A 72089-nucleotide genomic window follows, 5' to 3' on the forward strand; every position below is an offset into this window, starting at 1 on the left:
ACAAATAGAGTTAGAATTGGAGAATTCTGACAAACCAACAGATCAGATGGGTATGGATCCATCTAGTCAACCTACACCTATTGATGAAACATCTATAGCTATTCTTCATAGATCAACCAGGATATCTCACCCACCAGTGAGATATGATTTTTTTCATGAAGAAGAACAAGAGTTGTCTACTCATGAAGAAGTAGATCATGGAGATGATCCACTTACCTATGAAGAAGCTATATCAGATATAGACTCTTCAAAATGAATTGATGCTATGAAATCCGAGATTGATTCCATGTAGAAGAATTAAGTTTGGGATCTTGTTGACCCACCTGAAGGTATTGTACCTATAGAGAACAAATGGATTTTCAAGAAGAAAATTGGTTCTAATGGAAAGGTAGAGACCTATAAAGCAAGGCTAGTAGCGAAAGGATTTCTCCAAAAGCAAGGAATCAACTATGAGGAGACTTTCTTGCCTGTTGCCATGCTTAAATCAATTAGGATTCTATTAGTAATAGCTGCATACTATGATTATGAGATTTGGCAGATGGATGTCAAAATAGCTTTTCTCAATGGATACATTGAAGAAAACATTTTCATGGAATAGCCTAAGGGTTTTGAATCCTAAGATGGTTCCAAAGTATGCAAGCTAAAGTGATCCATTTATGGGTTGAAACAAGCTTCGAGGAGTTGGAGCATCCGTTTTGATGAAGCCATTAAGTCATTTGGTTTTATCAAAAATGAGGATGAGCCATGTGTATATAAGAAGGTTAGTGATAGTGCTGTCACTTTTCTTATCTTATATGTGGATGACATTTTGTTAATGGGTAATGACACAGGTATGTTGACAGCTGTAAAGGTATGGTTATCAAATACATTCTCCATGAAAGACTTAGGAGAGGCAACCTATATTCTTGGATTCATATCTATAGAGATAGAGCAAAAAGAATAATTGGTTTATCCCAAAGTCTATACTTAGAAAAGGTATTAAAGAGGTTTAACATGCTTGATTCTAAGAGAGGATTGTTACCAGTGAGACACGGTATCCACCTTTCTAAAGAGATGTCTCCAAAGACACCTGAAGAAAGAGATAAAATGGTGAGGATTCCATATGCTTCGGCTATTGAAAGTTTGATGTATGCAATATTGTGTACTAGGCCGGATATAGCATATGCTATTAGTTTGACTAGCAGGTATCAATCCAATCCAGGTTTGGAACACTGGATAGTTGTCAAGAATATCCTTAAGTACTTGAGAAGAACTAAGGATTTATTCTTGATATATGGAGGTGGTGACTTGCAATTGGATGGTTATACTGATTCTGATTTCCAATTAGATATCGATGATAGAAAGTCTACTTCTGAGTATGTGTTCATTTGTAATGGAGGTGCAGTCAGTTGGAAGAGATCCAAATAGAGTACGACTGTAGATTCCACTATAGAGGCCGAGTATATTGTTGCATTAGATACTGCAAAAGAGGCTGTTTAGATATAAGGAACCCCGGTCTCACCAGAAATCCAAACACATAGAAAGGCTCTATCACATTATCAAAGAGATAGTTGGGCGAGGTGATGTGGCCATGCAGAAATAGCATCAACTGAAAATCCAGCTGATCCATTCACTAAGCCTATATCACAAGCTCAGTTAGACCGACATCTTGAGAAGATAGGTCTAAGATATTGTAATGAATGGCTCTAGTGCTAGTGGGAGATTGTTAGTAGTATACCCTAGAGCATATCATTTAGTATGTATCTTATACATGTTTTATTAATAAAAAAGGCATTTTCACTTTTCCGTTTACATAATAAATTTATGTGTAATAGAAAATGTCCATTGATATTTTGTTTGAAATTCTATTATTAAGTTGTTAAGAATATGAGTGACAGTATTTCTAGCACAAAGTATCATAAATTGGTTCACAATCGATGATACTTCACAATGACATGACTTATCCAAAAAGATTTTAATCATGTTTGTTCCCAAATTATTTATATGAGATATAAATAAGATGGAATGGTAAATCTCATGCCATATAACAAACATGATAGGCACGTATGTATGATAAGTAGGCTGAACCAGTGACACTTATGACAAGCACATGGAGTTTACTCTTGTCAATGCATTATCATAAATCATATCAGTACATATAATCTTTAAACCTGAGATAACACAGTTATCTGTATATAGATGGTTTGAGTTTGATACTGCTTTCATACTTGTACTGTGTATAGGTATTTGGGCATGTGTTGGCTCCTACTAGTTATATATGGAGGTAGGTGTTGATCAAGATGGAATCTGTTACCCTAAGTAAATAGGGATAAAATCCTATGTTCATTTAATTGTTCTTGATGTTTCAAGTTCTTGGCCAGGACAGATAGATTTAATCAGAAAAGAGTTTCTGATGAGAAAATCTTTTTAATCAAGAATTAGAATTAAAAAAGAATATAATATTCATAGCAAATGGAGTTTGACATAAACCATGACTCCAGCTCGAATTGGAATTTTGTAACAAAGAGATTCTAGTGGTAATATATGATTAAAAGTTCATTTAAGGTATTTCTTATTACTAATTGGGTGGTCATGGCATGCTATACTAGGTGTTAACCATAGTCTATGAGGTGCCTTAAATGATTTAGAGAAATCATTTATGGTAAGAAAGAGTTCTGATGATATTAAGAGTTAATATCATATCTCATTGCCAATTAGTGATGAGCCTAGTGAGTCACACACATACACAAGTAATCACCAAGTTAAATATAATTTAATTAATTAGTTAAAGAGTTTAATTGATTAATTAAATAGGTTTAATTTGCAATGAGATTGCAAAGTCCCTAACATGGCTTGAAACCAAATCTAGGTTATTAGATGTATAGTATAAGTTAAATTTATATTTAAAGTGTTTAAATATGAATTTAATTATGAGAAATTAATTAATAGATATTAATTAATTAATTAATTTATATTTGATATAAATTGATTAGAAGATGAGAAATAATTATTTTGGGTAGAGAACTCAAAATTACAACACAATGATAATTTGGACATTTCACAGGATGACATGTGGCAACATGAGATGGTGACACATGGCATCATGATTTGTCATTTGTCTTCCTATCATGCATGATGATCAAAGTCAAGATTAAACCTAGTTTTGACACTTGGCTTAATGTGATTAGGTCAATTAAAATTAAGGTACAATCAGAAGATGACATGTGGCAAGGGTTTTAAGTGATGACCTAATTATATAATGTGATGTTATGAAAGAATAAAAGAACAATTTGTTATTCTCTCATATGTGCCGTCACCTCTAAGCCTCTCTTCCTCTCTTCTTCATCTCTCATCAATTCAAAGAGAGCTGCCCATAATCTCTTAAATTAAAATTGCTATAAATTATTTCTAGTGTCTAATATACATCTACAATCTCTCTAAAAGGCAAATCTCTATTTTTTAATTAGTTGACAAGGCTTTAGAATCTGTTCAAGGGGCTGCCATTAGTGATATTAGTATGGACAAACTAGATGGACAATATTTGGGGTTCCTAGGTGCTTCCCAAATGTACTAAACACATCTACAGTGCATCAAAAGGTTAGTGTACATATTCTTAAATTAATCTAGAGTTCTAATGAATTAATTTGTTAATTCTAAAATTTTAAATGGCAAATGTAAATTCAAATACATATTAAAAGTGTTTTAATATGTAATTCAATATTGAAATCAATTAGGTACATAATGTATTTTGCATGATGCATGAGACCTTAGAAGAAAATTTTTGAATTCAATATTCTAATCTAATAATTTTCACGCTTCCGCTCTTTCAAATTTATCCCCAAAATTTTAATTAAAATTGAAGTGATCAATTTATGAATAAATTTTCTTGACAGCAGCGTGATTCTCTTCTTTGATTCCCCCTATTCTTGATTGTTTTGAAATTATTCATTTTATAGAAGCCCAAGCCCATTAAGTGATAAGTGAAAGGTAAATAGCATTTTCCAAATGTTTACGTGCTTTCAAAATTTAAAAGAAGCAAGGCTGTTCCATTGTTTTGTTCTTTTTTAAATAAACAGTCTCATGATAAATTTCTGCATAAACAAACTTTTTTTTTCCTGCATCTTCATCATCAGTTCTATGAATAGGAACATTTGAAGAAAAATTCTTATTTCACCAGTAGTCTCCACAAGAACAACTCCCATTTTCAAAATGGTGAAACCTATTGCGATCCCTCACCACTATTTTTCTCTTGGTAATCTTAGAAATGAGCTTGATCATTGAGTGGCAGTCATTACATACCCTCTGATTTTTTACAACTCTTATTGTGGTAAATGGTTTTGTAGAAATTAGTCCATAGCATATTGCAAGCCTCTCGCTATGTATTGCTAAAGCCCATTCTTTCTGCCAGTCTTCAATATCATGTAGCACAACTTCTGTTGCAGGAGTATAGCCTTCCAATCTCAATATTTGGTTCAGCTGTTCCAACTTTTTGTAGATTTCTTCCTTTTGAGAGTGTCTGAGATCTCCCAAAATGAACTCATGAATCTCATTGTTCACTTCAATGGAACTACAACCTGGTTCCTTTTCTATTCCTTCTCCTTTCATCTTTGCTCTTACTTGAGCAGCCTCTTTCCATTTCCCCGATGAAGAATATGCATTTGATAGTAAAACATAAGTTCCTGAATCCTCATTGCCACAATTCACTAAACTTTGCGCAATCTCTTCCCCTAATTCCAGATTTCCATGAATTTTACAAGCACTTAGCAAAGCTCCTAGCATAACATGATCTGGTGCTAGTTTCATTGTTCTAATAAAATGATATGCCTCCTCAAGTCGACCTAGTCGACCGAGAAGATCAACCATACATCCGTAGTGCTCAATTTGTGGTTCAATCCCATAATCTCTTGCCATAGAGTGAAAGATTTCAAATCCCAAATCTGCCAAACCACCATGACTGCAAGCAGTCAACACGCCAACAAAAGTGACACTAGTTGGAGTAAGTCCTTGTTTTGTCATTCCCCTAAACAGCTCAATAGCTTCACTACTCTTCCCATGCAAGGCAAACCCCATAATCATAGAATTGTAGGTGATGGCATTCCTCTCTTTCATCTCTTCAAAAACCCACCATGCCTTATCAATATCACCGCACCTCGAGTACATATTGATCAGCGCACCACCAACAAAATGGTTGAGCTCAATCCTATACCTGCCCATATAAGAGTGCACCCATCTTCCAAGTTCCAAAGCCCCTAGTCTCGAACAAGCAGATAAAACACAAACAATGGTAAATTCATTTGGCCTCACATCCAACCTTTGCATTTCTCTGAACAACTCTAAAGCTGGGTTCATCTCCCCATTCCTAACCAACCCATCAATCATCGCAGTCCAACACACCGTGTCCTTAGTCTTAATCGAATTAAAAATATCAGTTGCCTCCTGAACCAATCCATGATCAAAGAAGGAGTTTATCATAATTGTTGATGCAACAACATCTTGTTCAGGCATTTTATCGAAAACATGCTTTGCATCTTCTAGTGCTCCACATTTACCATAAACCTCCATCAGTTTCATTCTTATTGACCTGTTTGAACTCAACCCAAGTTTCAAAATTTGGCAGTGAACCTCTCTAACTTCTCTCAACGCTAATTGATGCCCACAAGCTTTCAAAACCGAAGTGATAGAATAGTTATCTGGCAAGATTGATGAGTTGATCATTTGATAATATAAATGAATACCGTCAATATGATAACCGCATAACACAAACCCATCAATGAGAACAGTGTAGAGGTAGACATTTGGGTTTTGAGTGTAAGAGAAGATTTTGGAAGCGTAGTCCATTGATTTGAGATTAAAGCAAACACGAAGTAGCTCAAAGACGATAAAGGGGTCATTGTGATGATTGGTTCTTATGATTTTAGCGTGTATCGGTAGAATTTGGCTAATGTGTTCGCAATTTTGCAACAGAGAAATGAAGCTTTTCCTATTTGGAGAGGTTTTGGATTTTGTACCTAAATTTGGCGGGAGAGAGAGGCAAGCTGCGACGGGCCGCGTGGAATAACTCATTTATTCACTAGGCGCGGCTATGCCGTGGATGGCTGGAAGGGAAGGAGATGAATAACTTATGTCCTTTCTGGCCTACTTAGAACTGGAGAAGATATTTGTTTATTGTTAATTATAGCCAAAAAAAAATGTAAAAAGAGTTTTTTTGGGGGTTATTTCCATAATTTAGTTTATAAAATCTGATGAATATATCAGTTGAATTTCTCCATATTTTATGAAAAATAAGTTGTCCCGAAATAGTTTTTTAAAATTAAAATATATTTATATTAATAAAATAATTTATCAGCCCTTTTTGTTGGGAGGCACTCGAAGCTTTTTAGACACTTGATTCATTCTTATTAGTTAATTCATTCATTATTACTTTTTTTTTATTTCTGAAATGTCAGAAATAGAATCGAATTTCCTTTTTTACGCTTGAAGCTCAACAATTTGTACAGCATATTGCCTTTAGCGATAGTGATAAATTTTACTCTAAAAACTCGCATTTCTGACCACACATGTCAAGAAATTCTCGTCCAAATCCAATCATTGAATGCAAAAGACAACATAAATATATAAAATATATATATTTATAAAATAAGTGAAATGCAAGTCGATAATAAATCACGTCGATAAAATTTTTCCCGTTAATCAATACTGGCTCAGAATTTCATTACATTTTACAAAGCTTTGAGTATCAGACATATATCATATCATCTCTGTCAACATCAACGGTACCAAATTAAAGAGGGGTTCTGACAAACCTTTGGCAATCCTAAATGCAAACAATACCAAGGTTGAAAGCACTCACTTCGCAAGATATGACTCTACAACATCAGCCCTGTTGCCTTTCATAACCTTCTAGTAGACTCCACCTCTACTTTTGTTGGATCCGACTCTCCATTCAATGAGCTTATTCATTGCAATGCTTCTTAGTTCTCATATATATGAGAGGCCAAGCACAGAATTGGCCAAGCATCACAGTAAGGGTTGCTAACGTGTAATTGATCTACAAACTAGACGACCAATTGAAACCAAAAAACCTGGTGACAGTACACTGCAGAAGCACAATAGTAAGGCAAAGACTAGAATAGCTGAAAAGAATTGGGATAACATGTGCCCCTGTCCTCCCTCTCAACTTCCCTTAAAATGCATGCTGGACCAAAAATGAGAGTAAAACAGGCACATATACCAAGAAGCAGACAATCATAGTATTCGGGATAGTTATAAACATAGATTATAGACGGCACACACCCCTTGTTAGATACATATGCATGCAACCAATCTCCTCATTTCAACGTTAATCATCATAACAATACATCCAAATCAAACAATACTAGCCTAGGCAGATCATTGAACTAAGCGAATACCACTATCACCTGAATGTCCAACCCAAAATCATCAGTAAAGGATAATCAGTATCACCCTCTAGCATTTGGGTCATAGCCAGTGATTACTCAAGTTTGAACTATTACTATCACTACAGAGCGACCTGCCTTTAAACCAACAATTCATATCAACCAGTGTGCTCGGTCTTCATGTCACTATGCCACTGCCATCACATCATAATAAATAATAATATTAGTCATTTATAGCATTCATTCACCATATCCTCGGTTCAAAACTTGAAGATGCCTCAGGGCATCATATCCATCCATGCGCTTAATTACAATAATTTAAATGAGATGCAATGCATGTTATGTCTTACAAGGGAATAAGCAATAGGATGTATACTAAAATAGATCAAGTCCACTAACAAATTCAATAACCACAAGCTTGCTCAACCCTAATAGGCATTTGATGGATAAAGAGTGGTGTCCAAAGGATCTAGCAAAATAAACCAATAACACATATCAAAAAGGAGTGAGAGTGAACTCCAAAAGGAGTACTAGTCAATTGTGGACATCTTAAACTTCTCATCCCAAATCAATCCTAATTCGATAACTGATGTATTTTCAATTAAGAAGTAGAGGCAAAGCTAAGTTGATTGTCACATCTCCCTTTTGAAATGGACGGTCAAAGTATTAATAGCCCCCCCAACTATCAAATGCAGGGGGAAAAAATAGCATTTCACTTCTAACTAGATTGATTTGAGCAATTACAAAATTACTTCACCTTCCTTGCCCCCAATCCAACATGTAAAATCAGCACTATTAAGCAACATTATCACTAAAGAAAAAAAGGACTAACCAAACTCAGTACTAAAGTAAAAGTGGAAAAACCTTCAGCAATGATTTTTCTCTCCCATTAATTAAACAAGCTTTAGTTTCATTTCAAAAGAGTTCAAACCTAGTCTACACAACATTAGGTTTTTAGCGGCCAAGTGCCAACATTAGCTTCCCAGCTTCAAGGAACAACATCAAGTAGATCTCTAAGGGGGGTAAAAAAATAGGAACATTAAAGTGGTTGTTTATGTTAAAATAGGTAAGTTTAATTAATCAATGTTAAATAGACAAGTTCATTTAATCATTTTACCACTTTTGATAGTTGGCTTTTTGAAATGATTATCATATTCCATTACAAAACTGATTCTTAGGATCTGAATTCCAAATCCCTTCTTTTATTTGCCCAACATTTTTATCAATCTTAAGCTGTTTTAAGTCTATCCTTCATTAGCTTAATTGTCTTCAATAGATTCATTTTCTCCACAAGACTAATCCCAACATAAACAAAAAACAATGTGTCCAAGAGACGAGGGTGAATTGGACAATAATCTTAAGCTTGCATAAATCCCTTTTTGACAAACCAAGCAAATATTCAATCAAGCATCTACCACAAGTATATCGAGCAATTTTAAATTTGAAGTGCTGAAAATTAACGAGTGAAGAGAATAGCAAACAAATCCTTATAGACGCCATACGAATGCTTGCCTGCCTGTTATTATTGTTTACTAACTCTATTAGCAGCATATGCCTAATCCAATCACACTTAAGATGTAATAAACAATCTCTTAGCATAACTTCTAGAATATTATTTGTTCTCTTTGTATGCCTATCAATATGAGGATCAGTTAAAGCGAAATTTCTAATTTCTCCCTGTACAATACTACAAACTTCTTCAAAACTTTAAGACAAATTGAGCATCTATATCAGGCACAATCCTTATTAGAACTCCAGGTAAACAATTATCACTTTATTAAACTATTGGTAAATTATCACACCTTAGGTCAGTGTTGTCAAAAGCGCTAGAAGCCCTTAAAACAAAATGGTCCTCCATCGCTCAAGGCGCTAAGCACTTGCCTAGGCGCTAAGCACTTGCCTAGGCGCTTGCCCAAGTGAAGTGAGGCACAAATTCATTCTAAAATAATAAATAATTAAATATACAACGTAAAAAACTCTTAATATATTATACAATCAATAAATTGTCAAATTTCATACTCATATTTCTTAATATATTATATGTTTTAAGCTTCAAGATCAAAAGCATTCATCTATGTTTTCATGCTGGATTTTTTTAATTGTTTGTGTGTAATGATGCTATAGATTTTTCAGCCAACTATTTTGATCCTAACCAAATAAAAAATAAAAAAAAATCCCATTATAAGAATTAAAAACATTAGAATAGATTAAAATGGTAACTTGTAAATACCAAAATAGACTAGATTATTGTAATAGAGTACTAAAATAGATTGTACTGTGTAATTTAACATAATTTTAAAAAAATAATATTCATTAAATGTATTAAATATTTCCTTAAAAAATAATATTCAAGAGGGGTAAAAAAATTTGGGATGGCCAGTATATTTGATGGAGTTAGGAATTTAAATTATAGATCAATGAAGGAGAAGAATGAAAAGATTATTTTATTTCCACTGATTGAGTATAAGAACAATAAAATCCAAAGAACTCCACGACACTTCTAATAAGAGTAATAAAAACAAGAAAAGGAACAATAAACATACTCCGCAGGAATAACAAAAATGTGAGAGAATTTTAGAAAAAAAAAATATAGAATACATACAGAATTTCAAATAATATACTGAGGTAAAAAAAAAAAAAGTGACCGCAAAAAAAGAATTTTAGAATTTGAGAGATAGAAGAGAAGAATGAAGAATAATAAACGAAATGTTTAAAAAAAAAAAAAAAAGAAAGAAAGAAAGAAAGAGAAGAAGGTGGCCATTTTCTCCCTCAACTCTCTTTTTTTTTTTTTATTTCTTGAATTTTTTTGCCTTTTCTCGCCTTTCCTCACCTCACCTAGGCCTCGGCCGGGCGCCTAGGCAGCGCTTAGTTGCAGTCACCTTGCCTGGAGGCTTCCCAAGCGAGGCGCCTGGATTTTGCCTTTCCCGGGCGCCTAGTGACAACATTGCCTAAGGTAATTATTAAACTTTCCACTAGTAGACATAGAGACCAACCTTTTTCCTTTCTTTTTTTTCTCAAAAATTCACATGGATTAATGAAGAGTAAAAACAATCTATAGGTAAATTAGATATCACACCATAGGTAGCTTGGGGACCTCAATGAACAAACATTTAACATATCAAGGCCAATAGTGCAACTGGAATCATTGATTTCCAAAGCATACATCCTTTGGTTAAACAAAGAGTTAAAACAATTAATAGGTAAATTAGATATCCCACTCCAAGGTAAGGACTTATGAAGCCTAGCTTCACCATATCAACATCTAACAATGTAATAAAAATATTAAATAGGAAAGGACATGTTACTAGTTCTCTCACACAAGGTAGTTAGAGAACTCCTATAACCCAATTTTACTAAACCAACTCAAAAAGTTTAAATAGGTACCAAACCTTTTGCCTTGTCAATATCTAAAATTGCAATGCTATAGTCAAAGATGCTACTTTTATGAATGAAATGTAAATAATTGAAATATTAATTTCACTGGTTATTAGTTGACTGAATAACATCACTCAGTTTATTTACTTGCAAAAGTTTAGTGAAAGATGCTAGTTGAAATTGATTTATGAAGACATTGAACCTATAAGTATACCAAGGGTCTTCTATTTCACTTTTCATATGAGGTGAATATGAAGTTCATAATCCAAATGTTTCCCATATTAAAGATCTGCAGCCAAAAATATTAACGCATTCTCATAATCCAATTTTCTTTCACTGCACTACTACTACTATGAGATTTCAGCAATGGCAATATGACCCACTATAAGAACGAGATTGAAATGTATGCTTGTCCTTAATTTTAAAAGTAATTTAGGTGTGACACTGCACCTGAAAATGTTGTTTTCAATAAGAAGTCATATTTAGGTTCCCTTTCAAGTTATCGATGACGATTGCAAAAGATTGTAAACTAGTCATCACTCATCACATTATATTTTAGTACTAGTAAACCTTGAGACAAAGTTCTCTCCAATTAAAGGAGTATGGTTGCATTAATTAGCGAAAAAAAAAAATAATAGATACCATTCTTATAAGTTTAAGTTCAGCCTCAAGTTCATAATTTTGAATTTTTTATGTAATACAATAATATAACAAAAGTAAGGCCAAAAACATATTTTAACCGTTGACTTTTACCTTAAAAGTCTAGTGGCACACTAACCTTTAAAAACATCCTATCTCACCCCTTTTAACTTTTAAAAAATGAAATAAAGTGAACCTTACAATCCTAGTTAGCGTCAAAATTGAAGGAGAAATTGGTCTAGTTGAGGATGTCACTAAGCTTTTTTGGTAAAGATCAAGAGTTAATTTATGTATTTGACCTTCTTAAAATTATTAAATTATGAAAGTTCAGTCGTGACATTTGACATTTTTAAAGTTAAGAGTGCTATATATATATATATATATATATATATATATATATATATATATATATATATATATATAAAGCTGAAGGGTTAATTTATACAATCATCCTAAAAGTAAATATAACAAAAAATTTCTAATTGATAATTAGGGATTCAATTTGGTACGCACTTGCCTATTTGATACAGTCCCCAAAAAAAAAAAATTAGATGAAACTTACGTATTTTGAAAATTAAATTTTTCTCGGAAATATTTTATGTTTAGGAATATTATGTATCTTTCTGTTTAGGATCTTCTTATTTAAGAAATTTGGGTTTGGTACTAATTATGAATCTTTATTTTCAATAGGAATCTTATTTATTTAAAGGTTGTTTGCATCCAATTTAGTGATCATTAGGTGCATAGTTATTAAACCCGGCCGAGAGATTAACCCTGCCCGGAGATTAACCCGGCTAAGGGACTGCTTCAATGTGTCACTAGTTCAATAAATGGGTTAACAATTCAATCGGTTGGTCATTAAAAAATTAATCAAATATATATTAAGTATTACATTTATTAATATAATTAAATAATTTTATCAACTAAATTTTATTTTTAGAATCAATATTTCAACATTTATTAAATTATATTTACATATATCTTAATAATTTTATTAAAATTTATATGAAAACATTAAAAATATTTAAATTTTAAAATTTTTATTTTCAAAATTTATTGTTAATATGTAAAATAAAAATATTGTTATAATGCATAATTAACTCCTTAATATTTATGAAATATTGATTGTATATTAAAAACAAAAAAAATAAACATATCACTTAAACAAATTTCTTCTGTCACTATAAATAAAAGAATAAGAGCTAAATGACATATTACTCATTGACTAAATATAAATTTAAATTTTTTCTAAATGAAATATTATTCATTGACTAAATATAAATTTAAATTTTTTAAATATTAAAATATCAATATAATTGATATTTTAAAAAATTTTTAAATTAGAAAATTTTAGATTGAGCGCATCAAGATCACTAGGTCAACGGGTCACTAGTTCACCACCAAGTCATTTAGTTTTTTCTGGGTCATTCTAGGCCAACTCCTTATCTGGTTCAATTAGAGAACCAGCCCAATTTTATATCCAGGTCACCGGTTTACAGGGTCAATCTGTCAGGTAGGTCCAGGCTTAATAATAGTAATTAGGTGTTTTTCTGTTATGAAGCAGTGGTCGTAGTTAAAAGGTAGTCCATAAAATCTACATATAACCTTGCTACTTCATAGATTTTTTTTTGTTTTAATAATGGAATTTTAAGTATCTAAATCTGGAAGGCTTGTAGTAAAAACCTAGTTTGTCATCTCTTCTGGAAGGCTTGTAGTAAAAACCTAGTTTGTCATCTCTACTCCTCTCTCTCTCTCTCTCTCTCTCTCTCTCTCTACAATACCACAAATACTATTCACAACTTCAAATACAGCTGCCTATTTCTCTTCTTTTTCTCACTATCCATCAACAACAACTAAGCCTTAATGCCAAACTAGTTGAGATCGGCTGTATGAATCATTTTTTGCCATTCAGCTCTTCTAGACACCATGTCTGCATCATTCTTTTTCTCACTGCAATCAGCTTTGTTTCAAACTCTTACCCTTAACTCCTGCCTCAGTAAATTGAAATCTAGAACTCATCAATTGTTTGATATTGATCAATAATACAATCATTAGAAGGCCAATTGCTTTAGTTGTTAATCACTACTTATTAGGAATTATTCTAAGAAGGAGCATGAGGTGAAAGCTGTTTAGTATGAAAGTATAATAATGTTCGAATTTGCTCGAATTGCTTGATTTACATACCTTTTCCTACGAAGTGCACTAATTTCTTGCCAGATTCATTCATCGACATTTTGGGAAATTTACTAGAAAATGCAATAACATCCTTATCATCTGTGTAGAAAATTATTTTATAATAGTAACTGAAAATTACTTCAGTAATTATCTCGCATCCACTAATGAAGTTTACCTATTGACCCCTTAGTATACTTCCATAAGATTTAAGAAGTTGAGAGCTCAAAAAGTCCAGCTTCCCTTTAACTTCTTATTTCTTGGTAAAACAAACAATGCTTGTATTAACTTTCCAAGAAATCCAACTTCTTAAGCCAAAAAAAGGAAAAAAAAAAAATCTATATTAGGGTTGAGTTTATAATCATTTTCAAAGAGGTTTTATCCAGTGTTTGATACTAATTAGTACTTTTTGGTTTCAATAAGAGAATTAATTTCCTTCTAGTTTCCTGCCTCTAATATTCTTTCTTCCATGTCTCTCTCCTGTTTTGCAATTTCTCCCTTCTTTCTATGCTGCAGTCTCCTTTTCTAATCTAGTCATGCATCACAATATACTCCTCATATCATATTTGTAGTGTTTTTTTTTTTTTTTTTTTTTTTTTGGAAGAGGGGGGGGGGGGTTTGGGGGGTGTATATGTCCTAACACTATGACAAATTTCCAAGTAATTAAACTAATTCAGCTTCAAGTATCTTATCAAACATGATGGAGCTAAAACTCAAAAGAGTGTAATGTATAACTTAAGACTGCACTCTAAATGCTCAAATCCAGGAAATACCAATTAATATGAATTGAGGCTTGCATTTCTACCTTGATATTCTATAAAGTAGCCAAGTGCCAAACTATGCAACTTTGATTAATTAAAAAAAATGAATTAGTAGTAGATGAGATTTAGAGGGAAACAAATTGATTAACACTATTTATTTGAGATATATCTCACATTATCAATAACCTCAAGCCCATACAATGTTTCAAAGAAGTAAGAGAACAAGAATTATTTCCTGACAGTATTTACAGCCCACAACAGCGTCACTGGAACTTAGGATTATCTCTATTCACTATAAATGAATTTATTTGCAAGGTAGGAAAGCAGATAATGTGCCTTCTGATGCAGAATGTAGTCTTATATCTGCTATTAATTTAAAACAACTTATTCACTTCTCGATCAAGAAGTAATTGAAATCAATTTATTACAAGATATTTAGTCATCTACCAAAGCAAGTACCAAGAGATAATACATAACTTTTAATTTGTTTTAGCATCAGCAATGAATAAAGGTACCACAAGTCTGAATCAGAAGAAAATCAAAACCTGAGTTACAGCTACAGCAAATTGTTAGAATCACTTACCTACCCATGTCTTAATGAGCATAATCAGTTCCCCACCCATGTCCTAATAAGAATAATCAGTTGCTTACCCATGTGCCAATAAGCATAAACCTTATTTGAGCATATTGTATGACGGCGGTAGAAAGCACACTCGTACACAACCATGACCACAGCATGAATGCTAACAAGCGTGCTCTCTCTCGTCGTCAACCAATCATGTCAAAACTAAGGGCAACCTGCAAAAAGAGTTATAAAAGGATGAAAATGCAGTTAAAATTATCTAGTATACTAAAAATTACTTGAAACCGTATCAATAACCCATTAAAACAACCAATATATCTTTCTACCAGCACAAGATGATAAGAAATTGGAGTATAACTATCTCATTCATTTATATTCTAGGAATCCTAAACAGCAGAAATTGCAACACCATGTAAGCACAACACTCATAAACTAATTACCAATATTCCTTTGTAACCATATAAAAAGTATTAATCTCTTTAAGAAAGGAAGAGAAATTTGTTCTTTTGCCTGTTGGGCTGTTAAAAATAAAAGCACAAGCCACTCAACCTCATGTTCTTAGGCAAGGGATCCACACTCCACTATGCAACCATACCACTTGAACATCCGGAAAACAAGATCCACCAAAAATCTAAAATGAGCTAATAATAATAATAATAATAATACAATATCACATGCAATAAAACATTTACAACCTTAAAAATTTATGGCCATTAAAATTCCAGGAAATTACTGTAAAGCATATAGTCTTAACTATGAAAATAACCAAGCATGTTACCAACATGAGAGAGGAAAAATTTTAAAACCTCATCAGAAAATGGAAACACAAAGTCCCAGCTACCTCCAGGCATAACAACTGAAAAAAGAAAACATTGATTCATTATCAGAAAAACAAAAGCTGAAAAAAAAATAGAAAGAAAAACACAGAAATTGTAACAACCAAAAAGGAGCAAAAGAAAATTGGAAAGAAATAGACAAACAAATCTGCAGATTTGCAAAGTATGTTCCATATTTCAAGTGAAACACACACTAAACAAAGGGGGGCAATTTATAGAATACAACGGAACCCTAATGAAACCCTCAATTGAAGAAGTACAATACAGATGGGACAATAAAAGTAAACAACCCACACCCCGGGCGCCCCCTCCTCCCTCTCTCTTTCTCTCCCCCTCTCTCGGCCAGAAAAATCCAAATAATATTGACACGCTCAACATGACAAGAAAATAAAATGCAAAGTAATTCTGAAATTTCTGACCTAGCAAACAAATCACAGATTCAAACCCAAACACCCTAAAAAAAATTACATACAAAAATCATGAAGCAAATCGCAAAACTCAAGAGCACCAACAAGCACCAGAGAAACGAGTTTTAGAGATCCACAAATGCGCCACCATAAAAGCAAGAAATCAACTTGAAGAATCGGAGAATCCGGATATAGCCAGACCAAGGACATTACAGTGTACGAGCTTCTGAAGCAAGGAAGAATAAAAAGGGATAGACGAATAGGCTAAAAGAGAAAAAGTTTAGGAAATACGATTAGTGGGATAATGATGGACGGAATTGAGTGATTGCTTATCCGCTCTGACAATTATGTTTGGTGGACCCTCCTTCCATCTTTGATTGGTGGATATGCTTCCACGTATATTCTTATCATTTTTTATGTATACGGTGTCGCACAGCTTATAATTAGCCCCAATCTTTTTACAATACGGAATAAGTACGCGTAAAAATGAGAAGAAATTCCCTTGTGTTTAGAAAGATATATGCGTTTTATGCAATTTATAGTTGTTCCTAGGCCGGGTCGAGCCGCTTCCTGGCTGAAGAGACAATTGGAGTAGCACTGGAGAGAGTATATTAAAATTTAACCGAACCAGTTTGATTTCACCGGGTCTCGATTCTAACTTCAATTCCATCTAATTCAAAAATGATTTCGATTTTTGACGATTTCAATTTGACAACAGTAAAAGAAGATTCTCCAATTCAGGAGGGGAGAAGAAGAACAACTAGGATTACACATAAGACTCGAGTAAGAAAGCCAATCCACCAACTTGTTGGCTGATCTGTTTGGCCACGTAATCCTATAGCTCTCCAAGGCAAGAGCACAACGGCAGCAATTTCCCATGGAATTTACTCATTCTCATCTGCACAACACAATGCTGCCAAAGAATCCCATTCCGTAGATGCTGGTAAAGTAACATCAACAACATTGAATACCATTAAATAATGTACGTTTTAACCCATTTTATTACTTTAATTCAATACAAAACATATTGAGCTTAACAACACAACCGGCTTGATTTCGCCCCATTCGGTCAAGATATGTGGGTTCAAGTCGAAGCCAATTGTATAAAAATATATATACATATATAATCATTCGACATAATTAACCATACAGACATGTCAAAAGTATTATGGTTGCAAGGTCGTATAGGAGCATAGTTATGTTATTCAGAAAGTGATGAAACAAAAATGTCAACTTTTCCTACATCTAAGATCTACTCAAGGTACTCATAAGCCACAATCTAATTTTCCATTAGAACATCATGCGCACAAGTCATGTAATTAATTATATTGTCTTACTATAATAACTGAAGTTGAAAAAATTATGCATTGGTGAAGACACTTTAACAAGTAGCAAGCATTGAAGTAATGCTTAATCTTCTGCAAATAGGTAAGGGAATAAAAAAAATGTCATAAAAAAAAAAAAGTTAATTCCCCCTTTGGATTGAAACTCAATCTAATACATTAAATTGCAGAGCGATTGACTTTGTTTCTGATGCAGAATTTATTCTTGCACAATAAAGACAAGTATGTTACAATATTTTTTTTTTCTTACCAAAAATTATCTAGAATTTATCATATACTCAAGTCACAAACTTGCTAAGCCACCTATTTTATATGTAAAACCCATTATACATATTGTGTCTTGGCTCCATGATAAACGAATTTAAGTAAGAATTTTCTCAGTTTTTATATCACAATGCAAGTGAGATAAATTGCACAATGCATCGATAAGAAGTTGAATTATATAGCATATACATCACTAAATTTCATATGAGCAAGTGCACTAAGAAAAATAATCAAAATCCAAATTCCAGCAATAATTAAGAGTAAATCACCTGCTTACCCTTCGGTCAACAAACATGGAGAAAGGGAAAGAAAATTACTTTGGGCACATATTATGACAACGATAGAGAGCACGCTTGGAAATGATCATATCCCTTGCATGAAATGTTGACAAACATGCTCTGTCTCGTTGTCAACCGATAATGTCAAAGCTTGGAACACGCGCGCCCCCAATCACATTGTGCCAAGTGTCAAACTTATATTTAACATTGACTTTGATCATCTTACATGATTAAAAGACATATGGCAAGCTTATGTGTAATGCCATGTGTCACCATCTCATGGTGCCATATGTCACCATGTGAAATGACCAAAATACCCATGTCTTAATTTTGAGTTCTCAACTCAAAATAATTATTTATCTTCTTCTAATCAATTTACATCAAATATAAATAAATTAATTAATCTCTATTAATTAAATTCATATTTAAACACTTTAAATATAAATTTAACTTATACTATACATCCAATAACCTAGATTAGGTTTCAAGCCATGCTAGGAACTTTGCAATCTAATTGCAAACCAAACCTATTTAATTAATCAATTAAACTCTTTAATTAATTAATTAAATCATATTTAATTTGGTGATTACTTGTATATGTGTATGACTTACTAGCTCATCACTAATTGACAATGGGACATGATATCAACTCTTAATATCACCCGAACTCTTTCTTACCATAAATGATTTCTCTAAATCATTTTATGCACCTCATAGACCATGGTTAACACCTAGCATAGCATGCCATGGCCACCCAATTAGTAATAAGGTTTTCCTTAAATGAACCTATAATCATATGTTACCATGCACTAGAATCTCTCTGTTACAAAATCCCAATTCGAGCTGCAATCATGGGTTTAGGGTTTAGGGTCACATCAACACAAATTCATTCTAGATGTTACACACACACACACACACACACACTAAATTCGTTCTAGATGTCACACACACACACACACACACACACACATGCACATATTATAAGAAGACATAGTAAAACAAGAATGGTAAATAATTAATTCATTCTAGATGTCTTGCTTTCCTTTCCAAAAGTATGTGCACAACATTTGATAATAGGGGAACAATAAAACGAAACAAAAGAGTTGCCAAAACTTTATTGAAAGCGTAAGATCTTGTAAGCCAACCTAAAACAGTATCAGTAATATATTGTTATTATAGATATTAACCATCTCTAACTATATCCCATGACAAAATTTAACCTTTCCCATTAATAATGCTTGATGAAAATGAAAAATCTCTACACAATTGGCATACTTAATTTCGTAAGTAGAATAAATGAATCCCACACATAAAATGCATAGCAAAGAGTGAAATTACAAAAACTCTCATTGCTGACAAATCACCTTTTTTTTTTGGGAAGCTATTGTTAGTTAAAGAGTCAATCTCAATACATCAAATTCACAATAGAGAGTGAAATTAAAAAAAAAAAAAAAAAAAAAAAACCTCTTTACTGACAAATCATTTTTTTTTTTTTTGGGAAGCTACTATTAGTTAAATAGTCAATCTCAGCTATAAATATTATTAAGGACATGTAAGAGGGGGGTAAATCACAAGTTTAAGGACAGTGAGAAGGAACACGTGAGTTTTCCATAATGGTGGGTTTACGTCAAGGATCAACTTTCAGTCTATACTTGTTTACCATCATTCTGGATGAGCTGATCAATCATATTCAAGATGATATCTCATAGTGCATGATATTTGCAAATAATATTGTTTTAATGGATGAGACTAGTTAAGGAATTAATCAAAGTTAAAGTTGTGAAGAAGATCTCTTAAAAGCAAGATCCTAATCAAAATAGAAGTAAGATGGAATAATGCAGTGCGAATTTAGCTCTCGTAGATGGAATGGAGGTGAGATTTGTTTGGATGGAATTTTGAAACCTAAATGCAATCAATTCATGTATATAAGTTCTATCATACAAAAGAATGAAGTTTTAGATGACATAATGGATGAAATAAAGGAATGTGATAGGTGTACTACGCGACCATAAGATTCCTAACAAAGTGAAAGGTAAGTTCTATAAGATTGGTCAGCCCAGCTAAGTTGTGTGGAAATAATTATTGGGTATCTAAAGTACAACATACACATAAGATGAGTGGCAAAAATGCAAATGCAAGATTATGTGCTTGTGGTTGGAAGTGATCATAAGTTTGTAAATGAATTCAACAGGGATATGCAACTAAAATTTGAGATGTCAAATTTGGGAATCACGAAGTATTTCTTGGGTCTAGAGGTTTATTAAGAGGATGAAGGAATTTTCATTACTAAAAAGAAATACGCTCTTGGTGTGCTAAAAAAATTCAACATGTACAATTGCAAGTCTGTGGCAACTCCTTTAAATCGAAATGAGAAGCTCATTAAGGATGATGAGGCGAAGAAAGCATATTCCTCAATGTATAGAAGTCTTATTATAAAGTTTATTATAATTAACATCTTCTGGACTTGATTTGGCGTACCCTACTAGTTCAATGTTCAAGCATATGCATTCAACAAGTCAAGTCTACTTAGCTGCAAAGGCAGAGACAGAATTTTTTTCTTCTCAAGGGGGGCAATTTTATGTATAAAATTGATTCAAGAATAGTTAACTATACTCATTTTCTACATATTTTGAGATATTCAAAAAAAATATATCATGAAGAGTATATTTAAGCTAGAAAAAAAAAATTTTGAGGGTGCCAAAGCTATAAAAATTTGTTGAATATAATGAGAAATAAATAGTTATAATATTTTACATTATTTATATCATGATAACATAATATAAATTTAATTTTAAAATTTTCCTAAATACATACAGACAAAGAAATTTTAGATGGGTTGTGGAGGGCCAAGGAACCCACCACCACAACACCCCCCCCCCCCCCCCCCCTTCCAACCCTGCTAAAATAATATTAAGATACCATAGAGGTTCTATAAAAAATAGTGTTTGGTATTTTAAAAAAAAGGAAATATGAACTTTTTGATAGGTTAGTAAGTTAAAGAGGGAGACAGTGGAAGAGAGACCTTAGATGAAGTGGAGAGAAATAGTATCAAATGATTTAAAAGTTTTGGCTATGAATGTAGACATGATGTCTAACAGAGTTTAATGATAAAAAAAGAATTCATATAGTCGACCCAAACTAATTCGTGATTAGGACTATTCTTATTCTTGTATTTAGAAAGAAGGAAGTTAAGATCGAAGACAATTTATAGACAATGATTGATCAGGCTATTTGGATATGACTATATCTTGTTTCATATTTTCCATGGGATCAAATCCTATATCATGGAATTCAAGAAAGCAAGTTGTGGTGGTACAATCTACTGCTATAGTTGAGTATATATCAATTGTTGTTGCTACTACAACTCAATTCATCTTTTATTTGAAAATTGCTGGTTGATTTGGAAATTGAACAAGTTGATTCTACTGTAATTTGATGTGATAGCAAGTCTACAATTACTATAGCTAACAATCCCATTCAACAGGCGGACCATGAACGTATCAAAGTGAAGTATCAATTTCCGAGGACGGTTGAGAAGAATGATGAAATTAATTTAACACAACTAGCAAATATTCTAACCAAAACTCTTTCTAAAAGCAATTTGAGGAGACAAGGTGGAAACTTAGAATATGTGGGAAAAGTCTCAAGGAGAAGTGTCGATGTAATGATATTTTTACTAGATATTTGAGAAACTATTTTGATTTATATTTAAATCCTTCTAACTGTGTATCCAAATTACAACGTGTACCAGTAGCACTCCCCCATACCTCATAAATAAATATTCAAAATATAAACCCTATATATTTGAAATCGATGGAAACAAAATCCCCAATTCACAGTCTCGACATCCAATTCAACAAATAGCCCAAATAAAATAATTAAAAAGAGCAAAGCCCAATTCACTTTCTTGTCTTTCCCAGTAAATCAAACAGCTTCCAAGCTTAAAACAAGCAAGAAGTTACATTGAAAACCCTAGAACTGATAACCCATAGAAAAGAAAAAGATCAACAACTTTAACATCATGACATGTATAAAATTCAAGGCAATATATCTTAATATTTTGAACATAAAAATGAAGAACACAGAATATTACCTTTTAACACCCAGATCCAGGCCCATTAAAACCAAAAAATAATCATCATAATAACCTCCTCTTCTCCGTAAAGAATCTCTCAAAGACGAGAATTTCAAAAGAAATCAGAGAGAAAGAGAGAGAGATATGGTAACCCCGACCCCTCGGGATCTAGAGAATGCATATTAAATTCCACGTTCGCAAAAAAATAATTAAAAAATAGATGTAATGGATAATTATGGAGTAAATAAATAAAAATTATTATTATTATTATTATTATTATTATTATTATGTCGGTACCGTTCGATATCAGCCTCTTTTTCAATAAAACTTTGTGCTTCTTAGGGACGTGATGACGTCCCTTCGTCGTTGGAAACGGACGGTTGATGATTGCCACCTATGTTAAAATTAGTCAAGATCTAATCGCTAATACTATAATAAAGCCATAAAAGAAGCAAAGTACGAGATCAAGTAAAAAAATCACTGTACCTGAGAGTCAGATGGACTGGACCATTTATCGCCCGATAGGCGCGCGTGAAAAGCATCTGAGAATCGAGTAAATGTCAATGTCCACAGAATGAACATTTACCATTTACTGCCCTACGTTTGAATGGAAGGATGAAAGAGGAAAATATATATATATATATATATAACGTAATTAGATATTTTTAAGAAAATAATATGTGCTTTTTTTTTAAGTTTATTTATATTAATTATTATTTAATTTTTTTATTTATTTTTTAATTATTATTATTATTTATAATATTATTTTTAAATTTATAATTTAAATTATTATTTTTTAAATTTAATTTTTAAAAAGTAAGTTATTTTATAATTAAATAAAATATTTAAAAATTATTTATATTATTTTATAAATATAAATTATTATTTAATTTTTTTATTTCTCTTTTAATTATCATTATTATTTATAATAATATCATAATATTTATTATTTAAATTATTATTTTTTTTTAATTTAATTTTTTTAAAATTAAAACATCTTATGATTAAATGTAATATTTAAAAATTATTTATATTATTTTTTTAATTTATTTATATAAAATTATTATTTACCATATGTTGCTCATAATAATAATAATAGATAGTCATTAATTTTAAAAAAAAAAATTAACCATTAATTTATGATCTCATAATCAATCATAAATATTCTCCTTTATACTAATTATTATTTTATTTTTTTTATTTTTCTTTTAATTATCATTGTTATTTATAATATTGCCTTAACATTTATGATTTAAATTATTATTTTTTTTAATTTAATTTTTAAAAATTAAGATATTTTATAATTAAATATAATATTTAAAAATTATTTATATTATTTTATTCTCCTTTATACTAATAATTATTTAATTTTTTATTTCTCTTTTAATTATCATTTTTATTTATAATACTACCTTAAAATTTATAATTTAAATTATTATTTTTAAAAATTTTTAATTTTAAAAAATTAAGACCTTTTATGATTAAATATAATATTTATAAATTATTTATATTATTTTTTATAAATTTATTTATGTAAAAATATTATTTGTCATGTGTTACCCTGCATAATAATAATAATGATAATGATAATAATAAATAATTTAAAAGATAATAATAATAATAATAATAATAATAATAATAATAATAATAAGTCATTAATGGCTATTAATTTAAAAAAATAAACAATTAATTTACAATCTCATAATTAACTATCATATAATTTAATCAACATTAAATTATTTCATATCTTTAATAAATATTTTTATTAATTTATATTTTTTAGTAATTTAATTTATATTTTATATTTATTATTTATTTATTTAGAATATTTTTTATTAATTTATATATAATAAATTTATATATAATTATAATAAATTTATATATAATATTTATTTTTTAATATTTATTTTTTATATTTTATATTTATTATTAATTAATATTTATTATTAATTGTTATATTTTTTATTATTTTTATTATGAAATTTTTATTAAAAATTTTTGAGAGACAAAAAGTGTATTTTACATAAAAAGTTATAAAAATAAAATAAAGAGATTTGACTTATTTATAATTAGTATATATTTTTTTATGTTAATAATTTACTATTCTTTTTATTTCACTTTTCTATGATTAATTATTATTATTATTATTATTATTATTATTATTATTATTATTATTATTATTGCCAACTTATGATAATTTAATTGAAATGGTCAAATAAATAAAAAATATTTTACCATTATAAATATTGAATTTGAATATTTATTATCATTTTTTAATTAAATAATATTTAATTATAAATTAATTTTTTATTTAAATAGTTATCATCTATTTATCTATGTATGATATGTCATATAAGACATTTAAAACATATCAAGCACTCTCTTTTCACAAAATATTTTTATTTTACCTAAATGCTCTTAAATTTTTTTTATTTACACTATTTTTTTATTATTTATTTCAAAATTTGTCAGTTATAATTCTTAAAATTTATTTATTTAAATATATTTAATTAATATTTATTTAATTATTAATGTTTTTATAAATTTCTTATTTAATATTTCTTAAACTTTGAATTTTTTTTATTATAATTATATATTGCATTATATTATCGAATGCAATGATAACTAATATTTTAATTATCTATATTTTATTATTATTAATTTTCAATAGAATTAATTTTAAATTTTAATTAAATATCTATATTTTTATGCGTAAATTATCTCTCAACTATATTTTTATATAGAAGTAGTATTTCAAAGATAAATTGAAATATGATTGTATCGAAAATTTAACTGTAAATAAAAATAATTAAAATTGTAATATTAAAATTATGAAATCTGTTTTTTTTTTAAAATAGTATGTATTTTTAATATTTATTATATTAATAGACAATGACAATATTTTAAAATTTTAATTTTTTATAAAATATATTTATTTTATATTATAAATTTATATAAAGTGACAACATTTTTTGTCAAAGAATTATTTTATAAAATAAATATCAAATTGATAAAAAGGAATTTACACTTAGATGTAGTATTTTTAAAAAATAATATAATAGAATGTTATTTTTATTTAATAATAATGTCATATATTTTATTATTATTAAAATTAAATAATTCAATTTAATAATAATAATTTAAAAGAAAATTTTAATTTTAAATTTATTTTAATAATAATAAATCAACTTATTTAAAATATAATTAAAAAATAAAAATTATAAATTACTTATACGTAACATGTGCTATGCTAGTTGGTTAATAAACTTATCGAGTTCTAAAGAGTAAAAGCTTATACGCTAGAGTTCAATTATTTATATAGAAAATGCTATTTTTAAAAAAATGGGTGGAAAATAATAAAAAAACAATGTTAATTTTTCTATTTTTCCTATGCATTTTTTTGTCCACCCAATACTTATTTTTAATATAGTTTGATTTATTTAATATGTATATAATAATAAAAATGTAATCATTTTCTTTTTTTATTTTTCTTTTTATTAAAACATAAAAAATAAATAAATCACTTTTTTTTCTTTCACTATAAAAAATTTATAAAGAAAATAATAATTTTTTTTTAATAAGATTTTACCTTATTTATAATTCTATTCACTTTTTTTTTTTATTTCTACAAAAACATGTCATTAAATTATAACCTCGACTCATTTAGATATTTTTAAATGTAAGCTCGTCTCTTGATTAGCTTGTTTATTAAACTTACTGATTTTATTTGTATTTAATTTATTTATTAAATTTATGAGTTTGACTTGTATTTTGCTCATATATTAAGCTTGAAAGCACAAGTGACTCTCGACTCATCAAAGTTTAATAATCAAATTATAAAAAAAATAACTTTTAATAATTATTATTTAAATTCATTTAATAATAAAATAGTACATTATAATAATTAATCTAATAATTATAACTATACTATTAATTTAATTATAATGGTAATAAATTATATACTTTTATATAACTTTAAAATTTATGGTGACTATAGAAAAATCTAAATTAAAATTGAATTATATAAAATCCAAACCAAAACATTAAAAAATTAAATTAAAATTATATAAAAAAATTTAATTTTATTTCAATTCCTAAACAACCTCAAATCAGAATTGTACCCACACTGTCACCCCTACATCGTACAATGACAAGTTGCTTAAATAATTGACCTCGTCGCCTCTGCCTATTTTATTCTATACACTTCTACCAAGATCCAAATTTTAATCAACGCAATGTCCCTTTTTTTTTAAATAGAGATGGTACAAGAAATCTACTACAAATCAAATACGGGCACATGTTGTAAATAACTATTAAGCTTCATATTATGCTTAAGTTGGCTGCTATGCTATTTGTGAAAATTATTATGATTTGAGACTGTTTATTTTGTGAAATATAATTTTTATATAAAAATATTTTTTATAAAAAAATATTTTTAAATTTTTTTATGAAAATACTTTCTGTGAGGTATGTGTTTATATTAAATATATATAAGTAGTTTTAGAAAATAAAAATTTATTTTTTTTTTAAATAAATTAATTTTTTAGGCTTAATTTATTTCATAAAAAATAAGTTAAAATATTTTTTATTATTTGTTTATAATGTTAAATTAATAATATATATTAATTTCATATATGTATAAATATGTCCATATTTTAATAAAATTATTAAAGTTTAAGAAATAGAAAATAACTTTCTCTTTTAAAAAATTCAAGTCATTTTCTTTAAAAATAACTTAATTTTTCTTTTAATTAAAAAAATATTTTCTGTTTATCAATTTTTATAAGTGTTACAAACACTAAAAAATATAAAAAATATTTTCTAGAAAAATATTTTTTGTGAAATAAATAGAGCCTTACTCAAAAAATATTTTTCGTTGATCCGTTTTTCAAATATTACTAAATGCTAAAAAATATAGAAAATATTTTTCACAAAATAAATGAAGCCTAAATATTAAAACATTTTTTATATAGAGATTGAAGGAGTATGGGAAACTTAAACTTAGCACTTATCAAATGGGTAATATAAAGATTTTATACAACATATTGGAATGAAAAATTAATATGACATAACAAAAATACACTTCCAGATAATTATAAATTTAATTAATAAATCATTTAATTTTAATTTAATAGTATTTGAGGAATACAAATTTCAATCGAAATGAAAAATGAATCTAAGAATTATATATAATTTTTCAAATTTTTAAATATTACTCACATTTTATACTGACTTGACATTATTTATAGATTTTTAAAATATATGTAAAGTTTTTAAAACTTTTAACAAATATAAAATTTTGATCATTAATTACACAAACATTTCTCAATTAAATAATAATTTACACAAAACCATAAATAAAATTATAAATTATATAAAAAAATATTAACATAATTATTAAATTATATTATTATTAAAAAAATATATAAAAAATATAATTTTAAACATTTTATAAAAATAAGTTACTTTCAAAAGCTGTGCATATTTATCTTCGATTAAAAAAAAAAAGTTAATTTTGCATGGTAGCTTATCTATAATATTTTTGGTAACTCTTGAGTAATTTATATTTATTAAATTTCATTAATATCTGGGGTTGAATTGTAATTAACTTATGCATAATAAAAATGTAAATTAAAATTCGAAATACTTTTTTTGTTAATAGGCCAAGACTAAAAATATTCATATTTTCTATTAAAAAAAATTATATTTATCAATTGGGTCCTCAACCTTCTACATTTATTTTAATTTTATAGCAATTAAAGTATTTGATAGTAAAAATACATAAAATTACTATAACATAGCGCTCTGGTTACAATAAAATTTTATAGTTTATTAATAAAATCCAAATTTTTTATTAAAAATTACTTTTACAAATTAATTTATTAGAGAGCAAATTTCAATCAACTCCATTGCCCTGTTACAAATGAAACTAACATTTCAATTAGGGATAGCAACTGATTAGTTTTTTTATAGGTACTGTAATGTATAATCGAGTTTGAGACAGTTTTAAATTTGGAGAATAATATCCGTTAGAGTTTGGATCGAGTTTGAGCTTTATATATTGAATATTCGTTACTCGAATCTGTTTATATAAATAATTAATTAAATATGAAATATATATTTTTTTATAATAATATTTATAAATTTTATATTTTTTATTTTAAATAAAATAGAATTTAAATATTTATAAAATTTTTAAAATTTTGAAAATATAAATTATAAATAAAAATTATTTTTTATATAGATTATTAATTAAAATATATAAAATTAAGTGAATTTAGATTTTTTTAAATAATAATAATTAAATTTAAATAATTAAAAATAAATTTTAATTAAATTTGAATAGGTAAAAATAAATTTGAGTTTTGAGAATATAATTAATTTTGAGTTGGATAATTTTTGTGGTTTGCCATCCATAAATTCTCAAGTGAAAATCTAAGAAAGGAAAACTGAAATTGAAAAGCCATTTGTGATGTTACCCATTAATTAGTTTGAGCAAACGAGCTAAGCGCTCCCTTTCATGGGAACTACACGATTAAAGACCACAGAGAGTCGAGACTTTTGGTAAAATTGGATATGTAAACTAAACAAAGACCTACATACTCTTGTTCCTAGGAACGAAGATAGACTTCGAGGCGCCATTAGCATTTTTAGAAGCTTTGTTTTTATTTCCCATGGTCGCATTTGGATTTTATTTGGGGGCTTATCAACATGGTTTGCAATTTTTCAATGCTTGTTACTTGTTCGAGAAAATGTCCCAAAGGGTTAGCCAGTGACATGGGAGGTGTTGGCAAAGAAATTTTGGATAGGATTCGTCGCAAGTCCGAGCTTGCGTAGCCTAATCATCCAAGCATGTGGAAGCATAAATCCGGATTAGCTTCCGAGTTCATCCGCTAACCTCCGTATTGTGCCGTGCACCCGAATTCGTTCATTAGTTTCCGGATTCGTATCCGGATCCTCTTTTTTGGGGAGGTGTTAATTCATTTTTCTTTTATCGTCTTTCCAGCAGCCAACTTTCTTATCAATTGTTCTTCCTCTATTCATAATTCCTTTTCGTTGAGTTCTTGTGCTAGAATTTTTTTTTTGAAGTGTAATTTTAATTTCTTACAAGATATTATAACCTTCTATGAAATTTTCTATACAATCTTTTGCACTTAAAGAGAGAAATTATTATCTTAAAGATAATTTACACCTAAACAAATCTTGTATCAATTTCTTCTTTCATCTCATTTTTTTTTCCTTTATTTCTCTTATTTTTATACAATATTTGATTCTTATTTAGTCAAAATTTATTTCTTCTTAATTTAGAGTTTATAAATCTTCGTATTTTTGTTTCAGTCATATTTATAGAGAGAAAAGAGAATAAAGAGACAAAGAGAAGAGTGAGTGTGAGAGAGACATAAACCCAAAAAAAAGACAGACATAGATGAAAGAGAAACCAAGAGTTGGAGTGAAGACAATAGGTGGAGAACAAAAAATTAATTTAAGGGTATTTAGAAAATTTGACATAAAAGGCCAAACGTTTTCGCTAATTAAAAATTATAGTTAAATATTTTAATTTTTAATTATAGATCCCAATCTTTAATATTTAAAACAATTATATTCATATCATAAAATATTAGAATTCATTTTGTTATACATAACAAATATCCATTGATTATAAACTATTAATTTTTATTTGTTTTTTATTAATCACTGTTCCAAGTGGATAATTTTCTCATTAGAAAAAGGATAAATATAGAAACATCAACAATTAATAATTATTGTATTCTCTAAACTTTATTAATAACACATAAACCTAAGGGATTTTAAGCAAACAATCTCCCACTGAACAATAAAATTAGAGTGTGTATCTTGTTTCATGGTGAATTCTCTTCAGTAATATGTCTTAATGAATATCAGAAATTATCTACCTTCTTCGATTTTGATTCTAGAACAAAGTTTCTCTCTCTAACCCTTTGAAATCCTTCTTATATGAGTTTGATGGAAAACTATCTTATCCTTAATTAGGGAGAGACACGCCTATTTCTTTTTTGGTCAATTTTTAAACACACCCCATCCAGTGCCATAATACCAAAATATCCCTCACAAATGATGACCAATAGGATTTAGCATAATTACTATTAAACTCAAAAATATTTATATGGCTATCATGTGAGCCACTAAAAAAATAAACTTACATTCTCCCACTTGGCACACGTGACACCGTAAACTTTATGGTTTAACAATAAATATAATGCACAAGAATATAAGCTAAACTCCTATCTTTATATTGATCAAAACATATATCATCCTCAAGCAGGAATTAATATGAATTATAGCGGTTCTATGTTATTAATTCAACATTGTTCCTCCTATGTATCATATACCAATTCCTTACTTAAAGTAACCTATAATGGGATAACACATGATGGTCCAACACTAATGTCTTTATTGAAAGAAATCCTATCAACATTCTCATAAAGTAATCAATTAAGTACATGTACTAACATAATAAGATAGAATTCATATATATATATTAGAAACAACACATAAAGAGCTCAAAGTGTCAATACATTATGCATATAAAACATTAGAATTAAATGTTAATAGAGTTTACAATGCCCATTCTTTTGATTCATTCAACAAATGCCATTGATGGTAACCCTTTAGTTAATGGATCCATGATCATAGAATTAGTACTAATATGCTCAATTGACACTCTATGTTTTTGAAATTCTTCTTTAAAGATAACGCATTTTAATTCTATGTATTTAGCACCTTTTAAATTCTTGTCATTTTTAGAGAAGAAGACTGTTGCAGATTATCATTATAAATTTTCAATGGCTTGGCTATATTGTCGACAATTCCAAGTCCTGAAATAAAGTTTCGCAGCCATACTCCTTGAATGGTAGCTTCATAACAAGCTACAAATTCAAGTTCCATAGTGGACACAGCAATGACCGACTGCTTCATACTTTTCCAAGAAATTGCTTCTCCAGCCAAAAGGAACAAATAGCCATGTGTGGACTTTCTGGTGTCCATGCATCCAGTAAAATCTAAATCTAAATCTGAATATCTTATCACCTCGAGTTTATCAAATCTCCTATATGTGAGCATGTTATCCTTTGTTCCTTGCAGGTGCCTAAAAAATTTATTGGCAGCTTTCTAATGATCCATTTCTAGATTACTTTGATACCTACCTAACATTCCCATAGCAAAACTGATATCTGGCCGGGTACAAGTTTGAGCATACATTAAGCTCCCAATAGTGGATGCATAAGGAATATGTTCCATTTGCTTGCATTCCAATTCATTCTGTGGACATTGTTTGAGACTAAATTTGCCTTCTTTTAGAATTAGAACTACACTTGCAGAACACTTATCCATGTTAAACCTCTCTAAAACCTTATTTATATGTCCTTTCTGAGACAATCCGAACAGTCCTATGATCTATCATGAATTATTTCAATTCCAATCACATAGGATGCCTCACCTATATCTTTCATTTCAAAGTTTTTAGAGAGGAATTTCTTTGTCTTATGAAATAAGCCAAGAGCATTAGTAGCAAGCAAGATATCGTTAACATACAAAATCAGAAAAATAAACTTGCTTCCACTAACCTTTAGATATATACACCAATCAACAGTGTTTTCCTCAAATCCAAAGGAAGTAATGGTATCATTGAACTTAAGATACCATTGTTTAGAAGCTTGTTTAAGTTCGTATATTAATCTTTTAAGCTTACACACCACATGTTCCTTTCCTTCAATTGAAAAGCCCTCAAGTTGGTCCATATATACCTCTTCTTCTAAATTCCCATTCAGAAAAATGGTTTTGTAACACCCTCATAATAGGCAGTTTCGTACAGTCTACTGTTCCTGTGACCGATGTATGTCCGGACAGTCAAGATGTGTAAAATCATATTTAAGTCACCTAGAAAAGTCATGAACAAAAATAAATAGCCATTACATGACGATGGAATGAAAATAAAGAAAATAAAGCATAGTGGGTTAAATGAGCCGAGGCCACAGTGATGGGTGACTGAATCGGGAAGTGACTGCAAGCTCAGTCGCTAGCCTAATTTCGTGTGGGACCCTACAGCATCTCAGGCCTAAGGATTATTGTGGAGCTAATGGTAATGTGAAAATCACAAAAAAGAATAGAGAAACAGCTCAAATAATTGAGTCAGGGTTCAGGAAGCAACCTAGAGCTATTGGAAAAACTGATCAGACCGATAAGGGGCAATTTGATCAATTCACCCTTAGAGGTGACTCTTGACCTAAATGTCCATTAAAATGTAAGAAATTAAAATTGTGAAAAATAATTAAAAACATGAAGAGTTGTGGAAGGAAAGGAAAAAGAAAAATTAATTAAAGGGAATTATAACATTATGCTTAAGTAAGCATGACATAATAAAAGTTATAATTTAAATTTTAGAATTTATGGGATAAATGTTACATAAAGGGACCAATTAAAACTTAAAAAGAAAAAAAAATCAATTCTCATCTTCTTCCTCAAGTGAGCCGCTCCACTTCCTCTCTCTCATCCTCTCTCCATTTTCTTCTATGGTTACTTATTTTAAGCTCATTAAACCTTGAATTTTCCCACAAATTTTCATGATCAACCCTTAAAAGACCTCTAAATCACCTATGAATAGAAGATTGGGCATAAGAAATTGGGAGAAATTTGAAGGAAATTGAAGATTAGGAAAGCTTCACAAGAGGTAAGCTTCCTCTCAAGCTTAACTAACTATGTATGTATGGAATTAGTTTAATTGTGAGGAATTAAATTGGGAAAAGATGAAAATCATGATTGAATGGAAAGATAGAATTTCGACCAGCTTAGAGATGTTAGAGTTTTGATGTATTTTGATTGAATTAAATATGCCTTCTAGCTTGATTAAAGGTGCTTACATGATATATATGTTGAGGTTGCATTGAATTGCTTGAAATTGAGAAGTTGAGAATCAGGGTTTGGGTGTAAAATTAGGGTTTTGAGGACTTTGACCAATGGATAGTTGTGATGCTTAAATTTGGTCAATTAGGGTGTTTATAAATGCAATTTGATGAATAGGATTGAAATGAGTGTGAATGTGAATTGATTGAATTCTGGACAGCTTGACCCTTGTCCATTTGAGAGGCTATAAATTAAATTTTGTTACTCCAATTGGTGTGAGGTTAATTGAAGATAAAAATAGAGTCATAATGCAACAATTTTCATTTAGAAACCTTGCCCTAAAACTGATCTCAAGTTAATCTAAAATTAGGTTAAATTCAGATTTGGTACCCTGTTTCTGGACAAAACTGATCAAATGAACAGTACATGTTCAAATGGTCATAACTTGGTGTAGAGAGGTCCAAATGACCTAATTTTTAAACCAATGGAAAGCTTAGACATAGTAGAACAACTTTAATGAAGAATACAAACCTAAATTCTAACCATAACCTAATCAAATTGCCAACCAAAATTGGCTTACCAAAATTGCCAGAACTAAGAATTTGCCCAGAATTCTGGACATTGACCAATCCGGCCAGCCTTAATAAAAATGGCATAACTTGAGCTACAAAACTCCAAATTGAGTTATTCAAAAAGGGAATTAAACTAGACACATTAAGGAACAACTTTGATAAAGGAAGTTTAGCTAAATTTCTACTGTAGATTGGTCCAATGAAACAGTGAACATTGATGACCAAATCTGAATTTTTGGAAATTCTCATAGGAAGCCTTAATTTCAATTGGTAATCAATGCCAACAAAATTGTTAACCAAAATGTGGTATGACCATGTGGTTGGAATTGGTATACCTATTATGTATGAAAAATTCAACATTTTACCTAATTAGTCAAATAAATAGTAATCACTATAGCCATAAATACAAAGAACCCAATCTTAGGAGATTTTATGAGTAAAATTAAATATGCAAAGTTTAATTATGGGATTAATTATTAGAAATGGTTTGGATGGATATTGAAACACTTTAAAATTATGTGTTTCAGTTGGAAAGGAGTCTTCTAAGGAAGGAAGAAAATTGGATTAAATCAAGTTAACAAAAGAGGTTTGTGCACAACTAGTCTTTAATTTATAAATATTTCACATATTTTGAATGATTAAATGATTTTATTTCTTCATGATTTATGTTTATCAAGTTATGATTTTATTTCAACAATTATTGAAAATTGTTGTCGGTTGAATGAATTTGGTTTTGGGAAATTGTGATTGAAATGTGGTTTGCATGGAAAATGAAAAATTATACTTTGAATTGTGATTGGCATGGAAATGAACTTATATTGTGATTTTATGCTCACAAAAAGGGGAAATAAATTTATGATGTTATTTTATATCTTATTATTAATGCTCGACATGGTTATTACCCGTCTCTCATTTGTTGAGGAGACACTGGATTTAGCTTTGTTTTGAATACTATGGTACATGCACATTGATGATGTGATCTTCCTCATATAAGAGGTTACATCTAAATTGAAGATAGCCCTTTTGGAATTTAATTTGTTATGGTATAATAGATGGAATGTGTACGATTTGATCTCCCCTACCATAGGGAGTGAGAATACTTTGAAGATGGCTCTTACGGATTAGTCTTGCATTAGGTTAGTGAGAATAAGAATGAATTTGAAAGTGAGCAATTTTGATTCTAAAATGACATCTTATGCACAAATGATTTAAAAGAGATTATTTATTTTAGTTGGCTTATATTTTTATGCTTTTCCCTATTTTGTGAAATTTAATATCTATTTCCATAATTGATGGGAATATTTCAAATGTCCATTTATGATTTGGTAAATTTTAATTATTGATTACTGTCATTCAAATAAAGGATTTGCATTAATGAATATTTTCGATTTCTTTGTTATGATTTTGTCAAAGTATAGTGTATTATATTTTAAATTATTAGTTGTACATCACTGAGTTCACCACTCAGCGATAGCTTTGTATGCTGTCGTAGGTGAAAGGAAGGATAGAGCAGCTGAAAAAGATCACTTGAAGCTGTGATTTGAAGACGGGCTGGGATTATTTTGGGTATATTGTAGGTATACTTTTATACCTTAGATTTTGATGTAACTATGTAACTGTTTGTATGTAAGTATGTTCAAGCAGTTGTACTGAAACTTTTGTAATATTATTTTTGGGATGTAATCAAATATAGATTATTGTAATATTATTTTGAGATTTTATTTACTTGTATAATTTTTGTAATATTAATTTTATTATCCTAATGAATGTATAATTTAAATTTCTTTCTGAGACTGGTAAATAATGAATTAAATTCTTTATGGTGGGTTTTGTTGAAAATGGAATGAGAAATGAATTGTGAATTGGTTGGAATGATTTGTGAATTGTTGAGCAAATTTCTTTTTCAGGTAAATTGAAGAACTATTTTTACCTAGTTTTAGCCGTAAACACGCGGATTTTTCGCAAAATTTCAAAAATGCCTAATTATTACTAAATAAGTTTTATGGCACATACTTGCATTGAAAACACTTAAGTTTAAATTTTTATCACCACGCTAAATTTTAAAAATACATTTGTTTTATCAAAATCCCTTGTAGTATATTTAATAGATTATCGGTAGGCGAAGTTCAGTAATTTATTAGGTATACTATGAGATCATGTCATGCCTTACAGAGGGGTAGAGTGTGACAGGTTTTCACATCCATTTGGTGTAACTTAAGGTCATAATGAACCATTATAGCCATAATGATTCTAAAAGAGTCCTACTTAGAAACAGGTGGAAAGGTCTCTTTGTAGTCTATACCATCCTTTTCAGTAAAACCTTTGGCAACAAGTCTAGCCTTGTATCTTTTGATATTGTCATTTGAGTCATGCTTAGTCTTTAAAGACCCATTTGCACCCAACTCTTTCACATCCTTCTAGCAATTCTACAAGATCCCAGACTTCATTATGATCCATAGATTTTATCTCATCCTTCACAACTTTCTATAGCTTGTGAAAATGAAACTGGATCACGATCTATTCCCAAATCAAATTTTGATTCCTGTAGATAAACCACATAATCATCAAAAATAGCAGACCTTCTTTGTCTTTGAAACCTTCTTAATGTTACTTCTTATGGTTCATCCACTGTAGGTTCATTCATGATAACCTCATCATGAGGAGTAAGGTCATTTACTTATTCTTGTATGTTGTCAAATTGTTCGACAACTGGAGGAGGAACAACAACATGAGTAGAAGATGTGTGTACAGGAATCTATACACTCACTTCTTGAATTTCCACATTACGTGGTTTGACACTTCCACTAATGTCACCATTCTCAATGAACCTAGCATTCCCAGTCTCAACTATTCTAGTGTTATTACTAGGACAGTAAAATATGTATCCTTTAGACTTTTCTGGATAACCAATGAAAAAACCACTAAATATTCTTGAGTCTATTTTCTTTTCATGTGTATTTTATGTTCTTACTTCCTCTTGGCTACCCAAAACATGTAAGCACCTTAAACTAGATTTCTTATCTGTTCACAATTCAAAAGGTGTCTTTGGAACTGCCTTACTATTTAACAAATACATGGTGATTTTCAAGGCATACATCCACAAAGATAAGGGTAAAGAAGAATAACTCATCATACTTCTAACCATTTCCATCAAGGTACGGTTAAGTCTTTCTACAACACCATTCTGTTATGGTGTACCCCGCATTGTATATTGAGCACAAATGCCACTCTTCTCTAGGAATTTAGCAAATGGACCAGGACATTATCTCATTTTGTTATGATTTTCAAGGCATATGGTTAAGTCTTTCATTATGCTTTTAATATAGATTATATATTCTTACTTTCGCCGGGCAATCCCAAAAATGCAGGTGTCTTAAACTAGGTTGCCCACCTATCCATAATTTAAAAGGTATCTTTGGAATTGCCTTACTAGGAACCCTATTTAATAAGTAAGTAGTGATTTTCAAGGCATACATCCACAAAGATAAGGGTAAAGAAGAATAACTCATCATACTTCTAACCATTTCCATAAAGGTACAGTTAAGTCTTTCCGCAACACTGTTTTGTTGCGGTGTACCCAGCATTGTATATTGAGCACAAATGCCATGCTTCTCTAGGAATTTAGTAAATGGACTAGGATCCATAATATTCACCACCTCTATCAGACGTGATAATTTTCACCTTTTTGTCCTATTGCCTTTCAACCTCATTGGTAAAAACTTCTAAAGCATTTACTGATTGAGATTTTTCATGCAACAAATAGACATAACCATAACATGAAAAATCATCTACAAAGGTAATAAAATACCTTTCTCCACCAAAAGATGAAGCGTCAAAAAGCCCATATACATCAGTGTGTACAATCTCTAAGAGCTGAGTGCTTCTTGTGGCTGATTTCTTAATTGTGTGTTTTGTTTGTTTTCCTTTGAATACAATTCACACAAATACCAAGATCAGTAAAATACAATTCTTGTAGAATTTCATTATTTACTAATCTTTGGATTCTATCCTTGGATATGTGACCCAAGCATTTATGCCACAAATAAGCTAAACTTTCATTCACTAAACTACGTTTCAAACTAATATTGTGATGCAACGTTAACAAGGTCTCAATAAATAAGGAGTCAAGCTTCAACTTATAAAGACCATCACAAAGAACACTAGAACCAATAAAACAATTATGTTTGAATAAACTAAAACATCCATTGCCAAAATGAAAAGTTTATCCAACAACATTAAGTCTAGACAAAGAAATCAAGTTTCGAGAAACGGTAGAATTTCAAACAAATCTAAGTGATGTCCAGCGTCTAAAATCAAATGATAGGTTCCAATAGCTTTCACTAGAGCTTTGTCCCAGTTTTTCATACAGACAAATCTTTCATTTGGTTGGCTTATGGTTCGGGTTAAAAGGAATCCCTACATCGTGTTTGAAACATAAGTGGTGTAACCGAAGTCAATCCACCAAGTATTATAAGGAACTTCTGTTTAATTTTATTCAAAACATACTAAAACACTAGGCTTCCTTTTCTTTTCGAACCATGCCTTACATTTTAAGCAATCCTTTTGATAGTGTCCAATCTTATTGCAAAAATGACGCCTATCTTTGTTAGGTTCCTTCTTATGGATTTGAGTAGATGACTCATTTTATCACTCTTTTTCCATGGTTTGTTTTTTGCTCTTGACTATCCTATGAGAATTACTAAATGAGTTCCTTGTTTCTTAAGCCCTGCCTCTTCTTGAATGAGCATGCTTTTCAATTTAATCACATTCCATTTTTCTTTTATAGTATTGTAATTGATTCGGAATGGACCATACTCAATTGTAATTGATTTGGAATGGACCATACTCAAGAGGCAAGGAGTTTATGATAAACTGCACAAGAAAGCTAATGAAGCTTGAAACTGTTGCTTCACTAATATGGTCCCACTTTCCTCATCTCAGCTATAAGAGACCTGAAAGTAAAGAAAAAGGGTCAGAGGGCCACTAGGAAGGTCCTTGATAAGGACCTTTCGATGCTCAAGTTAGAGAGAATACTAGTATAATAGAGATATAGTAGAGAGGAAAGAGAGAAGAGATCTGAGAGAAAAGAACCCCTTTTCATCTTTACCTGGCCTTATTTATAAAGAAAAGTGATAGGAGCATATTCCTTGGCATATTCTAGGAAATATTCCTTAGGGGTATATTCCTAAATAAAAAGGGATATATATTATGTGTGATTATTTTATAGTGTACCAGAAGCTATAATCCATTGTTATTCCCATATTTTGTTATCTTGCTACTGTATTAGACATTTTAGTAACGTGATCATGCATGGTACAAGAACCATCGAACTTCAAGGCGGTTAACATACCCATTAGTGTCCTAGCAAATGATTTATTAGCAGACTCAGATTAAGAGTGCTTCTCAACTGACTTTATAAATTCCTTAACACTATTAGTGTAACACTCTAAATTTTTAAATAATAATTATTTTATGTATAAATTATAATATAATATTTTATTAAATATTATGAAAATTAAATTGAAATTTTTTGAATTTTAAAATCAGGTTTATTGTCTTGAGATAATAAATTTTATCAATTTTAAAAAATTAATTTAAATATCAAGTGGCAAGTTTAAAAATTTATTTAGACTCTATAAATTTTTTTTGAATTTTTTATAATTTTTTCAAAATTTTTTGGCCTCGTTTTGGGTCTCAGGGCAGAGTAAAAAATCAAATTTCGGGTATCTTGAATCAAATCGAATCGGATCGAATCGGACCAATCAAATCATATTGGTCTTCTTTTTCCCTTTTCTCCTCCCTTCCGCGCATCTCACTTTCCCTCCCTCTCTCTTCTTTTTTCTCTCTCCTCTACCCTCCCCACAATCGGTCGGCCATTCCCCTCCCTCCCCCACACGCCGATGCATCTCCAGCTGCCCTCCTCACCGCTGGTTGCCCTCCAAATCACCAGAAAAATGCACCCAAACTCCTCCCTTCGTGGGCGCACCTCTTCGTCTTCCTGGCCTGATTCCGGCCAATCTGGCCACCAATCAGACCGAGTTCAGTTTCAAACGTGTTCTACTCTTCAAGAGCTTTCCATAGACACCTAGAACACAAATTTTTATTGAGCGATTTGTTCGTATGCCCAGAAAGTTTTAGCCTATTTTGGCTTTAGGGCTAGATTTCTCCCAAACAGGGAACCCCACGAGAATTCCGAGACCACCAGCACGCTCCATTCTGTGAGAGCTTCGCAACGATATAAATTTCAAAATTTTCTGATACTAAAATTATGGTGGGTCCCATAGACTTTGCAGTATTTTTTTGAGCCTTTATTGAGCTTATTTAATTAAATAAAAATTATATTTTAACTCTTGGTATTGTGGGCTTTGTCTAGATGTTCTCGTTTCATGGAAATTCCACCAGCGGTCAGTATTGCATTTTCAAGCTTGACAGATGAACTGCCGGACTCACTTTGAAAGTGGGTCAATATTATAGTTCATCCCACCATTTTCAGATGTCACGGATTGGCGTAGGTAAACTCGAACTCCAAGTTTATTTATTTACCTAATGCCGAGTTTAAAATAAAAATTCATAAAATATTCGTGGGTAGCTAAAAAATTATAATTCCTTTTGCAATAGCTTAATAGCATTGTTAAGGACTGCGGGGCATGTTTATAAAAATTTTAAAGTTAGTTTAGCTAGTTTTTACAAAATGTTAATTTTAAACTTTATAACTGAATTGTGTGATTACTTGAGATTTGTAGGGTTTGGCAAGCCTAGAAGGGGTTGTGTGATGTTGTTGAGATGTGGCCTTGAGGCTTTTGATTATAGAAGTGTTATTTGAGTTACTTTATAAGTTGGGTAAGTCATAGGTACAGGAGAAACTCTGCCAGATTTTTAGCATAAATTAGGGTGTCTTTTGACTCTTTAAATTCTGATTTTGTGTTAATACTAATAAATTCATAATATAATTATTCAGGTGATCAGGGTTAGCCTTCTTTCTCTGCCCAACCGCCACAATAATTACTGATTGATCAATGAGTAGATATTGATTTTATTTATAATTTCAATATTATTATATATTCAAGGCATGCCCATGCATTCACTTATAAATATATGTATATAGTTAATCATTAGGCACGCCTTATATTGCATATTTATATGATGATATTATTATGGATGTTCTCTTAAGGTGATTTGGAGCTGTATGCGTGTATCGACATGCGTGTGGTGTGTATATGGATATGGGTAGGACTAGTAGACACAGCTGGAGCTTAACTCGCTGGGACTGATCCTTTTTGTGGATAAGTTGGGGTGAGGCATAGCTTGAGTTAATCTCGTTGGCCCCTGTATTTGGATTATTAAGTGAAAATCTGGCTCGAGTTGATCTCACTGGCAGATGTTAGAATTAAGAGAGCTATATAGAGGATCAACTCTCATATGTATATATGATTGATGTGACACATGGGTGTGTGAGTGCTCCAGATTATCTTTTGTGCGAATATTATTTGATTTGTTTGAAAATATATGTGTATGTTGCATTTCATACTTAGAGATGCATTTGCCTTAGATAGTTATAGAAATTATATTGAAAATCAATATCTTAATCTATGAGTCGAACGTTCACTCCTGTTCAACTATTTTTCACAGGTGATAGGAGGACTCTTTAAGATTAACCTACTTTTTTTCTCGCAGGTTTACCAGCATAAGTTTTATTGTGATTTTACTTTCTTATTTTCTAACCCAAAACTCCATATGTGCTAGTAGTGTTCTAATTTTGATTTGGGACTGTAATAATTTATTTCTTTGAAGTTGTAAACATATTATATGGTTATGTTGGTATGTATGGAATGAGTATTTGCTTGGACTAAGGAGGTGAGCTCTCATTGGATTATATATGTTTGTTTGAAGATTGTAAGGGTGAGCTAAGCTCCCCAGATATTGATATATTGTGATTATAGATCGGGTGAGCTAAAAACTCTTCGTTGGATAGTCCAATTTATGGCTAAACTCTGTCCTTTTGTTTTCTTGAAATTTGACTACAGTGATAGGCCTTATGATTGGGCTAGGAATAGTTATACTTACTACGGGCTTTGAGAGCCTTATGCTGGCCTAAGTCCTAGGGTTGATCCGATCCAAAATTCAGGTTGTGATAATTAGTTGGAGGAATTGTTGCCTTACGTTACTTGCCATTGTGATCTGCATGAACATTAAACTCAGTCTATTCGATCTTGCCTAAACTTTATAGAAAGATCTCTGTTCATTGCTGCTAGAATTAGTGAGAGCAGTGGGCTTATCTTCCAACAATGCCAAATCAAGATCTAGAGCACCCAAGTGAAACTGAATTTGTTCACTCCATTCAGGGTAATTAAGCCCATTAAACTTAACAACAGAAGAGGCCTGCGAATGAAGAGTAATAACTAACATTGCAAGGTATGTAAAAACTCACATATTAATTCTTCAACTATAAAATTTCAAAAATATAACTCAAATCCAAATACTACTAATTAAGACATTAAGTTTGTATAGAAGTTCTCCTTTGAGTGAAACATCAATACATAACAATAAAATATAATTGATGCTTAAAAAATTTCACATAATTGGCAATTATACATACTAAAAATTGCACACACTTGTTATCTTTAGATACACTAAACATGTCTAACCAAAACACAACAATCAACCACTATCATATTCATGATTATGAAATGACTAATCTACATTTGGGCGATCCTCAAATATTTCATAATCAATGAACTTGAATTACTCATGATATATCAAATAGTCACATCATTTTGTCATCTCATTAATAGCATCACATACTCATGAGTAATCAATTTTATTTTTATTTAAATATCAATAAAACCTTTTAAATTTGACCACTTTTATGACTAACAAATTTTACATAAATTGATATCAAATTTTCATGGGTGATAAGTGCTTGCAACAATAATAAGCAAACATCAATTTATTAGGTATAGTTTGCCTCCATTATTTATTTATTTATTTATTTTAGACTTAATCTAAAAAACATGCTATAATACAATAACTAAAATAAATGAAGAAATAAATTAATTGTTAACGATCAAAGTTCTTCTGCCACTATTCACAGCAAATTATTGTAACATCATACACCAGTAGTGGCCACCATCAAAACATAAACAATTGAAAGCAATTTAACTTTATAAGCAATTTCATAATTCTGCTACCAAACAACATAGCATCAAATTTTTTTTTTTTAAGGGAAGATTGATGTTCTTAATCTTGCTCTAATACCACATGTTAGAAAAACGATAAAAACAAGAACATCAACAATTAATAATTATTGTATTCTCTAAACTTTATTAAGAACATAAACCCTAAGAATTTTTTAACAAATAATCTCCCACTGAACAATAAAATTAGAGCATATACCATGTTCTATGTGAATTCTCTTCAATAATTTGCCTTAATCAAGATCAGAAATTATCTACATTTTGATTATAGAATAAAGTTTCTCTCTCTACCCCCTTGAAATCCTTCTGACATAGGTTTGATGAAAAACGGTCTTATCCTTAATTAGAGAGAGAGAGAGAGGACCGTTCTTTTCTTGGTCAATTTTTAAACACACCCCCATCAAGTGCCATAATACCAAAATACTCCTCACTAATTATGACCAATAGGATTTTGCGTTATTATTATTAAACTCAAAAATATTTATATAGTTGTCACAAGAGCCACTAAAAAAAAAAAAAAACTTACATGTTAAACTCTCACAAATTAGCTTTGAGATTTTAGCAAATATTAAATATTGAGATATGTAGTCTAAAATTAAAACTGTGTAAAATTACCAATTAACGAAAATTTTTAACATTTTTTTAACCAAAAAATCTTTTTATTTTTATTTTTTTTGCAAATTAATATCATATCAGCAAGTTGACCTATAAACTAGCTAATGTAGGTTCAAGAAGGTTCAAAGTCTTCCCCATTATATTAGATTTTACTAGTATATTTGACATTACTGTCAAATTTACCATTAAAAAATATTCAATATATTAAATAAAAAGTATTAAAAATAATTTTTAAATTATATTGAATATATTTTAATTATAAAATTTAAAAGAATTAAATTATTTTTTATAACATTTCGAATAATATTTTTTTAAACTAATATTTTAACCTCCTAACAACAATTTCAACAAGGATCAACCGCTTTGCGGGAACACTATCTTCCTCATTAGTGATAACAATGGGTCTAGTGTTTATGCATATCAAATTCAAACAAATATTAATAAAATGAGTTTGGGTAATGTATAATCAGATTTGGAACGGATTCATATTTGAAAAATGATAATTATGAAGGATTCTTATCGAGTTTGATTTTGTATTTTAGGTGTTCGCTATGTAAATCTGTTTATATCAATAATTAATTAAATATAAAATATATATTTTTAAATAACATTTATAAACTTTTATGTATTATATTTTGAATAAATAAAATATAAATATTTTATAAAAATATTAAAATTTTATATTATAAATTATTTATTAAAAAAATATTTATATATAAATTATTAATTAAAATATATAAAATTAAATACATTTGGTATTTTTCAAATGATAACTATCATTTTGAGATAGGTTCTAGTAATTGATGGGTATCCAATTTGGATACAATGATTTTCATGGATATACTCCTTGTCATCCTTGGCCTCATCGCCTGCTTCCAGGCTTTCTGGTCGCGAAGGATATGAAAGCTCTCAGTTCAACGCATCGTTGCTATGGCACTCTTCACAATACCAAGTTTCGTACATGGAAGCTAGATTTGAGTTGCAATCGAAAGTTTGGGTGAATCCTAAATTCAGGAAATTTAACTAATTCAATTCAACCAGCAGCTTAAAATAATTGTGAAATGAATTAAATTTTACATTTACATTGTTTAAAAGAATGAATAGTATAAATTGATATTAGCAACTTGGATTATCGTTCAATGTGCAAGCAAGCATATATATGTTTCTCAACACAGTTGTGGTGTCTTCTGTTGTTCTTTCAAAAGCAATCTTGGGATGCAAGAACTGAATTTCCACAAAAACAACTAGCTTCGATATGGGTCAGTCCAATAATGATCATTGCTAGCAGCTTTTCTCCATCTATTTTTGAATATCTCTAGCTCAACATATGACCAATTTTTGACCTGCAAAACGGGGAGCCCAAAGCATTGGAATTTATACAAGAAAAGAGTCAGTCACCTGAAAGCTTACACTCACCATTTGTCTATCATGAGGTTGCTTCGACAATGGCTGTGCCTGAAAATTAAAATCTCATTAAGATGGTCTCACATTTCCACTATTAAAAGGTGAAGAGGGAAAAAAATTGAATACCTTGTTCTCTGCAGAACCTCCAAGTGTAGGAAGACCATAATGAATTATGTACTCAGAATCAACAATCCCTATGTTTTTTGTCCGATCACCCTGTCAAAGAATACTCCACTTGAAGGAATTTGTTCATATCCAAACAGAATTAATAAAGAGATTAAAAGGAAAGGAATTAAATTGCCTGTGCACAGTAACCAAGCTGAAAATCCACGCCCCATCCATGAACCAAGTCATTCTGACAAAGGTTGAAATACAAGAAAATAAGACATGGGTACTGCCTTCTCTATGTTTTGGTGAAGATTGTGTCATACCTGAATCATGTACCAAGCACAGCGCCAGGATGCTTTTGAGAAAACAGGAGCCATCATTTCTACAAACCTGTAACACAATTTAATTTGAGATGTATATATATATTGATAATCTGTAATGTATTTTCACAGGGAATTAGCTAGTAAGTCATGTACGACTGTTTTCTACCCAGAGCACGGAGGACCTGTGACATTTTTATCGCACCTTGACCTGCCAATCCTCCTGTTTACCCTCCTGTTAACGTAAAAATCAGGACCCCCTCAAATCAGAGAATATGGTTTCAAAAACAAGTTTTTATTCTCTTTCAGCTGATAGAGAACCTGTGAACTCTTGATCCCTTGTGTCTCTTTGTCAGTTGATGATGCACCTCTGACCTGTTAGGATCAAGTGCTGGTTGTGATATCTCAAACCTTTCTTCTTTAATAATCTTAAGGTATCTGCATTTTGTTTTACAACAAGATCAAAATTTTCATCTTGCCCTTCAACAACAGTACATATTTCTTTTATATTGAAATAAAGCTCATTGGGTACCTTCCAGGATCGAAGTTGTCAACTCCAATATCTTCATCCCACAAGAAGATAAAAGAATACTCTGAAACAATATCTGGGTGTAAAAAACGCTTTGCAAACCACCTAAGTCATGAAGATAAAGATATGTATCATTCAGTATTTAACAAGAACTGATGAAGAGTAAAATCAGTTGTGAATTCGTAGCTAAGATCACTACTACTATTACCACTTGGTTTGATTGGTAGCGGCTAGGTGTATGGCGTGGCGGCTCCATTCTAAATCTTTCCATTCATCCACAATTCCATCGTAATGGAAAAGCATTACAACGAAGTCACTTGAAGGAAACTGTGGTGTGAAGGTGAAAATGAATATATTAGCATATTCAGGGCACCAACCTAAGAAACAGAATATAAAGCAGAAGGCTGTGAAATTTTTTGAATTTTCACCTTCTTGACAATTTTGTTAACGTTCTCTTTTTGTTTTATTCCCACAGCCATGGCCAGTAAGTTAGTTGGTTTCTTTGGGTCCTGAACCAAAGCAGCAGTGAACATATAAATATTCAAATCAGAGGATGCCATATTTGTGTGCAACCAATGATCTCCAGTGCAGAAAGCATATAATTTTGCTTACCTTATGCTGATGGCCCCATAATGGTCGCATTTCCAGGTCAGATGTTGCAGAAACGATGCCTCTAGGGAGTGTCTCACTGCCATGAGGCCTGTTTTGAGTCTAAATAGATACACATTGCACAGAAATTACAGGTTATTGGAGCTAATTAATTTGATTTGCATAGTACACAAGAAAATCAATTTTGCATGTATATCAAATCATCAAACCTCTCGAGTTTTCCATGCGTGATCCCTCACAGGCACAGCATCAATTGATGCGAATGAGAACTTCTGCACACAGAAGAATCAAATTATAAGTTCAATTTTCTTGCCCTCATTAATATGCACTCCCCCAATTTTCTTGCATCAAAAACTTAACCTGTCTTTCTACTGTGGTCAAGTTTTATTATAGCCATTTATCATGGTGAATTTCATGCCCTTTAGACATACAACGGTTGCATATAATAATTTCTCGGGACTTGGCGATTCCCAAGAAAATAAATATATCTTAGGAATAGAATTTTAGTGAACAATCAAAGCCATTAGGCTCTAACTGGAGTATGAACCAAAGCTATTAGAAGTTAAATTATATATAAATAAATGGTGTGTCTAATAAAAATGTGTAAGTACCTCTTTGTAATATCCTGTGATCACAAATGCAGTCCCAATGAACAAAGCAGCAGAAAGCAAACATATTGTGACAAGGAAACGGCGAAGATACAATTTCTGCTTTTCAGATATCTGAGAAGGCAAGATGAAACAAAAGTAAATATGTAAGTTCAATTCTAGATTATCTCTAGCAATAGTTGAGCTTGTACGTTAGTAGCATGATCATCACAGAGGAGGAGGGAGATGGAGAAAGGCTCATAATTCTTAACAATTCTTGTTAAATTAAATAACCCATGAAAGAAAAAGAAAGAGAGAGAGAGATCTTACAGGAGTTGGCATGTTTATGTTTATGTTTCCGCATCAATGGCAGCAATTCGATAGTAAAACAAGGCTATATTATTATTATTAGTATTAGTATTAGTATTATTATTAGAGATGATAAAATAGCAGAAAAATTAAGCAGTGCAATTCCAATTGTTTTCCAAATAACTTAGGTCTGTTCTGTGAAACTTCTAATAGGAAACTGAAAGTGGAGTTCTTTTTTAGTTGTAAGCAAACTCTGCAATTCCTAATAAACTATTGACTCTATTGTGCGCAGAATTAAGATAAAAGCATGGATCAACCAGAATAATTTTACAAATTACTTGTTTCTTTTTTCACACTTATTATTAGCATCTGAATTCCAATTACTAAGCAACATCATCAAGTCAATCCTCGGTGACAAGTTTCTAATGAAGGAATTTTGTAGAATTTTTTTTATACTGTACACTTTAAATGATACATTTCTTTTAAATGATATATTTCTAATATGTAAGCTAAAATTAATTTATAAAGGATTATATTTATTAAGGTAATATTAATTTGATATATTAATATTTAATTTAACAATAATATATTAATATTAATTTATAGAAGGTTATTAGTTTCATAACATTAATTTATTATTTATTGAATAATACAAATTTAATATGCTAATATTAAAAAATTATTCTATTAATATTAATGTATAAAAAATTATTAATGACATAATATAAATTTAATATTTATTAAATAGTATTTAGGATTTTTTCTTTTATCGAATGTTAAATATAATTCATTAAAAAGACCAAATCTAGAGTGTTGTAAAGAATGGGCCAACTCATAGGCTAGCCCAAGAGACTGGAACAAATAAAGTTAACAAAACAATCAAATAGCGGCCACCTGTACAACCCAAACCAAACACAAGACCAAGCCCACAAAAGAAACCCTAAGTAAACTAGAGGCAAATGCATGCGCCACTCGTAAATATACAGTGCCACCGCACGCCACCTCTCGCCATGGAAGAAGGCACCAAGAAGTAGGAGAATACACTAGCACATACAATCAGATAAATTTTAATAATTATTCTTAAATTTATATGGTTATAAAATTATAGTTTTCAACTTTAAAATATAACATAAAATCCCTTCAATTTTTAAATTTTACACAGTATAATCCTTCTAACTTTTAATTATTGATTTTTTAGTTAAAAACTGATGTGAATAGCTCCTACATGGTATTTTATTAATATTTCTCTCTTTTTTCTTATATAAAATATAAATTTATTCTCTCTACATGTGAAAAATTATTCTGTCTATAGAGAGAATAAGAATTCAATTTACACATGACTTAAAAGAGAAAAAACAAATACTAACTAAGCTCCATGTTGAAATTATTAGAAATTAGAAGGATTTTACTGTGTAAAATATTAAAATTAATGGGATTTTATAATACATTTTTAAGTTGAAAGACTATAATGTAACAACCAGATAAATTCATGGACGATTGTTAAAATTTATCCATATACAATTACTCATTTGTTGCGGCGAAAAAGGCCCTATCCTAAGTGTCAAAAACCACAAGTTAAGCTAGTGAACCTTTTGAAAAGCCATGCAAATGTAACGTCGGTACCTAAAGAGCAAAGGACAGTCTACAATGGGGCTATTCAGCATTCCACTTGTGCTTTTTGAGCTAGCTTCCCAAATCGCACACCACAAGCAACCACCATTAGTCTAACTTGGTCCCCATGCCATGCACCAACAAAAAAGCTCACACCAAGGCAAGTTGCTCCAAAACCATCTATCACTAAGAGGAGAAACATTGAACAGGAGCAAAGAATCCTCATTCTCTTCTCAATTGAAGATCAAATTGTAATATGAAAATCCTTCTTACCTTAACCCAAGTAGGAAGTTCAAGACCCATACGACCTAAGCAGATCCCTCTTTGTCTCTCTTTAAGCTAGCGTCAATCTGCAAGCGAAAAACAAAAGGCTACTTATAACTCCGCCTAAAGGTGGAAGGGAGAAATCCACTCTCCGAGAAGGAAAGAAAATCTAAAAATAGAGAAAGAACTTAGATGATAAACATAAATAGTATTTAGATCAGTGTATCAATTTGACTCTAATTCAAATTCAGTTAAACATGAAATTTTTAATCTCTCATTTTTCCTAATTTTAAAAATAATGGTTTTGCCAACCCTTGTAGGGCCTATAAGAGGATGACAAAACTAGTTTGCCAACACATGCTTTCTTTACGTGTTATTGCTAAAGCCCTAATAAAGGTGGCACAACAACTATCTCTCTCTTTAGAAATAGGTTAAATTGCATTAGTCATCTTTTAATAGGCGTTTATTTCATTTCAGTTATTTAATTTTAATTTGTTAAAATAAAATCTCTCAATTTTAATTTTATTTCAGAAAAAAAAAAAACAGGTTTCGATTAACAAATATGAACTCTCTTCTTTGCCCCTCTCTCTCAACCAAAACATAACCATCGCCAAATCTCCCATCTCTACCTCCATCGTATCCTTCTCCTCCACTAACAAACCCACCTCACCAATCCTCTACTGCCACTTCCACCTGGCCACCGTTCCCACCACCACTTCCTCCGTACTGAGATCCTTGAACAAGGTTACCATTGGCCCAATGACACCCAAAGAGGACTTATTGCCCAATGACACCCATACCCACTCGATTCTGCCTATCACCAACCTTCTAGTTCTTGTTTTGCTTCTTCCTGTTTGTGCATCTTCTTCTCCTTCTTATAATTTTCTCTCGTTTCATTTCCCTTTTGTCTATTCTCTTTCCTTGCTTCGTCACCATCCTTCTCCAGTTCTCTCCTCATGCCTCTCAAGGTTGGCAATAGTACAGCTGCTGCCATCTGCCTTCTTAATTCTTCTGTCGGTGAGTATGCTAAAATGTTGAAAGTGAAATCATTCTCTAAAAAAGAAAAAAAAATAAGTTTCTTCTTTTTGTTGTTCTTTTCTAGTCCTCAATTATTTTTCCAGGAAATTTTTAGTGTGAAAATCGATTTCTAAGGATGACATAGTAATGCAAGAAATGGGTTGGTGGTGGATATATTAATGGTAGGAGTTTTTTTTATCAGGTTCTATTTTTTTTTTTATAATTCATTTAAAGTCAAAGAATCTATTCTAAATAATCAATAATTTTATTAATAAATTTAATAAATACACTAATTTTATTAATAAATAATTAACAATTAATTTATATAAAAAAATCAATTAAATCAATTCTTGTTTACGATTATTGAAACATGCTAAAAATACATAGGCATAGAGAAACAGATAAGCAGTTTTCATTTGCAAATGTCTAAAGCCAGACAGGCAGATGATATACATTGACAGAGAGATTGAGAGAGAGACAATTCACATAAACAAAACTATTGAAAACCCTCTACTTAACAAAGTAAGGGAGGTTGAGGACATAGAGAAGAAAGTAAGCCCAAATGACACCAGAAATTCCACCAAAGAAGAACCCTCCACTGAACTTAGCCCATCCATCAGCAGTCTGAAGCTGGTCAGGCTCCTTCTTCCTTCCAGTCAAGGTGAGGCTTGGTGCAGTTGATGCCTCTCCTTCACTGAATGAAGCTATTCCATACATTGTCAAGCATATGCTCAGGATCACAACTAGCCCTCCTGCTGCCAATGATCCTGCTGCTCCTGCATACTCAGTGTTCCTAAGTGGCCCTGCCTTTACAAATGGGCCTACCAACAGTAGCCCATGGGCTAGCCCGACCTCTATCCCCCGGAGCAGTGGGCTTACTGCTGTCCTGTAAGCTGGTAAGTTGGAGAGGTACCAGGCTATCAATGGGCTTGATGTTACTGGTGTCTCTAAGCTTCCAATGAAGGGATCTCCATTGATTGGTTCAACCACTTGAAAAGTTGGCTGCACAGTGAAACCGATTTATCAGTACTGCTCTCCTCTAATCATAATTCATAACCCTATTTTTCGAATTTGGAATTCACTATTATGGAGGCCATTCAATATTTTCATTAAAAAAAATATTAATCATTGTTTATGATTTTGATATCAGTATTCATAAATCTATATAAAAACATACCATTTAATTTGATTTCAATTAAATAAATTGGGATTTGATCTCGATATCTTATAATTAATCAAGTTAGAAGCCTTAAAATAATTTTAATAAAATGTAAACACCAAATAAAAGAATAAAAAAAGAAATCAAACCAATAAATTTTGTCTTTATGATACCGAAGTTATTTTAAGAAATATAAGATCTCGAGGAGTCTTGTCGAAGGCAATTATATTAAAAAAAATAAATAAAATTGGCAAGAAGCAAGAATTTGTTAACCTTCTCAGACTGAATGGCCTTGACAGTGAAGGAAGAAGTTCTCTTGGTGGGTGAGACTCTGAATGGAGCTCCAGAGATGCCTCTGGGAATAAACAGGGACCTTATTGTTACAGAAGAGGCAAAGCTGCTCTTGAGAGAAGCAGTAGCAGCAGCCATTTTCATTGCTTTTTGGTAAAGAACCCTCCACAGGGGACTCTACAAATATGTAAATGAGTTATCTTTTCTATTGCTTCCAAACTTGTGGGTGTAGTTGATGACTTGATGAGGTGTCAAGCTTCTACCTTTTTTATTGGGTGAACGTGAATCTTCTTTGCAGCCTTATCCTCAGCTTATCCACAATTGCAAGTAATAAATTCTCATTATTAAAAAAAAAAAAAAAAAAACCAATGGGCTTTGAAAAATTACCTGATGTACGTGCCTTGAAAAATTTATTATACAAATGAAAATACAAAGATTGACACTAAAAATAATAAAAATAAAATTTTAATATAATTAATTCAATTAATAAGGATATAACTCATTTTTTCTTATTAACTAAATTTGAGTTTTGCTAGTTAGCATATAAAATTATATAAAAATTTTAAATATATCATAGTGATGTGGGAAAGCTCATCTTAAAATTCTCAAAAATAAGATTTAATTTTAGTATTAGGGAACTGAATATAATTGAAATAGAAAAAGAATTAATGCTGTAGAAACAAAACCGAGTTAAATTTTATTAATTTGATTCGATTTTTGTAAATTCATAAATACGAATTCAAAAAATAAAATAAAAATTAATTAATTAATTAATATTATATATATAAGTTATGTAAAAAAAGTCACTCGCTTCTTTTATTTATATTGATAAATATACTTTAATAAATTTGAACAACCTGAATAGAATTTTTTTTTTCTTAATAGTAAAGATGATTAATATTTGAATTTAATTATTACAAATTCAATTCGCAAAATAAGTCAAGAAATTCTAAGTTAATATCTAAATTGTTGTTCTAAAACCTTTGCTGTATTTTATGAGTGTTTGCATAAAAATTATTAAATTTTAATTTTTTTTTATAAAATTTATGAAATTTTAATTTAATTTCATAAAAGTCACTGTAATTAAAAATTAAAAATTTTTAAATTAATTAACTAACCTGTTAATTATTTTATAAATAAAATTATATAACTAATAGTTATTAACGGAGAAGAACATAAAAGTGTGAGTGGCTTGATGGCAAAAGATAGTTGGATGCATCTTCTTCTCTTAAAAAATTAATAAAATAAGATAATTTTATTTATAAAATAATTAATAAATTAATATAAAATCAAATTAAAATTTAATAAAAATTTATTAATTTTTATAAAAACACTAATAAAATGACCACATGTTATATTTACCTTCATGTACCTAAAAGGTAAGCTACTTCACATCTACTCAATATGTTGCCTTTTCAGATTCTGCCTTTCCGTGCTTATTTAACATTGATTCCTCTTGTTAATATCATGAATTTTCGGGGACTAGAATTGTCATGTGTAGCTAGCAGATTTCTGTTTTTAAATCTTTTACTTAGAAATAACAGCTGAGCACTATTGTTTCAGTATTCTTGACTGTCATACTAACATCTTGAAATATATTAGGTTAGAAATAAGCCTAAAATCTCCAAGAGTTAGCCCATCAGAAGTCATTGTAGATTAACTTTAATTTTCAAATTTTAATGCTGCTCTACATAATAAAAGATTTTTAAAAAAATCAATAAATGTTATCTTTGTTCTTTATTTTATTCAGCCATGGATTTTACAAGGTCAGCTGTGTTCAATTGCATACGGTCATTTCTATTTTCCATTTTGCTGCATGGCGGGCAATCTGCTTGTGTAATGACCGTTTATAGATGCTACTATGCAACAGTGTCAACTTGACTGCATGGGTTCAAGTTCCACTATATAGGTTATTAAGAAGATTGTAAAGGGCGTGGAGAACTTTGGATTCTGCAGCAAAGGCTGGATTGAGTCTGCTTTAAAGGGTGCTCTTTCTGGTTTACTCTAGTCAAATACCTGAGAAAAGTATAGAAAAAAGTACTTCATATGAATGAAGGGCCTCTGCATCAGCCTGGACGCAAAAACTTCACACTAGTTGGGTTAGTATTCTATTGCAGTTTGGCATGCATCTGAACAGAAGAAGCTTGATTGTTCCCAATGTTTGTAAATTTCAATCTACTGTAATTTGCTGTAAAGTTGAAAACACAAGAAATGAAAGATGAGCAATATGAAGCTGACGTGCATGTGCACACAAATGATGTCCCCATGAATGTCGTTTTAAAAGTTTGATAAATTGCCCACCTATTACATGATTTTCCCTACCTTTTTGGAGGCACAAAACGCTCAGGGTTCATTTTATATGCAGCACTACAATTTTTGAAGCTAGTTTTTTATTTTTTTATTTTTTATTTTTTTTTTTTAATGAGAACTTCGGTATCTCTGAGCTTTCTGGAGATGATACCGTGGAAAATTAACAATGCCAAAAAGACAAATTCTAAATGCTAACTTTTTCATATTGCTTCACGAAAAACAGAGTCAGAGATGCTAGGCATCCTTCTAGGGGTTTCATCTAATCCTTCAATCTTCATCGATTTCATGGCAAAAGATTACACAGTTCAATATTCTTTCCCCAAATCTCTTTGTTGAGAAGACTAATTCATTTACTTAAAACATTTCACATTAAGTTACAACCTTCCTTTTTTGGACCAAATCATAGCCATTAATTAATACGACCATTGACCATTTCTATAGGAACCCTAAGACCAATCACCTGACCAACGACTGAGAACCAGGACACCAGATGTAGTTCAATTGCTACTTTGCTTTCAGCCAACACAGCTTCATCAAGGAAAAGCAACTTCATCCATTCACTGGTCCCACATGGATGTAACTTGTACCATGGTCTGTTGAAGTATGGATGCTCCTAGATTCCAAAAGATCAGTACTTACAAATTCTAAATATAAATTCAGTAACTAAAGCGTCTTTCAAAACAAAGTGCCTATTTGGACGAGTGGTGCATGTTTGGCCCTTCAGCCATTAGCAGCCGGTCACTAACATTTAAAGTTAACCACAACCACGGAACCAAACAAGACTTAAATTTAACAAACAATGCCTCAGTAATGTCTAGTACATACAAGAGTATTTCCAGATGTGCTGGAAACATAAAACTACGATATATGAATATTGTGAAAGATCATAGCATGCATGTTGCATGTTATTGGCCAAATTCAATAGTCTGTTCATTCCTTGTAATTATAAGAAACCCTGGCTAATGTACTTGAAAGTAAGCAATGAAGAGGTTGAAAGGATATAGGAGGAATTAACTACCTATTCGAATTGCAATTGACATGTCTATTTGTAGCTTTCACAGTAATGTAGCAATTGAAAAGAATGCAGAAAGCAAATCCAAATTGATGAAGTGAGGACAAATTGACAAAATGAAAAATCATACCTCCTGAGTTATAAAAGTCCACTTTGATTCCAGCAACACCTTTGCAGAGCAAGCAGGAAGGTCCTTTTCAATTTCATTCAACTGCAAAGGCAGTCCATCTGTACAAAAAATTAAAATGAGGACAGTGTACGGATGGGAAACACTTCAAACAAAATAATTCAACCCATGTTGACACTTGATCTAATTGTGTAGTTATCATTCAATTGCATAATCAAAGAAGTTTCAATAAGCAGCTGTAAAGTAGAATGCCAATCAAGTAACAACACAAAAAGAGCGGAACCAACCACTATCATATCCACGAAAATATAGCACCGGAACCCTATATGAAGCACTGTAGACTATGTGGAAATCATAGTAATGTACTTCATGATGATTACTATGCACCTTGCAACAGAGAACAAAGAATAGATTGGTGCTGTAAGGAAAATGAGAATGAATAAGCAATCATTTGCAATATAACACTTCTATGCTGTAAGAATAGATCAAAACATATATCCAGTTGGATAAGCTGAAAAATATGTATGCAGAAAAAGGGAATACCAATGTGGCATCATCAATTGCCTCTTCTTTCTCAGATAAACTGGTCTTTTCTTCCTCTAAACGACTAACTTCAGCACCATTGTCCTGTGCCAAAAAAAAAAAAAAAGCCAACAATAAATGAAAACAAACAAGTGGTGCAAAATAACTAAGAGATTTATCACATCATTAAGACCAGACCTCACTGGGTCTGAGAAGACAAATGTTTTCCATTGACAAGAATCCATCAACCTGGCAAAAGAGAGCATAAAACAAGCAAACAAACCATGTGAGAAGCTATAGAACACGAGAATTGCCATAACTAATAATGTTCCCCAACTTTTTGAGAAGCAACAAAAGGTCGTATTGGGGCGTTAACCCATAACCAAGGAGGGGAAGCAGAGTTGCTGATTTTCCATTTCTCTTCAAAAGCTTGAGCAGCAAGAGAAAATTCATTCAGCGAAAGGGTTCCGTCCCAAGATGAAACGTCCATGCTTGCCCCACTCAGAAATCTGTTATAGCACATCGAGATTTAATGCAGAAAGAAATGCACAAATTTTAGGGTAAAAAATAAAGTAGAAAGAGAACAATTAAAATGCTAAATCAACAGACGACTTTCCATATCAATAGAATAAATTAATTCAAAAGCAATTGCTAATTAGACTCGTAAAACTAAGGAAATTTCTAATCAGTGTAGGGTTTTAGAAATTAGAGCTTTCTACTTTTCTTGCTCGTTTGATTGGCTTCCCTCGTTTTGGATTCTCCCTCCCTGTTTCTTACCTCAATTCAGTCAAGCGACCCGTCGCTAATTTCACTAAACGTCGCTAAGCTTAGGGAATTTTAGAATCATTTATATTTCCTAACTTTAATTTATAACTTAAATAATTTCAGAATTTAATTTGACTAATTAATCTATTTCAAAATTACTTGATTATCCTTCACCCACGGCCCCTCTTTGGCCCCCATTCTCCCTCCTTCCCTCCCTTCCCCCTCCTCCTCCTAACACGCAAGTAGAGATGACAACAGGTCAGATTTTACAAATATTCGATCCGACCGAATCTTAATAGAACGAGTTTAAATAATATATAATCGAATTTGGAATGAGTTTAAATTTAAAATTTAATATCCATAACAGGTTTAGGTTTTATATATTGGGTATCCGTTATCCGAACTCGCTTATATAAATATTTAATTAAATATAAAATATATATATTTTTTAATAATATTTATAAATTTTTATATATTTTATTTTATATAAAATAAAATTAAAATATTTATGAAATTATTAAATTTTTAAAATATAAATTATTAATAAAAATAATTTTTTATATAAATTATTAATTAAATATATAAAATTAAATGGGTTCGGATATTTTTCAGATAATAACAATCGGGTTTTGGATGAGTTTGGGTAATTGAGAATAAATTTTAATTGGATTTGGGATGGATTCGAATTTTGAGAATATTAATCGAATTTGAAATTCAAGTAAGATGATTTTCGCGAATATTCTACCCGTTGCCATCTCTACATGCAAGGCCCTTACCATGGGCGGATTTGGCTTACAATTGAAACCCCCAATTTTTCTTCTTAAATTTTATATATACATTATAGTGAAATTTTTATTTGATCCAATAAAATTAGACTTACGATTATTATTTTATTATGAAATAATTAATATTTAAATTAATAATTAATATACTTATTATTTTAATAAAATTAATGAGTAAAATATATGAAAATTTTAGTATATTTATCATTAATTTATTTATTTATAAAATTGATATGAATATTATTAATCGATATAATTTTAAACGTTGAAAAGATATTTTTTTTAATGAAAATCATAAAAATTTTACTATAAAATTGAATGAGAGATTAATTATTGAATGATTCTTTAATTATATATGAAAAATATTTTCGATAGGAAATCATCAAGTAAGTCAAAAATTAAAAGATTAAAATTCAGATTAGCATATCACAAGCAAATTCATATTGGTAATCTATTTTCATCTTAAGGACTATTTTATTATAATGAAATTTTATTATTTTATAAAATTATTTTCTTATTAATTATTGTTTTATATTAAAATTTTATATGTATTATTTTTTTTTCTTAACAGATAATTTATTGTTGGATGCTTGTCTGATTAAGCAAAATATTTTTATCTCACTGCCTCTTTCACGATCTCACCCTTCCATCCATCCCTAACCGAAGCAGCGTCATCCTCTGCCTCCACCATAGTCCATCACAGACTGTTGTTGCTATTGCCTCTTCTTTGCAGCGCCAAGAGGCTTTCACTGCTGGCCTCTCTCGCCCTATGTATGCTCGACGTAACCGTACTCAGGCTCCATACTTTGGCAAGAGCGAAAATGTCCCTCAACATTTCCATTGGGCTACGAATCATTGCGCCACCGTGCATAGCCAAGATTTCTTGCTGTTGAAAAATATCAAAACCATTGACGGTGCCTCCAATGCAAGAGATGTGAGATGCAGTATGAGATGGGGTTTAATCTAAGAGAGAAGTTTGTTGAAGTCAGGACATTTATTGTTGAAAAACTAGAGCTTCATGCATAATAGAGCTCCAAGGGTTTGGATGACCCTGGTCTTGCCTACGAGCAAATATTGTGAGCAAGAAAACGATGTAAGCCCCCTCACTTCTGAGAAGAAGCAATTAATTAATTGGTTATTCTTGCTTTCAGCGTCAGATGTTGGGTTATTGTACTCTTAAGGAGTTGAAGTATTCCTGCATACGCTAGGGCTAAGGAGCTAAATAGTCAAAAGGAGAATTGATGGGTATAGTGAATTCTAATTTTATGATTTTTTTTAAATGATTGGGAAGAGATTTTTGTGGAGAAATTTATTCTGTTTGATGAACATGTACTATTTAATAACCTTTACAAGATTTTCACGTTGTACGATTAGGCAAATGCTTTAACCATTATTCTGCAATTGAAATCTCTTTTCAAAATCAGCAACAAAATCCTCCATGCACGCCCTGTAAGTCTCCATTCCTAAAACCTTTCTTGTAAGCTCCAAGCCAATGTTCATCCATTTCTTTGCTGCATCAACCAACCCCAGCCTCACGGGCACCGCTGCTCGATTCCATGCGGTCATTGCAAGCCATTTTCCTTCCTCTATGGGATACTCACCATCTTTCAATCCAACCATTATGCGGTATGCTTGCTTGTACATGACATGCACAGCATCATCATCTGAATCACCTTTGTGAATGCTTGCTACAACAATCAGTGTTCGAACTATAAGAGCAACATCTTGATAGTCCGGTGACGGTGATGAAAGAAGGGCTGAAAGGCACTCATTTAGAGCAAAGGTTGCTACCTCAGGGTTAGATCGTGGACCTCGAGAGGCATTGAGACCAATTTGGAGAAGGTACTTTGGATTGCAGGCCTTTGAGCTGGCAAAACTCTTTACAATGTGGAGTTGTTGTTGGGACCCTAAATTATCGATTCGTCCACATATATCATAGGCACAGAAAGTGTGAATGAAGAAAAACTCCGGCTCAATTGCAGTAATTCTATCATCATTAAATTGAGCTTCCATTGAGATTGACGTTAGCATCTGCAGCCAAGCATCCAAGCATCACACGGGATTAAAGGGATATCTTCAAAAGCACAAACTATACACCCTACTCTAGGCATCTTTTCAGTTCCAATAAGCAAGCAAGAGATCCACATTATAAATCACCTTTACAACACAATTTAGAAATCAAACTAAGACATACCTTCCCTGCTTTATCTAGCAGTTCAGCAGCGTGTTTCACTTCGGAGTCCTCCAATGCAACCTTCTTTTGATTCTCCGAAGCTATGATGGCAGATACAGTCAATATCAATGATTTACAAACCATAAATCCGTTTTCTTTATCTTGCTCATCCTTAAGACCAGCATAGAATTCTGATATCAATCTTAAAAATTCTGCACATAATTCATAGTTCTTCTCCTTCCCACATTTTATCCCAAAATTCCATGAAGTCACTGCAAACCACTTTTGTTCTTGTCTGCCAACTTCACCTTTTCCCAAAAAGCTTTCACTCCCAAGCTCAGATACTCTGGCATGAGCCCATTTCATGAACTTGAGGACTTCTGATTCATTGCCAGGGTCCGTATTGAGGATTGTGACTAAAGTTCGTAACACTTCAACTTCTGTGGATGGCATGGGCTTTCCTGAGGTATAGAAATTCAGGAGACTGGATAAAGAGGCAACAGCAATGGAAGGAGCATGGCAAGCAATAGCTTCATGGGCTGAGAGGGAAAGAAAGTCTGGTGTGAAATCCAGGCAAGCTTTCATTTCTTGGATCTGATTGATAGCCCCGCTGTGGTTGTTTTTCTGCAAATAGATCTTGAACTGCACAAACCAAAAGAAATATCAGGTTGCTGGTAAGTTGCAACCTTCAATAAATTTGTGCGAGCATGCCTTCGAGAGAGGGCGAGAGAAAGCACCTTAAGAAAAGCACTGGCAGTGTTGGGTTCAAGCTGAAAAAACAGAAAGCATTAAAAACATGAAATGTTAATCAATTTTTCTATAAATATCTTAACAATTTTAGAGAACAAAACTCCAGCATGCTGCTGTTTAGGTTACCGTTTCAGCCTCATTGATGTATTCTTGGGCCCTATCAAGCTGATTGCGAGCAAGGTAGCAGAGACACAAAACTCTGAAGCCCTTGGCTCGGAGAATTCTGTTCTCTATGTCATATGGAATATAAAGCAGTGACTTTTCAAACAACTCTGCACTTGTCATGTAATCTTTTGATCTAAAATGATCTGAAGCACTGTAAAACCAAAAGGATAATGCTGTTATTTCACAAGGAATTTTTTGAAATTAAAATCAACCACTCCAAATTAACTTGATAGCAAATAAACCGATTTACGCGTCATAACTTCTAGTCAACATTTATATACAGAAACAAGTCCATCACATCAATTTTAAAAAATAACAAGCACTCGATCAGCACACTATTCACCACCACCAGCAGCAATTAAAATTCAGGCATGAACAGCCAGAGAGAGAGAGTTAATTGAGCTCTTTTTTGACGGTTGCTAAAGCTGTTTCAGTTTCTGTCAATGCATTTGTGCTTTCTATGAATAAAATAAATCTTGAGCAGGTATGGTGGCAGTAATTTGCTACTTTTTGACATAAAAATAGCCCGGGATGGTAAGTTTGAAACTTTGAATGAATTCCAGCTTCCAGCAGTATGCTAAATAGGATATATGAATTCTGAAATGCTTTCTCCTTGATGGAAGTCACACGAGGAATTTTACATGATTTTCCATTGCTTGGCATCCATTTTTGTTCATTAAATCCCTTATCAATTAACTTGGAGGGTTGGCTTGGTTTGTTAGTGGCTTTGCTCCCCAAATTGTTGACAAGGATCGACATATAAATTCCTCGGCTAGCTGGCTTGTGAATTCTTTATTTTTGGGATGAGTGACTTGTCTTGGATAGGACTGGGAGGTGGACAGAGTAGCGTAGGAAAGCTAACATGCAATACTATTACCATCTGAACACAAAACCAAAAAGTTAAAAAAAAATTGTTCTCTCCCATAACTGTCAAATGCTTCTGTTAGTAATCCCACCTATAAGAAGACCAACCACACTAAAACTTCGAGACAAATTAATCAATCTTGTATTTTGATGAACTGAAACTAGAGCAGTACCATGGACTGAAAACTTGTTGCTTCGATACACCAGGATAACACCTCATTTCTAGAAAATCCCATGACACTCAAATCATATTTCAATAAAATATCATCCAAAAAGTTGCTAGCATAGGTTAAATTACAAACATTTGCATATCTGATTCATAAATTGGATGCCCCAGTACCGAAGAGCCTAGTGAACAAAAGGCACACACTTTCATCCACAAAATGCACAATAAGTTGAGAGGAAAAACAGATACCAAAGGTTAAGCAACACAAATGAAACAACCATTCACAGTATGCTAACTTTTGGCGGAATATTTGTATGAACTTACCAATTCCAAAGAACAGCGTGCATTGCTTTCCTCTCTTTGGCAGCCGCCTCGCCAGCAAAAAGCGCTACCACTCTCTCATCAGACACCAGCTCTGACACCACTTTGGCCCTTACTCTGGAACCTTCCCCACCGCCAACGCAATCCCCAATTAACCTGTAAGCCACCCTAACTGCTGCGCTGGCGCTTACGTGGCATCTTCCCAAGAGTCCTAGAAACAATCCCTTGGTGGTCTCCGCTCCTGCTGTACCCGCTGCCTCAAAGAATGCTTCCACTGCCGAAACCCAAACGCCCTCAGGAATTCCCTTACTCACAACCATGCCCCTCAGCTCCTTCTCCGCCTCTTCATGCCTCCCTAAACCCAACCAGGCCTTCATCGCCAAAACAGGGAGACTAGCGTGGTGGTCCGCACTGTCACCACCACCACCACCACCACTGCCTTCTCTCAAAACCCTAACGCATTTAATCACACTCTCGTATTCTCCTTTTTGCAAATGTACGGCCGATATGAACCGGAGTGCTTTGGATCTCAATTCCTTGAGCTCCAACGTTTGTTCTCGTGTTCTCGATGCGCTGCATCCTTTCTGGCATAGATCTAGAGCTTCGTTCAAGAGCTTCAACGCTTGGTTGAAAGCATTGGCATCATTCTTCGATAATAAGCTCTTGCCAAATACTAAATATTGAATGGCTAGCATTTTGTAGTGATCGGATGATCCGAAAAGCATACTTTTCGCCCGATTTAGTAGAGTCATCGCTAGGTTCCTATCTGATACTTCCCAGGCAGTCCGAGATCTCGCGAGATTCAGATCCAGCAGTAATTTTCTCTCTCCCCAATCAGATATTCTTGTTATATCGATTTTTGAAACGATATCTGTGGCTCTTTCAAAGCAAGTGGAAGCGAGATCGAACTTTCTTAGATCATACCAGACGAGGCCAGTCTTATGGTAGAAGGAAGCAGACTTGATGGCCGGAGATGGTACACCGACAACGTCGCCAGCTAGAAAGAGCATATCGGCGGCGACGTGTCTTAGAATGGCGTTGCTTTCGGTGATTGATGTTGAGGATGAGGGACGGATAGAAGCTGCATTGGAGATGTCGACGCAGGCATTCCAGAGGCGGTAGCTGAGCTTCCATATTTGGAGGTTGACGGAGTTAGGGAAAGGGACGAGTTGAGTGAGCTGAGTGAGGATTTGGCGGAGGTCGGAAGGGATTGTTTCCGGTAAAGGATTGGCAAGAGAGAAGTTTTCAGTTTGCTTGATTAGAGAGTCGATTAGAGAGAGGAAGTGATGGTGATGGGATTGGGGTTGTTGGTTAGATTGCCGGAGGTCCGGCGTGGAGATCTCGGAGATCCTCATTTTTTGGCGGTAAATTATTGCCGAGAGAGGAGGGAGATAGATAGATAGAGATTTAAACTTTTGAATCAAAAGGAGCGAATATCATACATGAATCGTTATGGGTTTTGGAGGGAAAGAAGGGGACTGAACCAAATCCAATATAAGTTCCCGTTGCGGACTGTTCCAACCAAATTGAAAATTTGTATTATATTGTAGAAAATCGAAAAATAGCTTAACCGAGTTTATATTTATTATTTTAATTATTTTAATTTTAATTTTTCATTGAGAATCGAGTTTAAATTATATCAAAACATCTTTTTACGTAATGATAGTTTGAAAATAAAGGTACTTTAATAAATTTTTTTTATAAAAATGATTTTATTCAATTATTTTAAATAAATGATTTTTATATATAGAATTAATTGAGTTTTTTTCAATTTAACACTCAACTAATTAAATTAAAATAAATCATTTATAATTAAAAAATTCAAAAAAATTCTCAAATAATTGTACATGATTTTTATTTTTTTAAAATGAAAAAATTGTTCAAATAAAAAAATAAATTATTTTTATTTTAAATGTAAAATTAGAGAAAAAAATTAATTAAATTGAATTATTGTAAATTTTAAATTTAGGGAGAAAAAGAAACCACGGCGAAGGAAACAAATGAAGGCACGATTGACGCTACGTATGAGCCCATCCACCCTTCAAAAGTTGCCGAGTTACTATTATTTGGCTCCGGCTGGCGTAATTACTGTAACAACTCAAAAAAAAAATAAAAAGAATTGGGACGTGACAGTGGCATGTAGCAGTGGGCTACACTCACTGTCAACTCCTGCTGCTGCAGCAATTTAAAAAAAAAAATTTAATTTTTCTCTCTCTCTCCCTCTCTTTCCTCCACCACCACCACCACTCTCCCTCTCATCTCTCCCTTTTCTTGCTCCAGCGACCCCTCCCACCGACTGGCGACACCCTAGGAGGTAGCAGCAACCACTGGCGACCTCCAGTCGAAGTCCAGCGAGCCTCCAGCGGCGGCAAGGCAGGAGAGAGAAAAATGGGTCCCAAAACTTTGAATGCTCGTATCCAGCGATCCCGATATCTGATTGGAGTGATTCCAGCCGCTATGGACTTCTAATAGTGAGCTCTTTCAGATGAGACCAGCCTCGCCGAATTTTGTGGCCGTTTCCGGCGCCTGTGAGAAGAGAGAAAATCGACTTTTTTTTACTTTCTGACGAGATTTCCAACAATCCAACCGTTGGATTGAACATCCAAGACCACCTATGGACTTAGGAGAAGGAGAGGAACATTTTGGTGTAACCAATTCAGGCAGATGTCGTCGATGGCCGGCCACCGTGCGCGGTGGTTTCGACAGTAACTCCGGCGAGCTTTGGGGATGATTCAACTTCCAGAGGCTTCCTCATAAATTTTTGAAAATTTTGAGACACTGATAAGCTTTGGATAAGATTATTTTCATTATTTCTCAATCTGTTGTGCTTAAATACAGTGTTTCTTAAACAGAAAAAATTAGAGAAAAGTTCTAAGAAAAATATATGATGAAAGTAAAATTATTTGGAGATATTCTATGGTGTTTGTTGAATTTTTGAGTGATTATAGAATATTTTTGAAAAATATAGATGGATTTTAGTTAGATTTTTAGCATATGGGCATATAAGATTATCTGGAATTATGATATTTAAATTTTATATGATTGGATGAAGCTTGAGAATAGAGGTTTAAATATGTGAATATTGAATTGGGTTGAATTAAGAATATGTTTAGTTGTTGGAAACTTATGGAATTGAATAATATTATTGAATAAAATATTCATGGGTGATTAGAAAATTATAATTATTTTTGCGATAGCTTTATAACTTTATTAAGGACCACGGGGTAAAATTTTAGAATTTTTAGAGCTTGTTTGAGTGAATTATTACAAAATATCAATTATAGGGACTAAAACATAATTTTTCAAGTTTATGACTATTGTCTGATTTGGAGGGCTCAAGAGGACCCATATAATGTTGATAAAATGTGATTGTGGAAATTGAGATTTAGAAGTGTTATTTGAATCTTTTTTGCAGATTGGGTAGGTTTTAGGTAAAGTGGAAACTTTGTCGAATTTTCGGTATAAATTAGGATTGCCTCTTTAAAATTATTTTTATTTGAATTAGCACTAATAAATTCATAATAAAATTATGTAGGTGATCAGGGTCAACCATCTTCCTACACCCAACCTCTACAGTAATCTATAGTGTACTGTGAGTAAAATATTAATTTTAATAATAATTTCAATATTATTATATGTTCAAGCATGCTCATGCATCACTTATAAATATGTATCTATGTAGTTAGATCTTAGGCACATTTTATATTGCATTCTTAATTGATGAAGTGCCATAGATATTGTTTATGGTAATTTGGAGCAGTGTGCATGCATGTGGTGTGTGGTATTGGATATGGATAGGACGGGTAGACACGGCTTGAGAGATACTCGCTGGGACCCGGTCCTTTATGGATAAGTCGGGGTAGGCACGGCTTGAGAGACACTCGCTGGCCCCCACATTTGGTTCATTAAGAGAAAGTTCGGCTTGAGAGACACTCGCTGGCAGAGGTTGGATTAAGAGAGCTATATAGGGGATCAACTCGCGTATATGTACAGTTTGAATATTATTGGGTGTGTGTATGCTCCAAATTACCTTTTTGTTGTTGTGATGTGACTTGTATAGATATGTATGATGGTATTGCATTTCGCTGTTAGGACGCATTAGTTTTAGATAGGTATAGAATTTGTACTTAAAAATTAGTATTTTACTCTCTAAGTCGAACGCTCACTCCTGTTTACCCTATTTTTTTTTCAGGCTACAGGAGGAAACCTTTTTCAGAATAACCTGCTTCTTTTCTCACAGGTTATCGATAATTACTTAATTGTATTATTATTCTCTAAATTTATAATTTAGAACTCCGCATGTACTAGCAGTAGCATTAATCTTATCAGGGACTATATGAATTTAAGTTTTTATATTAATAAATGAAAATTTTCGATGATTTTTAAATAGTTTGTAAATAATGTAATAGGGTTAAGCTGGGCTCCCCAAATTTTAGCTTTTCATAATTATTGGGTTAAGTTGGCCGGAAAAAAAATCATAATAGTTAATTTAAATTATTTTATATGCATATTGGGCCTCAATTGTGGGCCTGGTCATGGGTTTAGGAACAGTAAGGCTTACTACGGGCTTTGGAGGCTTTATGCTGGCCCAGGTCCTAGTGCCAGTCCGACCCATAGGTTAGGTCGTGATAAATGTGGTATCAGAGCCTAGGTTCATGGGAAATAATGTAATTAGGAGTGTAAAAAGGAGTCTTGTTAGGAGGTTACATGAGGAGTATATGATTCTATTTCATCTTTTTCTGTAATTCTTTGTTTTTAGATTTTGTGTTATATCTCAAGAAATATAAGAGTGCCTCAGTTAGTGTCTTGATTTTCATGGAGTACATAGAAATGTGAAATAGAGTTAGCAAAAATGTTGAGGTCTGCCATGGAAATACGTTCTCCAAGAAACACTATATTTCTATCAGTATGGGTCCAAGTGTTGTGCCTATCTAGTGCTAGGCATGAGTACATAAATGTGAGTTTTGATGGTATAATGGCACTAGATAAGGATGAGGATACCACTGCTGGCAGTCGTCAATGGATGATCCAGTCAGAGTAAGTTTATGATAATAGTAGATTCAAGAGAGATAAGAGATTAGGAGACTTAGTCTGTCAGGAAGTATCGTATTAACTATACAATGTTCTCAATGTCTGCTCTATAAGCTGTAGATTACAGTACCAACATGAGATTGTTATGTAGAGCTGCATGCTTCCCCATAGTACTCATGATGAGGATGTCTGCAAACAGTCTCTATTTTGGTACAATTATGCCAGAAAAGGGTTATATTATTGCAAAAGAGTTTGGAAATCCTAGGTAGAGATTTAAAACCCTAGCGCTAGAATATCGAAGGGTCACAGTTGTAAGGTAGCTAAAGTCAGTTACTCAGTTATCCTAGCATGAGCTACAGTTACATTAGGAATTGCTGAAAGACTAGCGGTTTCAGTATAGTCATAAATTAAAGGTAACACCTTTAGGATGAGGCCATTTGGTCTTTGATATGAGGTCTTAGATGGTTTTTGCAATGCAATGGGCTTTTTGCCTAAAGTTTTGTGAAAAATAATATCTTCTTTGTGTAGCAGTAGGGCGAAGGGTATGATTTTTCTCCCCTAAAGGAGACAAGATGCTATGAATGATGTTCATAGCCTGTGAAACGATGCTTTAAGGGGTTTCTAGTAGGATAAGAGAGTAGATAGGTTGACATGGTTGCGGCAAGGTAATAGATGTAGTACTTTTTTTGCAGTCAGTTATGACATAAAGTGGTCTTATTCTTTCAAGAGAGATGGGGGTTTATTACTAATGATGGTGACCAACAAAATAGTATTCCAGATGGGACTGTAGAGTGTAGTAAAGAGTAGTTGGCTCAGGTATCCTGGTGATGATACAAGTTCCATTATAGGAACCATAAATGACCAGATCATGATGGATTTAAAGCCTTTGAATTGAATAACGGGTTTCGGTGCCCAGTATCTTAAGTTTTGGCTAATTGAGTAAACATGGAAAAAAAATAATAATAATAAAATAAAATAAAATTGTTGCAGAATCAGTTCTCGAGGTAGTAAGGATATTATGGAGGCTAAAGGATAAGAATAGAGATCATACAATAAATATATGACTGCAATTTTTTGAGTTCCCTTCTAACTTCATATTGTTCAAAATAATAGTATAATCCAATTATAATAGTGTTAAGAGTAAAAAATTAGTGAAGATAAATCACAGAAGGCCAGTGGATAGAGAAAGTGCAGAATAAAAATTTAGACAATTGATTACAGATGCAACGTAATCTAAATGCCAGTTAAAGTACTAGCTAGAGTGGTCAAAAGACCAAATCTGAGTAGCACAGATATGTGATTACCTGGTAGAGACTCTAAAAGATACAGTTAGCTAGTACAGCTGTTATGTTAGGAAGAAGAATGGAACCAGGGATAGAATAGTCAAGTTCTATTTTGGGTAAGACAAAGAAAATAAATGAAAGGACAACCTGAAGGGTGCAGAATAAAAGGAACAAAGTTAAGATATAGGGTAGGCTAAGTGTTATTCTTGGCAAGGTGAATGACAAGGATGGAGAACCCAAAATGGGACCACATTAGTGAGAATAGTGATGGAGGTAATGGAATTAATAATGTGATACTCATAGCATAATGTAGTTGAGGTAGTGCCAGGGGCTAGAATATAAAGCTTGGAGTTGCATGATTGGATCATACTCTATCTATTCCCTATTCCTAAAGTGAAGTGGATAGCAATGGGACAAGATTCCTTTAACTTATTAACACTATCAAGAAGATTAGGCAAGGAATACAATAATAATGAGCAAAAGCTAGAAGGTGTGCGATGGTATTGCGAACTATCTAATTAGGCAGAGAAAAAGAAGTTAGTAAGTAGTAAGTTGAATAAAAGTCAACGATGGTATTGCGAACTATCTAATTAGGCAGAGAAAAGAAGTTAGTAAGTAAGAAGTTGAATAAAAGTCAATCTAAGGGATCAAATAGGCATGATGAGAGGAAAAGAATGATAGATAATGACACATAGGCTTTAGGTTAAACTTTTGAGATAGTGAGAAGGTAGTTAGAGGTTTGTTATAAATGTCAGGCAAACATTTTTAGTGTGATCAACATAATCACTTTGCAGTGAAGTAATAATGACAGAACAACAGTAGGGGTAGAACGAAAAGTGACAAGTATGGGTGATTATAAATCACTAGAAAGTTCAAGGATCAAATTAATGACCATAGATAAGGATGGAATTAGTGGTGGAAGAATCTATTAGTAAGAGAAATCTTTCAGGATTCAATAAAAGTTAAGGGCACAATATAAATGATGAACGATATGAATCATAGGTTAAGTATAAGTAAAGTTAATAAATTATAAAATATTATGTCAGGAAGGACAATGGTACGGTAAAGGGTTCATGCAAATGATATGTTATAGGTAGAGCACAATTATGCTAGGAGATGATGAAATTTGAAGAGAAAGACCAAGAAACATATGTTAAACGTTATTATATAGACAATCGGGCGTTGTTGAATATAAGAGGATGTTTTTCTTTCTCTTCAAATTTAACTCGAGCTTTTGGTTCTAGAAGGTTATATAAGGAATAGAGATTGAGTCAAGGAGACCTAGTTATTTGAGAGTTTGGTAAGCACTAATTCATACACAATCTCCTGATATGAGAATGACGGAAAGTGCATACCTAATATTAAGTATGAAAGGATGATCAGAGTAGTGACAGGAGTTAAATCGAGTTAGATACCAGGGCTTGCAATCCTTTTGAACTATAAGCTGGAGGAATTACTATTTATGGATGAGTTTCAGTGGATGAAATAGTTGCTGATGGGTAAATTTAAGGTTGAAGTTTGGAAAACTGTGAACAGTATATGTGGTTATATTAAGGAGAATGAACACGTGAAGTATCTTATCTGGAATTATGGCATAGCACACATATCGCACAGCCATGCTAGTTCGAGTGGAACTTATAGTTTTAAGGGCTCCTATCTGACTATGATGAGCAATTTCTTACAAAGGATAGTAGGGAATGGTAATGCTCTAATGGTCAAGCCGGGAAGGAGATACAAGAAGAATTTTCTATGGGCAATTACAAGTATTACATAATATGAAGAATGTGCTGGTAGAAGTCAATTGTAAGGTTAGAATTCCATGAGTAATGGAACTAATAATTAAGATAAGACTACGAAATAAAAAGAATGATAAAGTTGATGATGGGATGGACATTCTTGAAGGAAAAAGTATAGGAATGAGAGAGGACAAAGGTTAAAGAATAAGTACAGTAGGTTGAAAGGATATCAAAAATAACAGAAACGGAAAAAGGAAGTGGATAAGATCCAAAGGACAGGAGAAGAGCTCAATAGATTTAGTTACAATGATCAGAATAAGAAAGAATAAGCCTGCTAGGGACACACCAAGGGATGTTTAAAACAAGTTATGGTGAGGTAATAGATTCAAGGAGTAGTAAAATCTCAACCTAAGTGTCAATGTGTCAAGCAGTACGTCACATAATAAGAAGCTTTAGGAAGAAGTCAGGATATTTCCATTCTAGAGGAAGAGTGAGAAATGATGAAGTTGCATGAACTGGGTTGTCAGGGAATACAAACACTTTTGTCATATAAGAGAAAAGACCCAGTTCACTTTCCAATGTTGATAAATGGCACACTTAGCCCTTAGAGGGAACTTTACCTAACTAGTTACATAAGATGGACAGAGGTTGGTCTAAGTATCTTAATAATGACACAAATAGATTGGAAATTTGAAGTATTATGAAAATAAGTAGATGCATAGGTGCTAACCATTGAGGTCAAAGGACAAGTAAAGATTTAGAAAAAGATGCCTATGATAGGTGCTACAGGAAACATCTTACAGAACATTGTAGGATAAGGAACATAAGTCATGTCCTTGGGAAGCAGAAGGTTGAGGGGTAAGCGCGAAGGTTGATTGAAGTTAAGAGACATCAAGTCAAGTACAGAGAGGTATAGTGAATACTTGAGATGTCAGAAAAATGATCAATGAATAGTTAAGAGATAAAAGCATCTCTAGAAAAAAAAAAAATGAAGACAGTCAGGGCACTATGGTGAAAATCAGAGAGCAGAGGAATGCGATCTATATTTGGAGAATAGAGCGTTTTAACCATCTTTGCTTAGCTGGAGGAGTAAATGCTCTTACTTATCCCAATAGCCCTCTTTCCTTATCCCTTGTTTATTTGAAAATTCGATGACGAATTTTTCTTAAGGGGGGAATAATGTAACAACTCAAAAAAAAAAAAAAAAGAGAATTGGGAGGTGACAGTGGTGTGTAGCAGTGGGCTACACCCACTGTCAACTGTTGCTGCTGCAGTAGTTTTTTTTTTTTTAAAAATTGATTTTTCTCTCTCTCTCCTTCTCTTTCCTCCACCACCACCACCACCACCACCACCACTCTCCCTCTCATCTCTCTCCCTCTCTCCCTTTTCTTGCTCCGGCGACCCCTCCCATCGGCTGGAGACACCCTAGGTAGCACCAGCAACCACCGACGACCTCCAGCCGACTTTCGGTGAGTCTCCAGCGGCGGCGGCGGCAGTGGCAGTAAGGTAGGAGAGAGAAAAATGAGTCCCAAAACTTTGAACGCTTGTACTCGGTGATTCTGACGTCCAATTGGAGTGATTTCAGTGGCTATGGACTCCTAATAGTGAACTCTTTCAGATGAGACCAGCCTCGCCGGATTTGGTAGCCGTTTTCGGCGTTGGCGAGGAGAGAGAAAATCGACTTTTTTTTTTTTTACTTTCTGATGAGATTTCTGACAATCTGACCGTTGGATCGACGATCCAATACCACCTATGGACTCAGGAGGAGGAGATGAACATTTTGGTGTAACCAATTCCGGCAGATGTTGCCGACAATCGGCTGTCGGCCACCGTGCATGGTGGGTCCGATGAGCTTTGGGGATGATTCAACTTTCAGAGGCTTTCTCATAAATTTTTGAAATTTTTGAGACACAAATAAGATTTGGGTAAGATTATTTTCATTATTTCTCAGTCTGTGATACTTAAATGCAGTGTTTCTTAAACAGGAAAAATTGAAGAAAAATTCGAAGAAAAATATATGATGAAAGTAAAATTATTTGGAGATATTCTATGGTATTTGTTGAATTTTTGAGTGATTATAGAATATTTTTAAAAAATATAGATGGATTTTAGTTAGATTTTTAGTATATGGGCATATAAGATTATCTAGAATTATGATATTTAAATTTTATATGATTGGTTAAAGCTTGAGAATAGAAGTTTAAATATGTGAATATTGAATTGGGTTGAATTAAGAATATGTTAACTGTTGGAAACTTATGGAATTGAATAATATTCTTGAATAAAATATTAATGGGTGATTAGAAAATTACAATTCCTTTTGCGATAATTTTATAACTTTATTAAGGACCGCGAGGCAAAATTTTAGAATTTTTAAAGCTTGTTTGAGTTGATTTTTATAAAACATCAATTATAGGGACTAAAATATAAATTTTTAAGTTTATGACTATTGTCTGATTTGGAGGGCCCAGGAGGGGCCATATAATGTTGATGAGATGTGATTGTG

At 31.9% G+C, this 72089-nt stretch overlaps 5 protein-coding genes and 1 long non-coding RNA gene across 10 annotated transcripts; all 6 read right to left on the reverse strand.

Annotated features, from left to right (window-relative positions):
- Window positions 1-4024: 4024 nt before the first annotated feature.
- LOC110649528 (putative pentatricopeptide repeat-containing protein At5g59200, chloroplastic) lies at window positions 4025-6222 on the reverse strand. The gene has a single exon (XM_021804120.2). The coding sequence runs from the start codon at window positions 6040-6042 to the stop codon at window positions 4150-4152; it is 1893 nt and encodes a 630-aa protein (XP_021659812.2). The 5' UTR covers window positions 6043-6222; the 3' UTR covers window positions 4025-4149.
- Window positions 6223-21717: 15495 nt separating this feature from the next.
- Window positions 21718-22331, reverse strand: LOC131169791 (uncharacterized). The gene is made up of 2 exons (XR_009140701.1): window positions 22128-22331; window positions 21718-22012 (listed from the first exon to the last, which is right to left on the reverse strand). It is a non-coding gene; the product is annotated as an uncharacterized LOC131169791 (long non-coding RNA).
- Window positions 22332-41773: 19442 nt separating this feature from the next.
- On the reverse strand, window positions 41774-46386 carry LOC110652437 (uncharacterized). The gene is made up of 11 exons (XM_021808029.2): window positions 46342-46386; window positions 46158-46238; window positions 45938-46056; window positions 45733-45834; window positions 45522-45638; window positions 45370-45435; window positions 45204-45270; window positions 45074-45127; window positions 44899-44988; window positions 44767-44823; window positions 41774-41938 (listed from the first exon to the last, which is right to left on the reverse strand). Exons 1-11 carry the CDS (start codon window positions 46369-46371, stop codon window positions 41774-41776), a joined length of 948 nt encoding a protein of 315 aa, XP_021663721.2. The 5' UTR covers window positions 46372-46386.
- A 4130-nt stretch (window positions 46387-50516) lies between these two features.
- On the reverse strand, window positions 50517-51863 carry LOC110665650 (photosystem I reaction center subunit XI, chloroplastic). Its single transcript, XM_021825859.2, has 2 exons — window positions 51559-51863; window positions 50517-51128 (listed from the first exon to the last, which is right to left on the reverse strand). Exons 1-2 carry the CDS (start codon window positions 51718-51720, stop codon window positions 50637-50639), a joined length of 654 nt encoding a protein of 217 aa, XP_021681551.2. The 5' UTR covers window positions 51721-51863; the 3' UTR covers window positions 50517-50636.
- A 1427-nt stretch (window positions 51864-53290) lies between these two features.
- LOC110665658 (ubiquitin-like-conjugating enzyme ATG10) lies at window positions 53291-56435 on the reverse strand. 4 transcript variants are annotated; one of them, XM_058129148.1, is made up of 7 exons: window positions 55885-56432; window positions 55746-55796; window positions 55569-55652; window positions 55313-55412; window positions 55029-55126; window positions 54347-54499; window positions 53291-53764 (listed from the first exon to the last, which is right to left on the reverse strand). In XM_058129148.1, the coding sequence occupies exons 1-7, from the start codon at window positions 56068-56070 to the stop codon at window positions 53747-53749; spliced, it is 690 nt and encodes a 229-aa protein (XP_057985131.1). In that variant the 5' UTR covers window positions 56071-56432; the 3' UTR covers window positions 53291-53746. The 4 variants fall into 4 exon arrangements, with proteins under 4 accessions (XP_057985131.1, XP_057985132.1, XP_057985130.1 ...); XM_058129149.1 differs by lacking the exon at window positions 53291-53764 and having other exon boundaries at window positions 54140-54499; window positions 55885-56056; window positions 56267-56435; XM_058129147.1 differs by lacking the exon at window positions 53291-53764 and having other exon boundaries at window positions 54140-54499; window positions 55885-56056; window positions 56325-56417.
- Window positions 56436-58464: 2029 nt separating this feature from the next.
- On the reverse strand, window positions 58465-63044 carry LOC110648191 (TPR repeat-containing protein ZIP4). 2 transcript variants are annotated; one of them, XM_021802340.2, is made up of 6 exons: window positions 61537-63044; window positions 60144-60333; window positions 60005-60037; window positions 59289-59909; window positions 58886-59125; window positions 58566-58782 (listed from the first exon to the last, which is right to left on the reverse strand). In XM_021802340.2, the coding sequence occupies exons 1-6, from the start codon at window positions 62886-62888 to the stop codon at window positions 58714-58716; spliced, it is 2505 nt and encodes an 834-aa protein (XP_021658032.2). In that variant the 5' UTR covers window positions 62889-63044; the 3' UTR covers window positions 58566-58713. The 2 variants fall into 2 exon arrangements, with proteins under 2 accessions (XP_021658031.2, XP_021658032.2); XM_021802339.2 differs by having other exon boundaries at window positions 58465-59125.
- Between the last annotated feature and the right edge of the window lie 9045 nt (window positions 63045-72089).

Source organism: Hevea brasiliensis, chromosome 10 (assembly GCF_030052815.1).
Source record: "Hevea brasiliensis isolate MT/VB/25A 57/8 chromosome 10, ASM3005281v1, whole genome shotgun sequence".
Lineage (NCBI taxonomy): Eukaryota > Viridiplantae > Streptophyta > Magnoliopsida > Malpighiales > Euphorbiaceae > Hevea > Hevea brasiliensis.

Bases quoted from the DNA above. Each gene is read 5' to 3' on its own strand.
- LOC110648191 (XM_021802339.2), bottom strand. From the start codon at position 62,888: ATGAGGATCTCCGAGATCTCCACGCCGGACCTCCGGCAATCTAACCAA. The intron at 59,910-60,004 runs GTGCTTTCTCTC...TGGTTTGTGCAG, and splicing joins CTGCCAGTGCTTTTCTTAAG to TTCAAGATCTATTTGCAGAA. The intron at 59,126-59,288 runs GTATGTCTTAGT...GCTTGGCTGCAG, and splicing joins TGCTAGATAAAGCAGGGAAG to ATGCTAACGTCAATCTCAAT.
- LOC110649528 (XM_021804120.2), bottom strand. From the start codon at position 6,042: ATGAGTTATTCCACGCGGCCCGTCGCAGCTTGCCTCTCTCTCCCGCCA.
- LOC110665658 (XM_058129146.1), bottom strand. From the start codon at position 56,070: ATGTGCTATAACAGATTTCTGAGTGGGGCAAGCATGGACGTTTCATCT. The intron at 55,653-55,745 runs GTCTGGTCTTAA...TTTTTGGCACAG, and splicing joins GTCTTCTCAGACCCAGTGAG to GACAATGGTGCTGAAGTTAG. The intron at 55,127-55,312 runs GTTGGTTCCGCT...TTTTTTGTACAG, and splicing joins TTTTCGTGGATATGATAGTG to ATGGACTGCCTTTGCAGTTG.
- LOC110665650 (XM_021825859.2), bottom strand. From the start codon at position 51,720: ATGAAAATGGCTGCTGCTACTGCTTCTCTCAAGAGCAGCTTTGCCTCT. The intron at 51,129-51,558 runs GTTAACAAATTC...TTCACTGTGCAG, and splicing joins AGGCCATTCAGTCTGAGAAG to CCAACTTTTCAAGTGGTTGA.
- LOC110652437 (XM_021808029.2), bottom strand. From the start codon at position 46,371: ATGCGACCATTATGGGGCCATCAGCATAAG. The intron at 46,239-46,341 runs GTAAGCAAAATT...GCTTTGGTTCAG, and splicing joins TATGGGGCCATCAGCATAAG to GACCCAAAGAAACCAACTAA. The intron at 41,939-44,766 runs GTGACTGACTCT...CTTCATTCGCAG, and splicing joins TGGTGAGTGTAAGCTTTCAG to GCCTCTTCTGTTGTTAAGTT.